Below are 69,129 nucleotides of genomic sequence, written 5' to 3'. Positions count from 1 at the left end.
ACACTAGCGAGGAGGAGGGATAGAGAGAGAGCCCTGTTAGGCAGGCTGCAAAGGAGAGCATTGGTGAGCGCTTGAGCCCTGCTGTTGGTGGGAGTCACTGAAAGTTGGGAGCTGGCGTTTTAAAGAATTCCTGTCAGGGTTTTTGCTTTGTCAAGAGAAGCTGTGGGGCCAGAGGAATGGTCACCATGGCCAGTTTCCATTCGTAGGAAGCCAGGCGGTACATGCTCGAAGCAATTGGGCTGGATCCCATGACAGGGCAGGTTGCTATGGTGTGCAGTTGTCAGGCCCCCTCATGTGACCACGAGTTGATTTAATGAGCCTGAGTAAGGGAGACAATGTCCCTGAACCAAAGAGCTTGTGAACTACAACAGCCAAGTATAAACCAAGGGAGGTGGGGAAGGGCTGCAGTCGTGATGGCAAAGGGATTGAGCTGGGGCGTGCGCGTCTGGCTTGTTTGTACCATGGCTGTTGTATAAAATACAATGTGAGCGGTGGGGAGGGGGGCAGGTGTGGGCAGGTAGAGGTAGAAAGTGAGCCAGTTACGTGAGGTTTGGATGGAGTGGCGGGGGAGGGGAGGTTTCCAGGTGTCACAGGGTGACGGGGCCCGTGAAGAGGGAGCAGGGGTCCGTGCACCGGGGCTGCCGACCTGCTGCGCCATTGGGGCTTACGGGGAGGCACTGTGGTCTTCGTAAAGAGGAATGAAGCAGAGGGCTGCAGACGCTGGGAGGCTCCTGCAGGCTGCAGAGAGGTGAGGGCTGAGAGCCAGGTGAGCAGGAATAGAAAAGACTGGAGTTAGGGAGGGCTAGGAGTGGATTGCCAAGGCAGGGAAGTGCTGCAGAGAGCAGATCAGGGGAGAAAAGAGAAGCCCCAGGACTGCGCATTGTTGTGTGATTTAGGCCATTAAATTAGACCCTGGGAGAAGGGGAGCTACTGGACAAAAATAAAGCCTGTGAGGAATTAATAAGGGGTGCAAAGAAGAGATCGGATGCAGGCTGCTACTGAGGCACACCAGGCCAGAAAGGGGACGCTGTGGGGCAGGCGTGCCATTCTACAGCGCCCCCTTCTGGCCTGCTGTGGCTCAGCTTGTGGGTTGCCTGCCCAGGGCTAGCCTGTAGGGCCTGATTCTCCATCATGCTGGGCAGCTGTGTCCCTGGCTGACTCCAGGTGGAATTACGGGTGCCTAGCCCCTCTGATTATCGGAGCGTCGGGGTCGAAGCTGCTGGCCGGCGATGAGCTTGGGTTTGGTACACAGGGCACTCCAGGGGAATGGAAGGCTCTGTATTAGCAGGAGCAAGTGTCCCCACACCGCCAAGAGTTGGCCCAAGACAACATCGACAGGGGGCCAAGTCATCCGGCTGGGAGAAGGCGTCTATTCCTCCTGAGCAACCCTACAATAACAACTCAGGCTCCTGAACAGGATGGAGGAAAACGAGCTGAAAGGCAACAGTTGCTCATCCAGTATCAGAAACAGTGGGAAGGACAAAACGGCGGCCTGCGCCCACTGAAGTCGATGGCAGAGCCCCTCATGCCGGCAGTGAGAGCAAGACTGAGTCCTGGGTGAGGATGCCGTGGCTAAAGGCTGGCTAAGGCTCCCACACAGAGCTCAGCAATGCCCAGGGCATGCCAGCTCAGCGCTCGCTCTCTTTACTCCAGGGCAGGCCCATGTTTTCCTAACCGCCCCCTCACATCTGCGCACTGCACAACCTGTAATATATTTAGTGTCCTAACGCTCCTGGTAGGCAGGGAAGGACTGTTATCCCCGCGTCTCCCCAGCCCTCTGGTTTGTGTGTGCAAGCGGCATTTGCACGCGCAGCCTGGCTAGGCAGACCCTGAGGGTTAGAGGGAGGAGTGTGAATGCACACACAAGCTGGAGTGCCCCTAAACACAGATCCTCAGCATTGTGAACCGGAGGGGAGGGGATCCTGAATATCTGTGCCATGGTGTCTGTCTGTCTGGTGCGTACAAATAACCCCAATGTGATTCCCCCCTCCCCCCCACCAGTGTAACAAAGGTGATGGGGCACTCAGGCTAGTTCCCAGAGGCTGCAGGGCTCTCTGGAGCAGGGTAGCGGGGAGGGGAGGAGGACGGGGGATCTGGACTGACTGGCTGAAATACCTCTCTCAGCAGCAGCCTTCTCCGCCCTCCCCAGGGTTTGTTATTCTAAGACTCCTGGCCCAAATGAGAAACAAATGGGGAAATGTAAGAAGCCCTGCACAGGCTGCAGTGCAGGCAAAGGCCTAACCACTGTCACAAATGGGGGGCAGAGGGAAGCCCCGGGGGTGACAAATTGTGTTCTCCAGAAGGGCCCAGCAAAGCCTGCAATGCTTGTTCCCAGAGCCGGAGCATTTGGGACAGCTGGACGCAGAAGGCAGAGGCTGGACGGGACCATTTGCTATTTTCTTTTCTTCTCCCACGCTCAAGGCATCTTGAGAGAGGGGGCTGACCTGTGACCCCACTTTGCCTCCTGCCCCCGTCCCCACCCTACCAGTGTTTCTAAGCCGGGTCTCACCCGATGATGAGAATAGCAAACGGGGAAGAGGCATATCCTTGGAGTGGGTCTCCTGGGATAGGGTGGGGCATCCTACAGCATCGTGTTTAGGTTGCTTTTATTTACCTCTTTGCATGCCCTGTATTCTACATCAGCTAAGGCCCATGTGCTTCTTGCTGTACTGTTATGCTGAGGCTGAGGGGGATGGTTGCTGACTCTGTTTCAAAGTGAAAGACAGTTAATCTGGGGTTAGAATGAGGGCAGGGAATGGAGGCAAAGGGGTGGGAAGCAACTGGCATGAAGTCCCCCCCAAATCAGACCCTAAAACGGAATGTCCCTGGAATGAGGGTTATTTTCCCTGCTGTACGACACCTGGCAGCAGCTCTGCACAATGAGCCTTGTTTGGAATCAGACGCATGCTGTTTTCCTGCCTGCCTGCATCAGTTTCCCCTGGTCTCAGCCGGCAGGTGCGTGATGTGAAGTGCCCCATAGCCCAGGCTCCCATATGGATAGCTGCATGGCTCCTCAGCCCCAGGGGGTGGGGATGGAGGAGAGGCCCTGCACAGAGAAGGTAACATTTCTGGCTTTACAGCACCTGAGCAAACACGGTTGGGAGGGGGAATAACACCCGTGACTCCCCAGGGCCGAGCAGCACTGATCCCCTAAATGTGCCATAAAAAGACCAGAGCACAGTCCCCTCATGTTTGGAATCAAAGGGCAGTCGGAGGCATCGGAGCAGCCAGCGTGGTGGGGGAGTAGGCCAGGGCTGGGGTCCCATCCGTGCACTGAATCCCCAAGTTCTTTCCCTTGATTATTTCTGTTGAACAAGCAGTGGGAGCTGGGTCACCTCCATGGCAGGCTGCTATGCGAATGGGCAGGTGGAAGGACAGCACCAGTCCAGTGGTCACGTGGGCCCAGAAAGGAGATGTCTCATGGCTGTCAAAGCCCACACTGACTTGTAGAGTGACCTTGAGCAAGTCACGTAGGCTCCGATCTTCAAACGTATTTAGGCACTCATTGAAATTCCCTTGACATGGGAGCTAGGTGCCTAAATACCTTTGAGGTTGTGGGCCTTTCCCTCCCCATGTCTGAGCTTCCTCCATTGTAAAATGGGGCTAACAATACAGTCTAGCTAATGATTTTATACTGCTGTCCATCATCGTTGTATGTGGGCACCTTCCATATGAAATTGATAGCAATGGGGAAGTTCCTAGGGGACTTGGAATCTCTGGCCTGGCTCCTTTTGAAGTGTCCCATCTCTGCTTGGGCTACCCTTTGATTTGTTTTATTGATCTCCCCTGTGTAAAGGGCTGGGCGAGCTGCAGCTGACGAGTTCTCTGGTAACGGTAGATACTGTTGGGGAGTAAACTTTAAATGACATGTTTTACAGAGCTGAGGAGTAGCTTGTACCAAGAAATCGAGCACCAAGTATTAACAATCAGACACGAGTGAGCTTCTGCACTGAAAGCAGGGACGGCTTCATGGCTTGAGACTCTTGTGTGATCACTGGGTGTGCTGCACACTTTATAGGTCATCAGCATGCTCAGTCCTGCAGTGCTCGGCTCAGAAATAGTCACTCCAGGCATTTTCCGTAGTTGGATTGTCCATAGGATCCTTTTCCCAGCTTCTTGTTCCAGGGCCAATGATAGCTTTGCCAGGAGCAGAGTTAGTGGCCAACACCTGTTGAAGTAGGATCCCTGCTCTGTGACCATGGACAGGAAAGAACTGGAGTGGTGGCTTCCAGGTGTGCAGCCTCGGAGGTGAGTGAAAAATTCAGCTGCCACAGTGAGGAAGGGCCCAGCGTAAGCCGGGGTTGATACAGCTCCGAAGGGGAGACCGTGCCCCCAGCCCAGCATTAGGCTGACTCAGGGCTTGCAACGCTTAGCGATTCAGGTGCTCTGAGGTGTGCCGTGTGCAAAGTCCCTCCCTGTAGGTTTTTTCCAGGCTGTGCTGACTCAGCTGGGAAAATTCCCTCCAACTCCTTCCTCCTGGCCCAAAGGTAGGGCTTGGGAAGTGGGGGCTGTGGCCCCAGCCTGGGTAGAGATTTCCCAGGGCTGGGTAAAGGGGAAGCTGGCCCGGCCAGGGCGGGAGGTGGAGATGTCACTGCAGAGCCAGTTTTCCAAGTAGCAGCCGTGTGAGTCTGTATCCGCAAAAAGAAAAGGAGGACTTGTGGCACCTTAGAGACTAACCAATTTATTTGAGCATAAGCTTTCGTGAGCTACAGCTCACTTCAGCGGATGCATTGCAGAGTCAGTGTTAATCAGAGGCCTGTAACAAATCCTATTAAAGCTTCATTAGGGCCCCTTCGGGGCTATCATTATCAGAGGCTCCCTCTGGTGTTGCAGATACTAGAGCAATGCCTCCCCAAGGCCAGAGGGGAGGAATCGGGTGACGGGCAGACTGGGAAGTAGAGCGGCGTGGGGGGGCATGAGTCATGGGGCCTGGTTGGTCCCAGCCTTGTGCCCTGTGCAGCATATCCCTTGTACAGAGCAGGGGAGAAATGGTGCTGTTTGGCTCTGGGCCGGTTTTGCACGCCCTTTGCACTGTCAGTGAGAAGGCGCAAGGTGGGAAGGGGGCAAGTTGCCCAGTGCTGGGAAGGCAGCTCTGGCAGGGGCTTAGTGGAAGGTGCATGGACTGTCCCCCCTGGGCGGGTGAGAGGGCTCTGCGAGGCTGGTCTGCCAGGGAAATTCCAGAGACCCGCTCCCCAGGGAGCCCCTGCTAACAGCCCAGCGCCTGCTGGCAATGCCCAGCTGAAAACAAGCTCATTTAGGGAGACGCACAGGGCTGCCCCTAGCAGTGGCATAGCCCCATGCTAGGCTGGGAGGGCAGAATGCTTGGGAAAGAGTCTCTCCTGCTGAGCCTTGGGGCTGGGAAGCGGGAACTGGCTCCCTGAAAGTCCTGGAATACACCAAGCTAGACAAAAGCAGGGCCTGTAATCTCCAGTTGCAATGGGGCTGCCCCATTGATCACCCCTGCTGAATTATCCATCACTCTCTTGCCAGAGAACACAGGCCTAGGGGGATCTGGCTGCCTTGTGCTGCCCCAGAGGCACCAGTCGCCTGTTTCTCCCGCAATCAGTGATGCAGCTCAGCCCCGGAGGAGGAGCCGAAGTGTCGCTTTCCCTTGCAGGGCTGCTCCCCGCGCACCTACATCCCAGACAGCAAATCCTTTTGACTATGTGCGTCCCGCCCCGCCCGGTGCTGCTGGGGCTGGATCTCTGGGCTGCCCTGGTGCTGTCCAGCCTACACAGCAGTGACTTGAGAGCAGGGACTCTGAGCCCAAGGCCCGACCCTGCCCTGTGGGTGCCCTTGGCAGCCGGATGGGGCCTGCAGTGAGAAACCCCCAACTAGTACCGAGCCAGGCCTGCTTCCCTTTTTACCCCTTTGTTACAGCCTTGAAATCTCACGCCTCTCTCTCCTCCCCTCCTCTGTTCCTTGCCCCCCTCCCTCGAAAGTCACTCTCTCCTCCCTCTCTTTCCTTCTGGCCTTCTCTCCATTAGCTGGGCCATCCTGCACAGACCCATTTCCTCCTCACATTACTGCCCCTCCAGTCCCCTCCCTTAGGGTAATGGGGACAAAGCTCCTAATCACCCTCATTAATTGTCCCCGCCCCGCTCCCCCTGACTCCCTGGGGCATTTCTCACAAATGGTGTCTAACTTTTCCCTTCTGTGTTTTGTTTTTCCACCGGAGCTGATGGTGCCCCCCCAGCCTCCTGCTGAGCCACTGTTTACTCAACTGGGACATGCTGGACACCCTGGGACCTCCTGCTCTCCCCCTTCACCAGCCCCAGCCAGGCTGGGAGGGCTATAAAGAGCTCCTAGGACAGGCCAGACAGAGAGACCTTGCTCCTTCTTCGCCAGCTCACACCATGGATGCTTCTGTCCACGCTCCCCTCGGGCTGGCCGGCTGGCTCTGGGGCCCCCCAGCTGCCTGGGGCTGTGGATGCCCTGTGCAGGGCCAAGAACAAGGCAGAAGGTAATGAGGGTCTTGTGGCCACAGAGCCCATTACCCGCTCTGTGGCTGGCGCAGCCGAGTCAGAGGAGACGGGGCCGGCAGAGGGGGAAGTGTGGCACTCTGTCTTGCTGCTTTTGGCAAAGGGGTGGTGGCGGGGAGTGTCATACGGAATAGGGTGCGTCTGTCTGTGATTGTTAATAAGGGCTTTGTGCTTCTCTTCCCTTCTGCGCTGGGGGCTCAGAAACAGGCCCCTAAACCCACCTCCCAGATGGGGACACCTTGAGGCTGTGTCAGAGGATCACGATGCAGGAACTCTCCTGCTGTCACTGCTAGCCCTTAGCCCCTGAGCTCTACTTTTGGGGGAGGGTTAGGGTGGGGACTGCAGCGCTTTCCCCTTCCCGACCATCCCTTGGCACTGCAAAGCTTAGGGCTTCCGAGGATCATCCTGCAAAACCGCTGGCAGTCTGGGGACAGGGTCTGCCCACAAAAAACAAATCCCCCGGAGCGGGGGAGGCGGAGGGCTGGGGACGGGGCTGCATCGCTGCGTTTGTGTGTGAATGTGGGGGGGCTGCAGGACAGGGGATTTTAGTGCTGAGAACACCCTTGCCCTGTGTGGGTGTGCAGGCACTATGGGCCTGCATTTGCGTTGGTGCTTGTGTGATGCCACGGCTCTATCAGCTGTGACGAGCTGGGGCTTCTCAGCATGATAGCACCCTGGGCTTGATGACCGCTGACTGGCCCACTTCACCCCCTCTTCTTGTCTCACTTCGCAGATTCCCACCGCTCTGGAGACCCTGGCTTCCCACTGCAAAGGACCTGTGCAGGCAGAACAGGGACCAGACAGACCCAGTGAGTTTCACCCTTCTTGATCAGAGGGTATCCAGCTTGGCCCAGCCCCAGAATCCGCCTAGTCCCTCTGGGGCTCAAGGTGGGTCGGAGGGCGGGGTTGGGCGTTCGCGCTTCACCTCTGCGGACCTCTGCATCACAGCATCCCCACGGTGGGGCCGCTCCTAGGTTGAGCAGCCTTGTTCCCGAGGCATTTCCCCTAGGTTCTTTTGCTGTCCCCAGCCCCTGGGGTAATTGCGTTCAGCTCTGGGCCCCACACTGCTAGTCGCTGTCCAGCAGGGACTGGTCTGGGAACCAGGGAGGTAGCCTTGGGTGACCTCCGGCTCTGGATTCTGTTTCCATGAGGCCCAGAGCTTCAGCTCGCCTGACGAGACGCACTGCAGAGGGGGAATTCAGGATGGAGCTCGTGGGAAGCTGCCTGGCTGTGAGATCGGAGGGGCTGGGTGATTGGCTCCCAGGGGAGATCCATCCCTCAACACTTTTTTATAGCTAGGGCTGGACAGCACCTGACAGGGCCGGATCCTGGCTGGCCCCAGGAGCTGGACAGGCTGAGCTGCTGGGCCTTTTCCACCTCTAACCTCCGAGCTCCACTGGCTTGCTGGGCTGAACACAGGGACCACTCAGGGGCAGAAAAGGACTGAGGGGGTGGGAGCCAAGCAAAGTTATTCTAAGTGCAGGGCCTGGCAACCTGATGCATGGGATCCTTTGTGTAGTCTCCATTTGCATCCTGCTGGAGGCTAGTGCACAGACCTTCCCCGGCTGTCATCCCCTGGAGGTTGGGGGGGGGGGGGGGGCAGACCTCCCCAGCAGGTGCCCCCTGGAGTCTGGTGGGCAGATCCCCCCACACTGGTGACCACTGGAGGGTGGCAGGCAGACCCCCGCGGCTGACACCCCCGGAGGCTGTGGGACAGACCTCCCCAGTTGGCACCCCCTGGAAGCTGGGGGGCAGACGCCCCCTGGCTGGAACCCCTGGAGGATGGCAAGAAACCACTCCCCATGCTGGCACCCCTGGAGGCTGGTGGGCAGACCCCCCCGGCTGGTGCACTTTGCAGGCTGGCAGGCAGCCACCCCCCCATGCTGGCACCCCTGGAGGCTGGTGAGTGGACCCCCCAGGCTGGTGCCCCCTGGAGGCTTGGGGGCAGACATTCCCAGCTGGATGACCCTTCCCGGCTGGCACCCTGGAGGCTGGCAGGCCAACCTCTCACCCCCCAGCTGGTGCCCCCTGGAGGCTGGGGGCAGACCACCCTGGCTGGCATCCTGGAGGCTGGCAGGCAGACCTGTCTGGAAGACAGGGCATCTTCCCCCACCCCTCCCAGCTGGCACAGACTCTCCTTTTGAAGGCAAGCAGCTGTGAAACGAGCCCCCTCCCTGCAGTGGGTAGTGTAGGCCAGTGCCAGTTGGCACCTCTGCTGGCAGGGCTGGCTCTCCCTGTATAGCTGCTGTGGGGGGTTAGATTTCAGAGGGCTCTGGGCTGTGGGAAAGGGATGCCTCTTCCCTGGCCAGGGCTGGGATTCCTCAGGGGTTAGCTGCGCTAGGCAGGGGTTTGGCACAGGGAGAGATTACAATGGATAAAGCCCTCCCGAGGGTAGAGCCAGCTTCCTCCCTGGCCCTCGTCTTTGCTGTGGGCACCAGGGAGTGTGTTCAGTGAGGCTGGGGTGTGGAGGAGGCCAGACCGTGTCCCCTTAGCAGGCTCACCCTCTCAGCGTGGGTGGCAGCCAGCCGGAAGGGAAGGAAATCTGCCTTGCTGGGTGTGATTCCCCCAGGGATGGGGAGCGGCCAGCATGGCCTCCCTACTCCCTGCACTGCTCATGTGCCCTGCCTCATTGGAGAATACCAATAGGCAAAGGAGCCACAGATCCCAGGAGAGACGACAAAGTCCCAGAAGGGCAGCTGGCTCCTCATGCCAGGGCTGCCGTCCCAGCCGGGCTAGCAACAGGGCTCCCCACTCTCTGCTGGGAGCAGGTCCCACAGCCTCCCACATCTCACGAGCAGGAACCTTTTTCTGCTATTCAGCCTAAACGTCCCCTCTCTTCATCTCATGCCATTGCTGCTCTCCTATCCTGCCTGACCTACAGGGAAAGCACTGGACACTCCAGAGCTGGGAGAGGACTCACCTCCTCTTCTGGCCTATGCAGGCTGGTCCCTACAGTGCATGCATCAGTGAAGGGGCTGGGTCTAACACAAGTACAAGGGGATGCTGGTGGGAGGCAAATTCAGAACTGGTTCAAGGAAATACTTTCCTGCTGGGCACCACACAGTTAGCCTGCGGGACTCTCTGCCACAAAGCATCACAGAGGCCAAGAGTTTAGCAGGGCTCATAAAAGCATACTAACATCCTGGGGTTAGAATAGGCACCACGGAAAAATTGAATCAGCTAGAGCAAAAGGTGTGACCCCTCCGTGTTCGGGCTATGAGCCCAACTCTTACTAGTGGGAGTAAGAACGCCACTCTCCCTGCAGGGAGGTTAGTCCCTCACCGCCTGCTTGCAGGTTCTCCCTCTGCAGCAGCTGGTGCGGAACATAAGAGTGGCCATACTGGGTCAGATCACAGGTCCACCTAGCCCAGTATCCTGTCCTCTGACAGTGGCCAGTGCCAGGTGCCCCAGAGGGAATGAACAGAACAGGTAATTATCAAATGCTCCATCCCCTGTCGCCCATTCCTAGCTTCTGGCAAACAGCGGCTAGGGACACCATCCCTGCCCATCTAGGATAATAGTTATTGATGGACCTATCCTCCATGAATTTATCTAGTTCTTTTTTGAACCCTGTTATCGTCTTGGCCTGCACAACATGCTCTGGCAAAAGACTGTGTGTTGTGTGAAGAAATACTTCCTTTTCTTTGTTTTAAACCGGCTGCCTGTTAATTTCATTTGGTGACCCCTAGTTCTTGTGTTTTGAGAAGGAGTAAATAACACTTCCTTATTTACTTTCTCAATACCAGTCAAGATTTTATAGACCTTTATCATATCCCCCCTTAGTCGTCTCTTTTCCAAGCTGAAAAGTCCCACTCTTATTAATCTCTCCTCATACGGAAGCTGTTCCATACCCCTGATCATTTTTGTTGCCCTTTTCTGAACCTTTTCCAAGTCCAATATATCTTTTTTGACATGGGGCGACCACATCTGCAGGCAGTATTTAAGATGAAAAGGACTTGTGGCACCTTTGAGACTAACCAATTTATTTGAGCATAAGCTTTTGTGAGCTACAGCTCACTTCATCGGATGCATTCAGTGGAAAATACAGTGAGGCGATTTATATACACACAGAACATGAAACAATGAGTGTTTATCATGCACACTGTAAGGAGAGTGATCACTTAAGATGAGCTATTACCAGCAGGAGAGTGAGGGGGGGAGAAAACCCTTTGCAGTGATAATCAAGGTGGGCCATTTCCAGTAGTTAACAAGAACGTCTGAGGAACAGTGGGGGGGTGGAGGGGGTGTACCCTGGATTTATATAGAGGCAATATGATATTTTCGGTTTTATTATCTATCCCTTTCTTAATGATTACCAGCGTTCTGTTTGCTTTTTTGACTGCTGGCCCCTGCCAGAGACAGGCCATATGGACCTAGTCTCTGATCTAGTCTGATGAGGTGGGTGAGGTCATATCTTTTATTGGCCCAACTTCTGTTGGTGAGAAATATTAAGATAATAGAAGACATGACCTCACCCACTTTGTCTTTCTGATTTCCTGGGGCCAACCCGGCTACAACAGCACTGCAAACAACAATGGCTGATCTTTCATCTAAGCTGGTGGGTCCTGTGTGCCGGAGCTGCTCCTTCTTCCCTTGACAGATGATCCCATGGCCCAAGAGATCCCACTGGCAGGCCAATCTTTCCTGCTAGTCAAACTAACTTTTCCTTTGCTTAGTTACATCCTGTTTTTCCCAGCAGGAGATCCCTGGGCTCTCCCAGTGCATCCGCCATCCCTGCCCCTGGAATCCCATCAGCCCCCAAAGGGATCCTAACTTGCCCCCATCCCTCATGCTGGGGGGAGGTTGCAGCGTAGGTGCTGAAGGCATGCATCCGAATTCCTGTTCTGTGTTTCCCAAGGCCCGTGGCAGCGAGACAATGGTGGATGGTGGCTCTGGCAAGGCATCAGCACTGTTCCGGCACCCCGTCAGGTACGTGCATCCCACAGTGATGGCAGGCAGGCTGCTTGTTTCTGTTCGCTGGGGCGGGTAACCAGTGCTCATGGTGCTCACTAGAGTGCAGTGTCAACTTCGTGCACTTGGCTCGGCCAATGCCCCACTGGCCAGCCCTGCAGTGCCCCCGTGCTTGGCCAGTCCCACCCTGCCTTTGCCCCATAGGTCTGCCAAGACCCCACAAGGCTGCCTTGCAGCCCCACACGCAGCTGTGCTGATGCCTCTCACTCCTGACCTGCAACCCCCTGCTAGCCCAGTGCTGGGCCCCATGCAGGATGTGGTGCCTCTTTCACACCCCTGGGCTTTCCAAAGAGGAAGCAAAGGAACCTGTATTTGTCAAGCATGTTTTCCCCACAGACTCTTCTGGCCCCGCTCCAAATCCTTCGATTACCTGTACAGTGAGGGGGAGAAGCTGCTGGAGAACTTCCCTGTGCAAGCCACCATCAGCCTCTATGAGGACTCCGACAGCGAGGAGGAGGAGGAAGGCTGGGGGGAGGAAGGGCAGGCAGAGGAGTGGGGTCAGCAGGCGGAGGAGTCTGTGTTACGGCAGGAGGCAAGCTGCCATCAGGGGCCAGCTGGGGCCAGCCAGCCAATAAAGCTCTGTCTGAAGTGACCCCCACAGTGCCCAGCGCACCTGGGCAAGACTCGGCTGTGGGGATAAATGCCACCACCTTTCCCAATGCTGCCGGTAAAGGAGCCTGCCAGAGACTCCGCCCCAAGGTTCTGAGACCCCGGCCCTTGCCGTCCTACACCGGGCTGTGTGTGTGCGGTGATGGGGGCCAGAGGGTTGTTTGGAAGCATTTTCAGGTCTCTCCAGCAGGGAGCACAGTTCAAACCCAGGGGCTGCAAAACTCCAAGATGGTCCTGCGGGAGGCGAGAGGCCCCCACGCCTGTCCCAGGTGAGCAGTCAGAGCTCGGGGCAGCTGGTCTAAGTGTCTGCCAGGGAGAGGACTCTCCCATTCCAGACTATGACGTCCCCTGAGCAATGCCTGCCTAGTGCTGGGGAGTGGGGCTGGGCCGAGGGCAGAGGTCAGCTTGCCCTTCTGCACCAGCCCCTTTGGGAGCCGGGTGAGGAGGTCTCAAGGAAGAAGCGTGGACAGACAACGCTGTGGGAGCTGGGCTGAGAGTGAGTGTTCCAGCCTGCTCCCCCTAACCCCGAGGGAGTGTCTGCTCCCACTCGGGGGTGCTGGTGCCCTGGTGGAGCTCAGCTGTGGCTCTGGGTTTTAGTCTGTGTGTTCTGGGGGTTAATGTATAGCAGGGCATTGACGAGTGAAATAAAGCATGTGATCCTCTAACATCAGGGTTCATGGTGCTCTGGAGTCCATGGCCAGGAAATCTGCCTAGCATGGGGAAGCGGGCACATGTGTGATGAGGGGAGAGGGCTGTGGGTCGGGGAATGACCTGGTGGGGGCAGGGCAGGGTCATCATTGTGCTCAACAGAAGGTGGGGAGGATGGGACAAGGGGGCCCCAAACGGCAAAGGGAAGTGCCAAATTAGTGCCTTTGCTCCAAGGTCTGACTGCTGTCCCTGGAGCCGGGCACAAGATTATGGCGTCTACAACCTGCACCTCTGTCTGCAGGGGGCAGATGGCTGATAGCCAGTCTCTGGGCGGGGCGAGAACTATGTTGCTGGCCAGGCCGGGTGCCAATCTGTGCTCTGACCTGGGGCACCCTCTCCATTAGCACTTGGGGACAGGTGTCATCAGGCAAGGACAGTGCAGCCCTGCAGGCTAATGGGGCTGGGGGAGGCTGCAGGGGGTGCCCAATGCCCTCCACTACACCAGCCTTGCCATGCAGTCGGGCTCAGAGCAGAATCTACAGTGGCATTGAGGACAGGAAACTCTTATTTTTATGTCAAACTGTTTAAATAGCCCCATCTAGTGGCCGAATGCAGCGCGGCCTAGAGCCACCGAGGGGAACCACACCACGCAGCAGCATTTCTGCCCCTTCTTCACGACAAAACTAGCTGTGACTCGCTGAACTAATAGTGTGACAGCAACCTCTAGTGGTTAAAGCTCTGCACTAAGAATCAGGAGATCCAAGTTCTAGTCACGCTGCTAAAAGATGCTGCTGAATGGACTGAGGGGTGAGCGTATTTGCCATTTGAACATCCAATGCCCCCATCTCCTCAGACCCGTTCCCCACTCCCACCTGCTCCTCTTTCAGGCTGGCTCTTGCGGTGAGTGAGCAGGTTCATAGAGGGGATGAGGGTCACGTCTGCTGAGGATGCCCAACACTGGGCCCACGCATGCATTTGCAGCAGCTTAACTAAAAGTGGCTGCAGTGTGACCCCATCAGTTCGACTGGTGCAATGTCCATGTAGACAAACCCTGGGGAGGGGTGCTCTTATCCCAGAGTCAAAGTGCCTTCTTCTGAGTGTGCTGAAGGCAGGAGCGAATCAGAACAGGTGAAATAGGTGTCCATACACAGACCTACAATGAAGTAACAAGAGGTGGGACTCCAAGGCAGGGTTGTAGTTTTGGTACAAGTTCAGGTGGCAGCCCTTCCCGAGTCATAGCTGCTGCCTCTGTGGACAGAAACGAGCTTTTATGGGCAGACCTGCAGAGCCATCCTAGCTCTGAATCTGTTCTGGCTTAAGGATCATCCATGCCATTGTCAGCTACGTTCCAGCTGCAGAATCTTTAATCCTGCTGGGGATCCATGAGCCAGGAAGAACCCAGCTTGACTCTCAGATCTCCAAGCCTCTGGCTGCCAGAAGCTGGGACTGGATGACAGCGGATGGATCACTCAATAATTGCCCTGTTCTGTTCATTCCCTCTGAAGCATCTGGCACCGGCCATTGTTGGAAGACAGGATACTGGGCTAGATGGACCATAGATCTGACCCAATAGGCCCATTCTTATGTTCTTATAGGTATTATTATTGTTATAAGGGTCCCAGTTCTAAAACACAGCCTCCAAACAAAAACGTATGCTACTTGTAAACTGTAATGAAAACTCCAGGACCTCTAATTGATACCCGTCCTAATTACTGTGCTGTCAGGCCTTTCTAAAATATTAGCAGCTACTGACACCTGGTGGACATTAGGCGTGTTGCACTTTAGTTAACATTTTACTGGAGAGTTGGAGATTATGTGAACCTCTTCAGCTATTTCTTGAGTTGGCAAAGCCCGTTTGAGTCCACAGACCTTTCTTTCTGTCATTTAAGAGCATGGATCCCCTCTCAGTTTGATTCAGCGAGGAAAAATGTTGATTTCTAGCTAATAGGCAGCTTATGCTCTCCATATTATGCATCAATCACTTATATCCTCAATTTAAACAACACTTTGCTGTTCCCCTTTAAATTAATGTTTCTTAGCTACAGTTGTGTGGACCCCACATCCTGCACTCCCATAGTAAGGGCCCCATTTTATATGTCAAAAAGAGAATCCCTTCTCCCCACCCAAATTTCCTGCACTCTAGTCTCCAGTCCACCTAAAGTCTGAGAATCAAGCTGGGTCTTATGTGACTCCTATGCCATGAGTGGTTTCAGACTAACAGCTGTGTTAGTGTGTATTCGCAAAAAGAAAAGGAGTACTTGTGGCACCTTAGAGACTAACCAATTTATTTGAGCATAAGCTTTCGTGAGCTATAGCTCACTTCATCGGATGCATACTGTGGAAAGTGTAGAAGATCTTTTTATACATACAAAGCATGAAAAAATGGGTGTTTACCGCTACAAAAGGTTTTCTCTCCCCCCACCCCACTCTCCTGCTGGTAATAGCTTACCTAAAAGTAAGATGTTTCATTGTGTCCATTTATTCTTTTACGTAGAGACTGTCCAGTTTGACCAATGTGCATGGCAGAGGGGCATTGCTGACACATAAAAGAATAAATGGGTAACCTATTTCCCCTTGTTTTTTCCTACCCCCCCCCCCAGACGTTCTTGTTAAACCCTGGATTTGTGCTGGAAATGGCCCACCTTGATTATCATACACATTGTAAGGAGAGTGATCACTTTAGATAAGCTATTACCAACAGGAGAGTGGGTTTGGGCGGGGGCGGGGGGGGAGATAAAACCTGGATTTGTGCTGGAAATGGCTCAACTTGATTATCATACACATTGTAAGGAGAGTGATCACTTTAGATAAGCTATTACCAGCAGGAGAGTGGGGTGGGGGGAGAGAAAACCTTTTGTAGTGGTAAACACCCATTTTTTCATGCTTTGTGTGTATAAAAAGATCTTCTACACTTTCCACAGTATGCATCCAATGAAGTGAGCTGTAGCTCACGAAAGCTTGTGCTCAAATAAATTGGTTAGTCTCTAAGGTGCCACAAGTACTCCTTTCCTTTATGCCATGAGTGAATGGCTGTTTGTGCAGTGTTAGGAACAAAGGACGGGTAGGGTTGGCTCCTCTGAGGTACAAAAAAACAGGACATCAGGGATGATTTGGAGACCAAACCCATAAACCTAGACAGCTGCCAGAGTGTACTGAGCCCCCTTATAGATTTTCCCAGGACAGCTACCTCAAACAAGGGATGATCCTGGGAAAACCTGGGCAAGTGACAACCCTCAGTCAACCACTGGAAGGGACCTCCTTGGTCATCAGGTCCAGTCCCCGGCTATCGCAGGCAGCTCTTTCATATTATCCCGTTCATAAATATACCAAACTCCATTTTAAAACTAGTCCTCATTGGGACGCTGTTCTAGAACCTCCCTCATGTGATGGTTAGAAGCCTTCTAATTTCCAGCCTAAGTTTATCTGTGGCCAGTTTAATCCCCATTCCCTCCCTGGTGTTGTTGTAAGAGCCTTAGATGACAGATACTGTAGAAGTGCAGAGTATCATTAGTCATCATCATTTTAGTTATTTATACGCTGCAACATGTGGTGCTGGGACCAACTTTTGCAGCTCGGAATTGTTTGGTTTGAGCCCTTCTCTGTTGTTGTTAGCAACAGCACCAACAATGCTTTTGGGGTCAGAGTGGCAGTGGGATGTGCTACTACCTGTCAGCAGGGTGAAGCCTGGCCCATCTCACCCCATGTCTTTAACTGCCCTGTCTGTGTGGACTGTGAGCTCCCTGGACACGGCCTGTCCCTTACTATGTGTGCACCTGGCACAACAGGGTTGGGATCTCAGCCTCGGCCTAGAGCAAAGGGACCCTCCCCCATGACCCCAGCAGCTCTCTGGCTGCACAAGGCTCCACTGGGAGCAACTTCCTTCCAAGTCTGGGGCAAGTGGAGAATTGTGGCTGAACATGCATGGTGGAGCCAGGTCCTGCTGCAGCCACACACAACGAAGCCCTGGCTTGGTGCGATGGGCCCAGACACTGCGGTGAGGGGCGCATCAGAGCCGCAGCGAGCGGAGACACCTCCCACAGCTTCGTGCCCACTCCCTGCAGCGGCCTGGCATGACCCAGCCATTAAGACTACAACTCCCAGAGCACCCTGCGGCGCAATGGCCTTCAAACCCAGAAATGGGACGGCCCTTCCTTCAAAGGCTGCCCTCTCAGTGGACACAGCAGGCGGCAAGGCCCGCCGTTATCACGCTGATTGGTCACAGCGGGAGAGGCGGCCCTCCTCTCCCTTTTTGTGATTGGGCAGATTAGATGGAATTCTCACGCCTTAGCGGCTGAATGATTGGCCGTAAACGTCTGCCAGCTCCGCCCCCGCTCTGTGATTGGACAGAGAGGGCGGCTCAGCCCCGCCCCCCCCTTGTCCGCGGGTGGACACTGGTAGCTGCCGGCTTGGGCTGCGCCGGGCGGGCGGGGAGCCGTCGGCTCTGTGTGTGCGCGCGCGGGGAGCCCGGAGCTGCGGCGGGCATGAGGTACTGGGGGGAGGGGAGGTACAAGGAGGGGGTCGTGGTGAGGGGTATGGGGTGGATGGGGTGGGGATTAGGGGCAAGGGTGAGGGGTATGGGGTGGGGAGTAGGGGCAGGGGGGAGGGGTATGGGGTGGATGGGGAGGGGAGAAGGGGCAGGGGTATGGGGTGGATGGGCGAAGGGGTGATGGGGAGGGGAGAAGGGGTGGGTGTTTAGTGTGCATAGGGTTGGGATAGAGGGGAGGGCCATGGAGTGGGGGAATAGGGCAAGGGGCAGGGGATGAGAGGAGAGGGAGTTGGGGAGGGTAGTGGATGGGGAAATAGGGGGAGATGGAGAAGAAGAGTCAGGAGGCTAGAGGAAAGGGAGAGGAGAGGGCAGTGGGAGGGGGCCCATAGGAATGGGGGGGTGGATAGAGGAGCAGGGATGGGGAGGGGGCCTATAGGGATGGGGGGTGAATAGAGGAGCAGGGATGGGGAGGGGGCCCATAGGGATGGGGGGCGTGGATAGAGGAGTGGGTATGTGGAAGGGGCTGGAGGAAGAATGAGATGGATGTCCGGTGGGGGCACTGTGGGGAGTGGAGGAGAAGGGGGGAAGAAATGGGGCAGGGTAGTGTGAAGTAGTATGACTTTTTAGGAGCTGGAGACAACCCAGGGCTGTGGGAATTGGGGGTGCAGTAGAGACTGGGTGGGAGGCTGAGGGGTGTGCTAGAAGAGGGACGGTACCGGGATTGAGGGGGAGGGCGGGCTTGGGGCTTTGGGCACTGGAGTAGAGAGGAAGGGGGTTGAGTCCACCTTTGGGAATCAGGAGGGAGGCAGGAATGTCAGGGAAGTGATGGGGAAGGAAAGAGGGGTTGGGATGGGTGGGGGGGAGGGGAAGCACCGATGGCAATGGAGGGAAGAGTGAAACGAATCGGTACTTGAATACTAAACTCCAAGGAGCTAGGAAAGTATCTGCTAGGGTGTGTGGGTGCTGTGGACTGTGGGGGAAGGTGTGTTCACTGGGGCTACTGTGGGATTTGGGGCAGGTCCAGGGGGCTGAAGCTGGAGCGTGCCTGGCTGGTACGTATCAGCTTACACAGTTGTTTGCGAGCATACCACTCCAAACCTGGTGAGTTTTAGGATTGGTTTGTGGGGACGAATTCTGGTCCCATTGAGGGTTTGTGGATTGGTTTGTAGGATGGCATCCTGGCAACCATGGGGCTTTGTGGTCTCTGGGAATTGGAGCCTGTGGAGCCTTCCCCGATGTGTTGATCTTGGCTTTGAAAACAAAAATAGTTCTTAGAACTTGCAAAGCAGCTGGCATCCTTGGCGGTATGACGCCCAACAATCCGGCAGCCTCCCGACGTGCCACCACACGTCAGTGGTGTTACGGAATCCCACAACCCGTTCCTGCGCTGGCAAGAAGATCGGGGGTTCTGGCTTATCTCTCTCTCTGCGTACATCCTTCCCTCAGACCACACACCCACGCAGAGTCTGCCTGTATTGCTAGAGGTGGAGGACACCATATTCTACCAGCACAGTTTCCTTCTTCAGCATCATCGTTGGGTGGGGGGAGCCCGGGGGTTGCCAGGTCTGGAAGACACGAATGTGTGACTGCATCAGCATCCCCATTGCTGTATCCCTCACGCCTCCTCACCATTGCCATGGCAACCTCCTATTGATGGTGTATTTATAGAGGAGGAAAACACTGTTCAGAGAAGGAGGGAGGAGAACTGATCGGGTGGGCATTGAGGCTGGGTTCTGGGTTTGGATTCCTTAGCTTTTTGTTATCTTTAGGCAGAAAAAATTAACTCTTCAGTGTCCCTTGAGGTAGAATATTTTGTGTTCCAGACCCTGTGTTTTGTATGGGTACCTATAATGCTGGTGTGTTCAGAAATGTGAAATACATGCCCAGAATATAAATGCATTTCTATATAATCTATGTCACTTGCTGCTATGATACGTGCACGTCAATCATGTGTATGGTATACGCATGAATATTGAAGTTCATATCTACCAGGTTGTTTTTCCACTGGATTAAATAGCCCTACTCCTTCGTGCTAGGAATATACTCATGTTCCTCAGATGACCTGTGTCCTATCAGCTGGCCCTTTGCATGCTTAATTCAAGAATTACCAGCCCGGCCTCAAGCTTATAATTAAGTTTAAAATATCAACTTTCTTAAAATGATCCCCCAACCCCCGCCACACACACACATACCCCTACCCCCTGAAATGTGTCCCCTCGCAAGAGGGGTGTACATCACCGCTCATCAGAGACACCATGTGGCCTAACGAGCCAGGATTCCTGATTTCTAATCCCAGCTCTTGCCACTGACTTGTGTGAGGATAAATTAATGATTGTAGACCACCTTGTCCCTTTTAAGTATTGTTGATGAAGATGAGGGTTTGTGTGTAACCCTCTCCTGTTGTCACGTAAATCTTTATTTCTTAATGAAACTGAACATAAGCAAAAATTAGCCAGAGCAAAGCAACCTCTGATTATAGCCGATGCAACTGACCACGTTATAGTTACAAGTTCTCAACCTGTGTCACACCAATGTTTTAGGGACTGAAGTTTCCTCTATTGGGCTAACCAGAGCTTACAAAAAATTTCCGGTGTTGAAAGCATCTATATTGGTCCAGTCTGTCTTCCTAGCCCCTGGTGGAATGTGAGATAGCAGACTGTAAAATCAGGTTATCTTGCTTTTTTCCTTCATCCCCACTTTAATTCCAGCATGTATTTTGCAGTCAATATTTCACAGACTGCTAGAGAATGCTTTAGGCCATTGAAATGTGCATTCCATGTGGTTACAGACTTATTTTCTGTGTCTAACCATTCTTGATACAACAGCTTCTAAAATCATGTAAGACACAGTTGTGGTGTTGGTGGATAGAAATGTTAGTAATAACCAAAAAGAGGTTGTGTGCAAGGTTCACTACTCTCTGCTCTGTTGGGGTAAGAAAAAACTGCTCTGTTACTGGAAGCCTTAGGTTTCTGGGTTTTGAAGAGATGTGACTTTTATTTATTTCGTGAGTAAAGTAACTGGGCTTAGAAACTGTTGCTGAGCTATGTAAGGACTGATCTAGATCTGAGTATTGTAAATCCTGGACCTCAGACTAGTGTAGCTTTTATTTCTTGTTGTTTCTCCCCTGAACCCCCAATAATAAAAGTAAAGTCCGGTGAGAATCTTTTTACCTCTCTGGTTTGCAGTGTCACTAGAGCCCCTGGATGGAATTGGGTTCTGCTGTGCAGATCTGAGATGGGGGGAGAAAAACTGGGGAATTCCTGTAACGATGCATCATGGGCTTGAGCTGGCTAGCAGAGCACAATGGGGAGGTGGTAGAATAGAGTCTGAAGGATCCTCTTGTCACTGGTGAATAGGAAATTGCTCCTGTGTATGGAGGGACACCTGACACTTCTGCATAATGTGATTTCATTGTTTACAGCAAGTTAACCTTCCAAATGTAGTATTGCCTTCCTGAGTTTGCACACCGCTGTAGCCTCACTGCGGGGCTGTTAGTTTTGCTGTGCAGCATTAATGGAACTCTTCTCATTTGCGCTGCTGCTATTCAGGAGGTTGAGCAGCAGTGAAACAGTCAGCAGTTGTCATTCTGCAGCTACGCGGGAAAGCTGTGAACAGCAGACGCATCCACTGGAACCGTTCATGGTGGAGAAGGGCTCAAACATAAATACACTGGAGGCTGTTGAGGGGAATGGGTACAGTAGCAGTAGCCGGGAGGTGGGGGAAGGATAGAGTAGCAGGCTGCTCGATTCCCCTAAGCAGTGCATTCCAGCACACTCTCTTTCTAGCAGCTGGGGATACTATTACTATATTACTGTTACTCAACTTGTGTTGAAGTGGTGCCTTGGGCCCTGGTCCATTACTGGGGCCCCTGTGTGCCAGGTGCTGTACAAATCCAAACAGCTTACGTTCTGTGGGTGTTTCTTCCTTCATGTGGCTGGTGTATTCACCCTAAAGTTAGCAGGTGCCAGGTGAAGTTTTCAAGCCTGTAGTACAGTATCTATGTGCTGTGGAGATTGGCTTTGATCTGGCACCTCTGGGTGAAGAAATCCTTGTTTGTTTCTCACCCTCTGGCTTGGCTCTGGGCTCCTGGCCATCTAGCTCATCTTTCATTTTATGGACACTGTTCTTTATGCACCCAGATGTCCAAACTCTCTTCTTCAAGGGCCTGATCCTGTGAGGTGGTTGAGCATCCTCAATTCCTACTGCCTTAGGGAGCTGAGAACACCCCAAGCAGTCTACATGAGGGAGGCTATGCCAGTAGAGCCGCCTAGAGGAGATGCGGCATAAAGAGATCTTTTGTCGGTATGGTTGAACCTCCAGCCCAAACGAGGTAAGCTATACTGGTAAAAGGACTCATGCTGGCAGCATCTACATGGAGGTTTTTGGCAGCCTAGCTGTGTTTTCACACCCCTGCCCAACATAACTATTCCAGGAAAACTTTGTGGTGTAGACCTGGCCTCCACAGGTTGCAGGATCAGGCTACAAGTTCTCAGACCAGTAAGGCTCCTAAGTGCACACTGAGGGTTTAGACTGGCTGGCAGAGCCTTCCTGGCCACGTAAGAGGCTCTGGCCTTGGAACGAGGGGTAGTTAATGTTAGGGCAGCAGAAGTTGGACGTAGCCTGGCAGTGAAGTACAAAGTCTCCTGCTGTGGGGAGAGGTTGTAAAGCACTTTGCAAGCCTGCATGTTCTAGGCCTCTCGCCCGCCAGCCTGAGGCTAGATGATATAAAGCAGTCAGTTAATATGTGGGGACTGAGTGTGCTACATCTCTCCTGCATGATGTGATGGAGCAGAAGCCATGGGGGCGTTTTTACCCTCTCCTACTGAAGTGGGGCACATTGTTCACTGAGAGACAAAGATGCTCTGAGCTGACTGATGGGAATCCCTGTAGGCCTTGTGGCCTGCCTCTTGGGCACTCGGGAGTTATGCAGAGCCACTGATATGCTCTGTCTTGAAGCCAGGGGATTTGGGGGCAGCCAAATGGACATGTGGGGTGGGAGGTCTGAAAGTGGGTTGGATGAGCTGGCGACGGCCAGCTGCCATTCTGCGACATGTGGTGTGTACCAAAGGAGCCTGGGGGCAGTATTGGGTGGGTCATAGTTTCCTGTAGAGACGATGGGTATATAGAGCTCAGCTGGGTCCTGCAGCAGGCTGCCTAGGCTCCAGAAAAAGCCATCTTTCCCCATGGATCAGTCCCTGCTACTGGTGTGACCAAGGGCTTGGAACCACGGCCTGTGGCTTTGAGCCCTCCATGACTCTCCCATTTTCTTCCCAACAGGTAGGTGAAAGCCCTGAGTATCTGAGCAAGACAGCATGGCAAGTAAGTATTTCCCAATGAGGGCCTCAAGGGCAGGGAGGGGCAAGCGTGGTGTCTTCACCTCTTCTGGAGCAAGGGGTGTTGGGGGACAGGTCTCTTGCATGTGGTGGGGGAAAGGGCTGGTAGCCTCCTCTTTGAGAAGAGGGTAGGGAATAGTCTGTGTTGCCTTGGGTCTTAGAGTGGAGCAGTGTCATGGCCCCTTCTAGGATCAGAGGCTTGAGGCATGGCTCTGTCTCTTCCTGCACATCTCTTCGTTGTGTGTTCCTGGGCTGCAGAGTCAGAGCCTGGTGTACAGGAGAACAGCTGGGTGAATTGTTGGTCCCTCTCGCATGCCTGTAGCACACCAGGCACCCCCACCCAACTGCGTTTTCAGTTATGCCACCATTTGGCTCAGCCTTGCTCTCACCACCTTATCAAGCCAGAGTGGGCACAGATTGCTGGCCTAATAGCCCCAGTCATGCAGAGTGCTGCTCTGCCCTTCCCACAGTGCACTGGTCACTGCTTAGGCAGCCTGCCTGGTCTGCTTTCCATGCTGGGGCCATTTGGCTGGGGGCCTGTTACCTGTGCTGCCCAGGTGGTGGCGCTCATTTGTGCACTGTGTTCACAACAACCCACTTCTTCAGCAGTAATTTGACTTTGTTCTGCTCCAGTCGCCAGTATGGCTCCTGGGAGTATGGTATGGGCAGATCTGAGAGTGCTGTGGGCATTGATGACTAGCTGGGAAGGGGAGGTTACCCAGGCCCTACAGTTGCTGTGTAAGCGAACAGCCAAGTAACCCACTGTAATGGCCGCTGCTTGGACTAGCGAGCTGTGCTGTGACAATATCAAGGGCCTGATTGCTCAGCACGATAAAGCTGGGACAGTAATAGCAGGGTGGAAAAAGCATGTTTGATCTTTAAAGAGCTACACTGAATCCTCCCTGCTCGCTCTTGTGTGCAGCCTGATGTGCTGCTGCGTGGCACAGAGGCTGCATTCAGTGCTCCGCTGGGAGCTGAGGATAGCCCTGGTTCTGAAGCCAGACTGGGAGAGGCCAGGGATCTTGGGATCTGCTTGGGGCATGCCAGGATCCAGACCTGACAGTGGAGACAGCGGTCGAGCTGAGCCAGCAGGAAGAGCTGGGGGACGAGGGCTACTCTGTGCCAGGTACGCAGCTCTTTGTTATATATATTGTGCCAGTGGCTGAGGGCAGGTGCAGGGGAAAGAGTGGCTTGTTATGGATGCTGCCATTAGTGCTTTTTAAAAGGCACTTGTCGCCTCAGACAAGGGTGGAAGGGCCCACCTCTCCCCCTACCCTGCCATCCCTGGCTCCACAGTTACCAAGCCCTTCCCCAATAATTCCCCAGTAACACTGCCCAATGCCTTTTTGGCCATATGAGCCACGTTCACTGTTAGGGTGGCTGTACCCAGCAGCCGCTGAGCAATGCCATCTGCTTGGACTCGAAGCTGGTGAAGTAAGGGGGGGAAAAACAAAATAACACAAACTGCAGCTTAAGCCTACAAATAAGAACTTGGTGGCAGGAAGCTACCTCTTGTCTGCTGTGGCCAAACGTTTGTGGCACTGCATCTGTTGGTCCCTGGGCTATGGCACCCAATTAGCATGCTGCTCTTATCTGGCCTCAGTCATGTGCCATTCTGTCTGATTAATGCATGAAAGACAGTCATTGGCATATTTTGTTATCAAAGTGATGTAGAGCTAACACAGGCCATGGGAGCTGCCAGGATAATTACTGTTTATCCTACCTGCTGTCAGGCACTGAATGCATTGAAAGAAATCTACCGTGGATACCAATTAACTGTAATCCTTATTCCTTTGTGTCTGTAAATCTTTCGTCACGCTTGTGCTCCAGCGTACAGAGGGAGATCTTCAGGGGCACACCCTGCTGTTGACAGTCACTGGGGCTCACTGGTCTTAGTGCCTTTGAAAATCTCTACCCCCCCCCCCCCCACACACACACCTCCCATCCAGTTTGGAGGCAATGCTTATTCCCCTTTACCCTGTAGAATAGGGGAGGGCAAATTACGGCCTGTGGGCTGGATCCGGTCCATCAGGGCTTTCAATCCTGCCCGCGGAATTGCCAGCCCTGTGGCGCAGCAGGGCTAAGGCAGGCTCCCTGCCTGCCCTGGCCCTGCGCCGCTCCCGGAAGCAGCTGGCATCACATCCCTATGGTCCCTGGGGAGGGGAGGGGAGAGGCAGAGGGCTCCGTGCAGTACCCTCGCCTGCAGGCACCACCCCCCTGCAGCTCCCGTGGCCAATGGGAGCTTTGGGCAGGGGGTGGTACCCGCAGGCGAGAGCAGCACATGGCGGAGCTGCCTGCCTCACCCCACCCCCAGGAGCCACTGCCAGACATATTGGCCACTTCCAGGAATGGTGCAGGGCCAGGGCTGGCAGGGAGCCTGCCTTAGCCGCACTGCTGCGACCCTAGAGCCACTTGAGGTAAGCAGCGCCGGGTCGGAGCCCACAACCCAAACTCCTCCTGCATCCCACACTCCAACCCTCTCTCAAACTCTGCACCCCCTCCTGCACTCCAAACCTCTGCTCTGAGCCCCCTTCTGCACCCCTCACCCCTCCTGCACTCCAACCCCTTGTCCTGAGCCCCTTCCTGCACACTGCATCCCGTCCCACACCCTCTCCTGCACCCCAACCACCTGCCTCAGTCCTATATTCATGGCCCTGCATACAGTTTCGCCACCCAGATGTGGCCCTCGGGCCAAAATGTTTGCCCACCCCTGCTGTAGAAGCTGACGCAACCCCTGCCTTCTCTGAGCCTGTCCCCCAGTGTCCACTTGAGTGACTCCAGGGCTAACCTACCAGCCTCCCGCCTCGCTCTGATATCCCTTGCTCACTCTTGCTGGGACCATCGGCACAGACATGTCTCTGAGGCTCCTGTTTGCCTGATAAGTAGTCTTTGATTGTGTGGTTATACTGACTGTCAGTAGCTCCCCATCCCTTCCTTGTCCTTCGTTCCAACGATTTAGCATCTCCACCCTTCTTGTAACAATTGTGAATTCTAAGGGGTCCTTGCGGGCTCCAGTCCAAGGAGAGCCTTTCTGGAGGCATTGGCATTCAAAATTGAGCTAGAACAATGACTTCCATTGTGTTCCTTAATGATCCAAGGAATGATCAAGCTTTTGATTCCCTTATTGAAGCTCTTATTTGTTTCTTTTCATTATAGAAGCCAGTATAGCACCGTGGATGTCTCAGAGCAGGGAATGGGCCAGGTGGCAAGGTTGCACAGTGTTGGAAAGGCTGGCAAACCTGAGGTCCAGGAAAAGCAGGAACAGGCTTGTCACTTCAGGAAACACAGAGGGAGACTCAAAGGAGATCGGAGTGAGTGTTCCAGTGTGAGGAGGAGGAAGTGAGGTGCACTTCTGAAAGACTGGATGGGTCAAGGCAGAAGGCCGAGGAGCTAGTGCCACGCTATTTCCAGAAAGATAGGAAATGACTTGAGGATAGACAGCTCCATTGTGAAATCTCCACCCAGTGCATGAAGGCTGAAGAGCAGATGACAGCCAAAGCTGACCCAGCAACCGATCCCTGCATCATCTGCTCAATACATCCCTGCTAAGCTGTTCAGTGCTCCTCTCAGGACAGCTCCCTCACAGCCATTCCCCATGAAACTCCTTCACAAAGACTGAAGAAATAGGAGAGCTGGGGCCCCAGTGAGATGCACTTGATGACTGTAAAATAGCCTCTCCATTCCCATTGTTTTTGTAAATATGTTGCTCTGGTCTAGTATTGCAGTTGGCCTGCATCCTTTGTATAATAAAGTAGATTCTGGAGAAGTCATTGTAATTCACATCCTTCATATTGTTCTTTATTATCCATGTCGAGCTGTCTGCGGTGACTCAGGAGCGTGACTACCAACCTCAGGGCAGACTGCTAAGAACCAGGGCACAAACCCCAAATTGCCTGCTAGTTCTATACTTAGATTTCGCCAACCAATTATTAAGTGTAAACTCCGGCTCAGTAACAGCCTTCATATGGAGTCATATTATATACTGATATGCCGTATATCAGTCGCACCTTAGATCTCACACTGAAGACAACACTTGTAACCAATCCTATAATAAACTATTTAAACATTTAGTAAATAGAAAAGGAAATGAGTTATTTACAAGATTCAAGCAGGTAAACATAAATATACAAATGAGTTACAATCTTAAGTTTCAAGAGGTAGAAGCTTCTATAAAAAGCAAGCTCTATATGTCCTTTAGGGCTAACGTGGACTAAGCTCTGGGGATCTTTTGCTTATGCATAGAAAATCTTGCCCCCCAGAGTCCAAGCATCATAGAGATCCAGTTCTTTATTGTTAAGTGTTTTTATTTCTCTCTCTCCATGCAGGGGACTGGACTAGATGACCTCTCAAGGTCCCTTCCAGTCCTATGATTCTTTGTGCTCTGAGTTGTAAACTCAGCTGATGGGAGGAATCCACTTGCATGACTCATCTTCGTGGTGGGAGGAAGAGCAGAGCAACAAATGTCTTTTGTTCTCTTTAATGTTCTACAATAGTCCATCTGATGTTGATGGGCCTTCCTCTTGGCCAGGACGTAACACCTTCTGTTGGTGACTAGCATTTTACACTAGTTAATGTCTCTGTTGTCTGGTGATTTACAGCGTCACAGAAGCTTACAATACAAATGCTTAAATATTACTTGCAGCGTCTGTATCCCATATTTTGAGGTGAGATTAATGCATGCAGCAATTCACAAGCAATCTGTAAAGGTTAAACATGTTATTAAATTCTCATACCTATTTTAATAACACTAACACACAGGTGAGCCAGACTGCTTCCAGCTGTATATTTTTCCGTGATCAGTTGAGACATGAGGACTTTGGCATGAGCTGCCACCTGATTTGCCAGTGTCACAGTCCATACAACAGCAGTTCTCTCTTTCATAAACTCCCTCACCAGAGCAAATATTAATAAACCCCAGGGAAAAAAAGTAAATGCAGTAACTCATCAAGTGTATCCCATCATGACCAAAAGCTGGTGGCATGTCATAGCAGTAATTGCTAATAACACATCAATGCCTCTGGAGCAGTATACTCCATAAAACCACTCACCATACCAGTTGAGAGTAGGAAAAATGAAGGTCTCATGAAAACATAAGGAGAAACCTGCCACCAATATAGCAACAAATGACTCCTAGTTAAAGACAAGGTAACATTTTTAGTTAACTGCTCGCATGATCCTTCTTCCAAGTCCTGCCATTAGTTAGAAAGTGTGTGCACAGAGCACTTACTGTCTGGGCAAATTGCAGGCTGTGCTAATGAACAACTGCTTCATGTGTAACAGTTTGGCTGTGTGAAAGTTGTTTCAAATCCCGCTGCCCTCTCACTCCATTGTGCACAGGAGACCTTGCCTTTGCTTTCACATGGATTTTGCAAAATGCATGTGATTGCAGAGATAATTACTGCAGTAGTCAGTGAAGTGTCATGACTGGTAACCCACCTGGCCTTGTCTCCCAAATGTGCACTGTCCTGGATACAGGTCTCTGGGTTTGTGCCATCTGGGAATGGTTTCATGAACTGAGGCACTGGTTGGCCTGCTGGGTGACCCTGAATTGCTGTGGGGATAGAGACCCCATCACTGCCTGGGACGTTCCGTGAGAGTATGGGTCCCCTCTGTTCTCCTGGAAGAGTCCAGAGTGTTTGACCATTCTCCTGCGTGCTCTGAGCACCCTGGGTATGTTTGCATGATCTTTGTGTGATCCCTGATTATTTAAATCCATGAATTCTCTTTGCCACCTTGGCTGCTCTGAGCACATGCCACTGGATGGAATGCCATGCCATTGCGAGAATCTGAAACCAGCACCTGCTGGAGACTTCCTAGCCCCAAACTGGGACCCAAGGGAGAAATAACTGTCCTGGGTGGATAGCTTCCACAGGGCAATCGCCACTCTTCGGCAGGGTGATTGGCTGTCTCCTCCTTGTGGGCTGGTGCTTCTGCATTGGGGCTAGTCCACACCCACTGCACTGAAAAGTGTCCTTTCTTAGTATGAAGTTATGCAGCTGCTTGCTGCTCCTCACAGGTCCTGAACCACTTGGTGTCCCCAATTTGTGGCATGGTGTGGACCCAAAGTGGGATTTCATCTGTGGAGTGTCATCCTTGTGTACTGCACAGATCCAGCCATAGGTGGGGTAGGGGCATGAGCGTTGCAGCTGAAGCTGCGTGAACTGCTGGTATTGGTCTCTGGCTCTTCACAGATGCTGTCAGGGCTCTCTCTACTTCGTAGCAGCTGTCGGATGCACCTCAGGATGGCCTCTCCAAAGCTCCAGCTGGAACCATTCCTGAGCTGAGGGTTTGTCCTGGCCTGTTTGAGAAAGGGAGTTGGAAATAATGCCAACTCCTGGGGAACTATGGGAGTTTGGCCTCATCTCCGACAATCCCTCGGGGATCACAGAAGGCCCTTTAGAATCTCTCACCCTGTAATGGTGTACTGGGAACGTGGGATTGGTAATGCAGCATAAGGGGCGGGGAGAGTGGGGGAGAGCACAGCTAGCATAGGTGCATTGGCCCATTGGTACTTAGACTGGCATGATCCCCTGCTGCAGCTATCGTGGTTCAGCGCTGGTGCAGATGCCGCCTAATCTGCTGACCTATAGTGTAGCTGCAGCATGGGCTGTGAGGATGACGTAGAGAAGGGCTGCAAAAGCCCCAATCTCCTTCCCTCGGACGGTGGTGCCTCTTAACCGAGAGTCCCTGCTCATCATTGGTTCTGGCAGCAGATAGACGCATGGCGCTTTGGTTCTCCTGAGCCGTGGTGGTGCTGCCGGCCACGCAGCCTGCCAGGGGAGGGCTCAGACCCTCTGCCTCGGGAGCTCCTGTTCCTCCATCCATGCCTCTTCCCTGGGCCCTGGGGCTGCCGCCTCCTGTTGTGGCCATAAAGGGGGCAGTGCCATAGCGCTACCAGTTGTGCTCCGGTCCCCTATTGCAGTGGGCGCTTTGCCTCTCATTCAGCCGGTGGTTCCCAGCCAATTGAACTGAGTGCACGTGGTGTTGTAAGGAACCAGGGCAGGTGTACAGGATGGCTGGACCAGCCCAGATTGGGTGTTGCATAGGCTTCCGATGCCGTTAGACAGGAGACTGCAGGTGGGTGATATTGCAACAGGAGACCCTCAGTCACATGCAGGGAGCAGCAAACCAAAGGGCAGGCAGGGTTTTAACATGAACAATATACCCCAGGTGTGACTAAAATCCCTTTGGAGCTTGGCCAATGCTTTCAGTGGATGTGGCCCAGAGTCCCTCCGTGATCACCACTGCATTGTGTGGGTTGATTGCAGGCTGGGTTCTGATCTCCTCCCCCTGCATCCCAACAGCACTGGATTTCACTTGGGCAGAGGGGCGGGACGGACAATAGCACCGAGGGCCTGAAGTTACAACCAGCCCGGTGTAGCACTTGCACGTTTTCCCCTCAGTCTAGTCCTGCCCGCACTTGGAAGCACTCAGGGCTGTTGAGAGAGAGGGATGGGCTGTGATGTGGCACTGCCGAGGTCATTGTGTTCTGCTGGTGCGGGGGTGGGGACTATTAAAACTCTACTTGTGACTCTCTCTTGCCATTGTCCTCCCTCAGCCCAGCGCAGGGTTCCCGTCTGGCTCCATCACGCTAGCACTGGCCAGCTTGGTCGTAGGCAGCGGGAGAGCCTGTAAGGGCTGCTCAACGCCTGTTCTGCCTACTCTCTGGTAGGATGTTGTGCCCTCTGAGCTCGCGGGACTGGGTGGGCGGACTCTAGCACTGGGCTGTGTAGCATAGCCAGTGGGCACCTGTGCTGCTGGGTACCCGAAGCTGCCACCTGTGTAGTAGCCTGGTCCCTGTGGCAGCGAGAGGCCGCTCGTTGGATCGTGCTGGGGCTGGGTGCGTGGGAGTCCTCAGCGCCTCTCTGCGTTGTGTGTTTCAGTGTTCCTGGGGGCCAAGAATGCCCACTCGGTTCTCAAACGCTTCCCCCGGGCCAACAGCTTCCTGGAGGAGTTCCGCCAGGGCACCATCGAGCGAGAGTGCATCGAGGAGATCTGCAGCTATGAGGAGGTCAAGGAGGTGTTTGAGAACAAGGAGAAAACGGTACATGGGGGGTGAGGCTGTGGGGAGCAGAGCCCGAGGAGATGGAATAACTCGAGCCCTGAGGGGGGCGTGAAGGAGATGGAGGGGAGAGAGAGCGGATTGCCCTGCCCGTGAGGTGGTTTGTTCCCTGGGTGTCAGCAGGAAACCTGAGCTCAGCTCACCTGTCCCATGCAGCGCCATGTCCCTGCCAGGTGTCCTTGCACTGCAAGCCAGGATGTGGGCAAGGCATGGCTGGTACTGCTACCGTGCGCTTGTGGCCCGCTCCCTGCCCCCCAGTCTAACCAGGGCAGGAGGTGGTGCTAACACAGGGGCCCTCAGCCTCTCATGGGGCCGCTTGCTGCTGTCAGGGCGAGAGCCCAGAAACCTGTGCACTGGTTCCCATGATGTCTCCGGTACTGGCTCCCGGGTTTGTGTTCCGTTGGAGGGGAACCAGTAGGCGGTGGCGGAACAGTTCTACCTCAGCTACAGGGTGGAAGTTGGGCATGTAAGCGAGCAGCCCCTTCCTTCGGCCACCAAGCTGAGGGGCACTGCTTTGACATGAACGCCTGTGACTGGTGCTGGTTTGTTCCCCTCTGCAGATGGAGTTCTGGAAAGGCTACACCAACTCTGTCTACTCCGTCAAGGACCCCGGGCAGGGCACAGAGCGCTCAGATGCCATGTATGTGGTGGTGCCTCTCCTGGGAGTGGCTCTGCTCATAGTCATTGCCCTGTTCATCATCTGGAGGTGTCAGCTGCAGAAGGCCACGCGCCACCGTCCCTCGTACGCCCAGAACCGCTACCTGGCCAGCCGAGCGGGCCGCAGCATTCCCAGGGTCATGGTGTACCGAGAGACATCTCACAGCCAGGGGGACGGCCAGTCCCAGCGCGAGCCAGGCAGCAGGGTGCCTGCTGATGGCAGAGCAGGAGGCAGCTCCCAGCTGGATGGCACTCTTTACCCGCCGGAGCATTCCGTCTCAGTCCTCTCCAGACTGTCTAGCGCCACCCCGCCCCCTTCCTACGAGGAGGTGACCGGGCACCCGGAGAGCAGCAGTGGCGAGGAAACCAGCATCTCCTACAATGACCCACCGCCCAAATATGAAGAGATAGTGGGAGTGGCCCCTGCCTTGGGCAAATAGTGGCGCTAGCTCCCTGCGCCTGGACCCTCCTCTTGGTGTAATTCTCTCTCTCACTTTTACTAGACGATGCCATCACGGAAAAGCCTTACCTTCTTCGCTCACCAAAAATAACCGTCCTTAACGGGGGGTGGGGGGTGGCACCAGAGTCCAGGCTGGGGTGCAGTGGAGAGCAGCCACCAATGCAAGAAGCCACAAGCCCTGGAGATCCCCCCTCTCCTGCAGCCACAATCCAGCTTGCACAGGCTCTGCATGGAGAGAGACCAGCCCCCTAGAGGCACCCTGGCAGGTTGTGTTAGGTTCCTTGGTGCCCATGATCACTGGGGTGAAAGGATCTCGCAGCAGTGGAGTTCCTCTCCCTGTATCCCAGCAAAGCCCCATTTCTTTTTGTAGTGGGAAGAGCAGAGCAGCATGAACAAAACCTTCCCGAGGGGCAAGAGGTGCTTCCTGCCCACCCCAAACAGGCGGCTCTGCCCATGCGACGTGGCACTCACAGAAGCGGGGAGGGGTGCTCCGTGGAGCGCCAGGCTGCGAGAACGGAGAATGGCCCCGCCAGCCCTTTCCCATAAGTGCCATAACAGCAGGAGATGAGTGGCAGATTGTCGCTGGCCCTGTGGGGGTTCTCATCGGTGTGTTCAATCCAAAAAATAGGTGTAGTGTCGTCCTGTGTTTGAAACAGCCACACTGCTGCCTCGGTGCCCACCTCAGCCTCACTGCATATGCACACACTGTCCCTGGCATCCATGGCGCTGAGAGGCCCGTAGTCATGGGACCAGCGAACAGATAGACAGGATCTTTTCAATGTTTCTTGCAGCATCCATCAGTGGAGCCGATGATGGTTTGTGCCTCAGCAATCGTGTTGTTCCTACGTCTGGATGAGGTTCTGTTTTTCCCTGCATCTGGACTGTGGGATCTTTGTCTGGGAGAGGGTAGGGGATGGTCCTGGCTATTTCACTGCTCACTTGTTTAGCACTGATATTTTATTTTGCCTTTGGAAGATTTATTTTTCCTTGGTTTCTTGCCAGGGGTGTGTGTGAATGTCAATCACTTGAGATCCCTGTACAGCTTTGCACAAGGGGTGAAACAAATCCACTCTCTAGCTCTGTTACCAGGATCAGTGAAACAGATGCAGTTTATATCGTCCTCCTCCCTCTTCTCTGCTCATTCTGCCCACCTGCATTGTTGTGATCTTCTGTGGGATGCGGCTGCAACCAGGGAGATGTTTTGTGATCCTGTATCTTATTTCCAAAGGGGAATATCCCAGGGGCTAGTGCCTGGGTAGAGAATGTCTCTAGAGGTGGGGACTGGGGTTTGTGTCTCAATGAGCACTGCTTTTCGTAACATCTGTTCTAGTGAGCGGTGCTTCTGTAACAATTGGGGATGAGGGTGTTGAGCTGGGATTGTCTTCTTGTGCCTCCTGTCTTTGTGTGTGGCTGAGGCAGGTGGGCAGTGGTCTGTCCTTTTGCCCTGCATGACGCCAAATCAAAGATTGATTCTGGCAGATTTTTAAGGTTCTTCCCTTTCTTTAAGTGTGGGGATGCCTCTTTCTCCTTGACTCTTCCCCGTTCCCCTCCCAGACCTCTGCCAGGGCCTCTTCCACAAATTGGACACAGTTAAAGAGGATGTCTTTCCATCCCATTCCCCATCCCACCATGCTCCAGCTTCCTATACCAGTGCAGTCTGTGAACAATCTGCAGAAAGGAATGCGTTGAACTATATGCTCACCAGGCTGGAGGCAGATGCAGTGCAGCACCCCTGCCATCCTGCACCCCAGACGTGCTTCCCCATGTCCATTGCAGCTTTGCTTCTGCGGGACCATCAGCTCTGCAAGGTGAGCATGTGAGACTGGTCTCCAAGGCCCACAGTGTGATCTGTGCTGAGGCTACTGTACAGAATCTGCTAAGGCAGAGGGGAATCCCTGGGGCTTTGTGAGATCAGGGCAAATTGACTTGGGACCGTAGGGCCTGGTGCACCTGCCAGGGTAAGGCAAGCATGACTTGTTTCAGCGTCTTGTGTTGCCCCTTGCTGCCTTCTGGAGCTCACACAGTTGGCAGGGCAGGGCAGAGCTAGAGGAGGCGGGAGGCACAGACGAGGGAGAGCAGAGGAACAAGGGAAAGGGGAGGGGGAATTGTGGGTGAACATGGTCTTGTGAAGTAAAGTGGGGGAAAGAGGAACTCAGTGCTGTCCAGCCCATAACTCAGAGGAAGCCCCTAGATACTCAGGCGCTCTGAATAGCCAACTGAACCGTGCTGCCGTCAGCTCAGGTGCTTTGTGATGTTTCTGTTCAGCAGGAAGTGCTGTGCGGGGAGTTGCCGGGGCTGGTGGACTCTTTCCCCTCCCCAACCCCTGGCAATGTCTCCAGAGGCTGGGGCTGGCCATATGGGGAGGAGGCATTTTCTGCATGGTGCATGTTTGATACAAGCCACTACCAAGCATCACAAATGTGACTCTCTGTTGAAGATCCCATGTTCACAGCATTGTGCTTTATATGCAGCCAGGAGGTCAAATCTCCACTCTTTCCTATGACTTTTGGTCACCTGTAACCGTAAAGAGATCTATGAAACATCACAAACATACAGAGGCTGCATGTTGTGGGGCAGATTGTGGTTAAGGCATAGGACTGGGAGCTAGAAGGTCTGGATTCTGGCCCTGTCCCTGAGGCAGTGTGTGACCTTGGGACAGTCACTTACCCTGTCTGTGATTCAGTTTCTTCCTCCGGACAGACAGTAGCTTGTGGGGGTGTTGTGAAGCTAAATTTACTGCATGTAAAGTGCTTTGAGATCCTTGGATCAAGGTACAAACAATCCAGTGCAAGATAAATGGACGGAGCTTAGGAAAGTTCCCTATAAGATTCTGCAGGTTCTTTTGAGCTTCCTCAGTCTGCAGAGGCCTCTTGGGTTTAAGAGTGCTTTGGTGCGTGGACATGGATTGGGTTACCTGCGGGGTTTCCGTAGGGGCTGTGTTGAACTTCAGGCTATAGGGCTACCAATTTAAAACCAGAACGTGCTGTCAGACTCTCTCGAGTTGCAGTGCACACTGAGTGGCCCAGCTTTCATCAGCAGTAGCGGACCTCATGCTCCCATGCTGCCCCCTCGGATCTGTTCTTGGGCCCATTTCAGAATGCATGGAATGTGCAGAAATTGAAGGTGTGGGCTGATCTGGCTAAGGCCTGGATTTCACAGAATATCGGCAGCTTTTTTTCTAAAGAAACAAAGCGTCAGCCACACTGATCATGTTTGGTTTTCTAAATATCTTTTTTGAAAAATCTGTGTTTTAGTCCCTGACTTTTTATTGCGGTCAAAACATTGAGAACCGAACATCATGATTAGTTACAGAGAGCAACTTAATTAAACAGTGGACCAAATTCCTTGCTCTTACGAGGGCACAACTCCATTGTCATACACCAGCTGTGAATTTGGCTCTCTGACTGACATCACCTTTGTTATTGTTTCCCAGTGGGCTTTTGCCTCACTCCAAATTCTTTCTTTCTCTTCCCCTCTCTTCAGAAAACAGAAGCACAATGAGCACAGTAAAATCAAAGAGAAACCCCAGCAAAAGGTTTAATGAAACCAACAAAAACCGTGTGCCTCAAACTTCCCTAAACTCTTTAAACCTCTTCTGCAGTCCTGTGAATCTAAAAGCTGCAACACTGTGCAAAGGCAGAGGAGCCTGACAGTGATCAGAAAAAGAAAAGGAGGACTTGTGGCACCTTAGAGACTAACCAATTTATTTGATCATAAGCTTTCGTGAGCTACAGCTTACTTAATCGAATGCATCACGAAAGCTTGTGCTCAAATAAATTGGTTAGTCTCTAAGGTGCCACAAGTACTCCTCTTCTTTTTGCGAATACAGACTAACACGGCTGCTACTCTGAAACCAGTGATCAGAAAGTGACCCATGGCAGCGTGGCCATGAAATGCATCCAGTATACAAATGGCATAAAGTGAACTCTGTTTTGCTTTTAGTGTTGCTAATAGCACTGGAAGGCTAATTCTGTCTTGCAGGGTCTGATATTTACCTTGGAGATGTCCCCTTTTCAAAGCTGCTTTGGAAAAGTAGCTGATTACTGCTTACTGGATCTGAACAATGGTTCAGCTCTGTTACTTTCTTGAGGAGAAATGGATTATTGGTGATGTTTATGTAGTGCCCATGAGTTGCACAGTGCACTTATGCCCTGACTGTTACAAGGACGACAGCTTACACTTAGGATAAGCACGAAAGGAATTACTGAGGGAATGAAACTGCCCGTACTCTTGTTGCATGCCATCTTGGAAAGCAATCCAGTTGCTTCTCTGAGTTGCACCTCCCACTGTCTCTTTTACAACCCTGCTGGTGAGTTCCTCATTGCAAGGCGCTTGGCTTAGCAAGCGGGGCTCCTGCTCTCTCCCTTGTGCCCCCCCTTCTTGTTGGCAGCCCCCTGATGTGGTGGTCTCACTGTGCTAGTATTGAAACGTCCAGCCCTGCCACCCCTGTACTGTTACCAAGCACAAACCTCCCCCCACAAGCACCTGAAAGGACATTTCAGCTGGATGGAAACTCCCATCACTACATATACCTCTCAACTGTCCCAGGTTTGCCTCTGGCCCAAGCACATCCTGTGTTCTCACTCCTTCATTCTGGAAAATGTCTGACAGTGGAAAGGTGGACTCAGGAAACTGAAGGTTAGAGAAAATGTTATTTCTGTTCCAGGCGCCGCGCTTGCATTGTTTGCAGATGCCTGCACTACTGTTTGTTGTCTCTCTCTCCTTCTGGGGCTGTGGTCCACACGTGGGCCTTAGTGGGCTGAGAGGTATATATGGTCTGTAGCCGGATCAGGATCCACCAGAGCCTGAAAAGGAACAGAGGGAGATAGATGGGAATTTATTCCTCTCTCTCTCTCTCTCTCTGTAATATTCACAGTAATTAACCCTGCGGTTTGTATTCTGTAAAACTTGGTATATTTCTGTGCCAAAATGTTATTTATTAAAAAAAAAAAAACACTGTCAAAATTGTTTAGTGTGACTTTTCTTTTAACTGAACTAACTTGTTGGTTCCAAGTTACTCTGGGGGGGAGGTCAGCTCCTATTTAGGATGGAGGACTTTTCTGTGGGCCCAGTTCAGCCTTGCACCTTGTGTAGTCATTTACATCAGTGCAAAGTGAAGCACTATGAAATCACAAGGGTACCATTTTTCACACCTATTGTATGAGTGTAAATAGCTACACACGGTACAAGGTTTCTGGATGAACTGGGCCCTGTGTGCCTTTTATGGACTAGCTTTCTAACTTGTATGAAGGTGATCAGTAAACTCAGCTTGAAAGGAAGGACTAAAGAACGCTGCATGCAGGGCTAGAGCTGGCATTATGCTTATTGAGAGAGAAAGAATGGCATGAAATTCATCTTTGAAACTGTACTTGCAGCTCATAGAACGCTGTGCTGGAAACACAGGGCGTGTTGTCTTCAGGTTACAGCCCAGCACTGGCTAGAGTCTGTTTTGGACTGTGACCTCTGTCACCCTGTAAAGTGGGAATAATGCTTACTTCACAGGCACATTGGGAAGATTAGCCCATGCTGTGATATTTATAGCGCAGCTCAAGAGCCTTGTCTGGAAGGCAATATGCACTGGTCTGGTTTCGGCCTACCAGTGTCCCTGCCAAGCAATCAGCTGTCTGGCTGACTATCCCCGACTGTCTCCCCAGTGCCAATGCACCAGGAATGAAAACCAGAGGGAAAGGTGGTGTTTGCTGATGGCGTATTCAGTGCAGGGAATGAAATGCAGTCCTCGCCCCACGGAGCTGACATTTATGGAGAGAATACTGCTAACAAGCAGGGCCCAGGGGGTTTCTTGGGTAATATTGATTGGCTGCAGTTATAGCCCTGACGTGAACTGCTGCCATGACCTTTCAAGCAGTGGCCCAGGCTAAGGTTGATTAAATGTCTGCAGTGGTGATGTGGGGTGAGATTTCCACAAGGACCTACAAAGCATTCAGGAGCATTAAGTCCCATTGACTTTTGGTGGGACTTATGCTCCCAAGTTGCTTAGGCATCTTTGAGAATCTCCCCCATAAACAGCAGGACGGAGGCAACTTGGGGTTTATCTTAAGCCCTTTTGTGACCGAACTCTATGGCCAGGAATTGAATCTCAAGCCCCTGGCTCCAGGAAGGTGATTCAGAACTCCTTAAAACCGGCCATACTTTTGCATCATCTCATACCACTTAGCAGGCAGTAACCCTCGACAGGTTGATGTGGTGTTGATGGTGGCTCCTTCTTTTGCTGAGACTCTCTGAGGACACTTAGGCCTGGCACGTGGGTTTTTGTCTGGATTTAAACTTTTCCGTGCCATGCCTGCAGCCCACATAAGGACATGCCCCAGCTGGAGCGTCTCAAAGTAAAACTGACTAGAGATGCACCACTGAAACCGGGCAGTGTACATTGTCCAGAGTAAAAGATGCAAAAATAAACAACCGCAATAAATGGGGCAAAGGAAATTAGAGGGTAACGTTCTTCAGTTTCCACGCTGTAGCATGCCATTGAGCATAGGTGCTCAGAGAGCTCAATCACGTTTTCAAAAATACATATTTTAACCTGACCATGTCACGTTTTTAATAACAAAACCATAGTGTTACTGAGAAGGATTTCCATTGAATGGCAGATAGTTTGTGGAGTGGAGGATGGGGGGGAGATTAACAGCCAGGCGCCCCGGTAATAGCGCAGTGATACAGTACAGAGCTGAGACACCAGCCCCATCGAAACCCCAGAAAGCATATTTCTCTTACACCGCTGCCCCTCTACCAAGTGCACGGTCCCAATCTATCTGGGGACTGAGTTCTAGAGCGGAGAGCCCTCCACTGCCATTGTCCCACTTCCAGTCCCCCAGAGTGCAAATCTAGTGACTGTCAGCAGGAACACCCGGCTGTGAGGGTGGAGCAGCCTCATGGGCAGCCAGGGTGTTGTAGATGGAAAGCACCTTAAAATGTCACTCAGGGGATTGTAACTTCAGATGGGGAAAACACAGTTGGAGCAGAGGAATTTTTCACAATCCTGTGTTCACACTAATACGTAGATCGGAAGCTCTCTGTTCTGTTTGTACAGTATCCAGCACAATGGAGTCCTGATCCAGGACTAGAGCTTTTAAACACTATGGCAGTAAAACTAATAACTTCCTTACAAAGAATTGAAAGCAGTTTCCTGGGAATGGCAGAAGAGCATTGTCTTAGGGCCCTTATGGGAGGGAGAACAGTCTAGTGGTTAAAGCTTGAGGATTTTACTACTATTCCTGGCTCTGCCTTGGTGAAATGATCTTAGACCAGTCATGTTACCAAGTCTGCCAGATGGTAGCTACTTACCTCTCCCTGACAGGTTGAAGTCATTAGTGTTTGTAAAATGCTTGGAGGTCCTCAGAAGCAAAGTCATGTAGAAAAGCAAAGCGTCACACAGCCACTAGGAGTTAGCTGTTTGCCATGTCAGGGATTAGTGCTGGATGAAACGCTCCAGCCAGGAGGCTTGAGGGAAAATGCCGAACATATTGTGTGCGTAACAAGGTAAGTGGATTTCTAACTCCCACAGACAAGAAGACAGGTGCTAATTAGCCACCTGCCATGTCTCATTAACCGGTCCTTCTGTCTCTTTAAAAGAGTGAAGGACAGCTGTATCATTCAGCCAATCCCACAGCTTTTCTGGAGCCTAAACTGCCAAAATGGGAGGGATCAGGACTTCTGGGGTTGACATCACCGTCCAGCTGATTGCAAGGGACCGGAAGAAGAGTTGTTTACAGGTTAGTAAGTTTCATTAATAAACTGGAAATAACAAGAATACCATGAAGCTAATCAGCTGAAAGGGGAACAAAGTTGGCTAGAGCAAAGGGGGATGGTGGGTTTGTGGCTTTAGAGAGGGTGCACAACATAGCAAAGTTTTAGTTTCCTTTCTGGAGCAATTCACTCTGGACTTGCCTGGGCTAACTACGTGAACGATTCCAGCTTCTCTCTCTTCCTAGCTGTGGCCTGACAAAGACATCAGGCTCCTGGCTTAGCTTTCTTGACTTTACTTTTATTTTTTTTTAGTTTGTTTGGTTTGTTTAATTAAAATTGAATTTGCAAAATGTCCATTTTTCACTCATGTTGACTTGGAAGTGAAAACGATATTTTCTTTTCCAAAATATTGTTTTTAAAGAGCTCATACTAAAATAAAAACAGATCACACTTTTTCCTTTTTAATCTGCATCACCCAAAGTTCTCCTTGAAAAAAGATTTTGGGAAGAACAAAAATAATTGCAGAATTTGTACAAAGGGGTTTACAGCTGTTGTCATGTACAAAGGGACAGTAAGAAATCGTAGAAGGAGAAGTTTACATCTGCATGTACCATACCCTGCTGAAGCTTGACCTGATAGAAGGCTGTTCAGAGTTCCATAAAAATTATTGTTGTATTTTTAAAAAAAAAATCAGAAAACCAAGGTTAAGAATATCAGGTATGTATGCCTGTGACTTGCAGGGAGAAGTGTGTTTACAGAGCTTCCCTATGTTCCAGGGACAGGATCAGGACTGGGGAGGAATGATTGTTTATCTTGGGGCAGGGGTGATTGGCTGCCTCGCAAGGCGAACTGGAAACAAATCTCTCTCCTGACGAGTTCTGCCTCTTGATTTCGGCATAAGCCTGGTGCAGTTTACCTTGGGCTGTTTCCCTCCCAGCTAGGGCTTCGTTGTTGTTTTCTGTAGGGAAAATTAAATGAGTTCTGTTTTTGGAAGTGGGGGTTTCCCCTCTGATTTGTATTAGGCTGGCATATGTAATCACACACACACTGAAGAGTATGTGATACGTATACCAGCCTAACAGGGCAAAGCCAGCCCTCCTGTTCCTCATGGCTGGAGCTCAGCTCTTGCTGCTTGTGATATTACAAGGCCCCCTCTTGTGGATGTCAGTAGAGCTCATTCTCTACTCTGCCTCCCCTGCTATTGCTGTATGTGTTGCTTGCCTCCTCGCACATGGAGCCCACCTGCTTTTCCTTCCTTGGCCCGATGCCATGCTGCAAGCCAGGCTGCTCCCAGAAGCCTTTGGCACTAAGGGCAGAGCTTGATTCATTAAGCAGGACAATGCACTTGTTTCTGATAACACCTCTGCTACTTGAGGTGTCCTGGAGTGCTTTCTGCAGGGACGGGTTACCTGTGGGAATGCAGTCACTGTGCAGGCAAACATAGCAGTCGCTGGATCAAATTCCAATCTGGTGTAGGCAGATGTCAGGAGAGTTACTTCTACCCCCGCTGGCTCAGAACGTGGCCTGTTAAGCAATCCATAATAGCTCCTACCCAACTGCCACAGCTCATGGAGGGTTTAATGAGACTGAGCACAAAACGCTGGTCATCCTTTACTCTCTGTGTGAAGCACATGACACCTTCCCAGTACAGGGAGCCCGAAGTGATCTCAATTTTTTTTAACATCTGATCCAAAGAATGGATCTGTTAGCAATGCACTGTCCCCTTGCCAGTGCCTAATAAGGTCAGTGTTTGGATCAAAGCTCTGTGTGTGTGTGTGTGTGTGTGTGTGTGTGGATCTGAAATGCTCCTCAGCACTTCCTGTCCCCCAGCTCTGCCAATGCACCTCTAGCCTAAATCTGCAGTCAGTGCCTCCTGCCGTCCCCCTACTAGGCACTCACAGCTCCATTCATGCATCTCAGCCCTCCCTGCCATTCCGGTCCCACCCACCCACTCGCTCTGCCTATCCATCTCAGTCTCAAACCTTCAGCACCTCTGGTTCATCCCTGGGCTCTCCATGCAGCTCTGCCAGTGCCCCTTCACCCTTGCTCTGCATCACCCTACATTCCAGCAATGGGTGTTGCCTAGTGTTCCGGTCCTCTCTTTACAGTAAGATTGACAAAATTGAGGCCAATGAAGTCACTCCCATGTGTGACTTGAACAGGATTAGACCTTATGTCTTCAGAGGAGAAGGGCAGATATTCCACAGGGTCCTTAATGCACATTTAAAGCCCCATCCAGCACTTGTGGGGTCACAGTACCTGGTGAAGCTTTTCATGGAATAAGGGCAGGTGGTTCCCTCCAGACAAGGGGCTCCTGAGTGCCCCCCTCAGGAAGGGTTGGCTGAGTCAGAAATTTTCTCTGACTTTTGATGCTTAAAATGCAGAGAATCAGCCCAAAAGCCACTCCTGTTCTGCTGATGTGATGGGCTCGTTTTGCGGCTGCAAAAAAAGCCCTGAAGAAAGGTGATTGTGTGGTGGTTGTTTTTTTTTGTTTTGTTTTTGTGTAGTTTTTATTTTCTTTTTTTTTAAAGAAGGAAATCCATCTGCTTGAGCCCTTCATTCTCATGTATTTTGACAGCTGAATTTTTAGTCTTATTAGTCTGACTCTCCTTGGGGCCTACGTCCTCATTCCCCTCTGGTCCCTGAGCTCTTTAAAAGCTGTGATATTTCCATTGGTGATTAGAAAACGAATAGATCTTCCACTGTGCAGGAATTGAGCATGGCTTCTTTTAATGTCGAGTTTTCTAATGACCCACATTGCTTTATAACACAGCAAAAACCTGAAGGAAAAGACCATAGATTGCATACACTACAGTTGTGATCAGTGAGCTAGGGGTCTGGAGAAAGGGTCTCTCTGTGAGGGTTCATTGACTCTGGCATTTACTTTGTCTCTTGGTCTACCAGGGCCTAGATCAGGGGTGGGCAAACTTTTTGGCCTGAGGGCCACATTTGAGTGGGGAAATGGCATCCAGAGCCATGAATGTAGGACTGTGGCAGGGGGTTGGGGTGCGGGTGTGGTGTGCAGGAAGGGGCTCAGGGCAAGGATTTGGGGTACGGAGTGTACCAGGGACTCACGGCAGGGGGTTGGGGGGCAGGAGGGCTGTGGGGTGTGGCAGGGGGCTCAGGGCAGGGGTGTGGCATGGAGCTCAGGGCAGGGGGCTGGAGAGCGGAGGGGTTCACGGTTTGGGCTTCGGCATGGTGCTGCTTATCTTGAGCCACTCCAGGGTGGCAGTGGCATGCAGCGGGGCTAAGGCAGTCTCCCTGCCTGCCCTGGCCCTGGCCCACTCCTGGAAGTGGCTGGCACGATGTCCCTGCGGCCCCTAGGGGATGGAAGGGCAGAGGACTCCGTGTGCTGCCCTTGCCTGCGGGTACCTCCCCCGAAGCTCCCATTGGATGTGGTTCCCTGTTCCTGGCCAACAGGAGCTGCGGGGGACGGTGCCTGCAGGCAAGGGCAGCACGCTGAGCCTCTGTGCCCCCTCTTCCTCAGGGGCCACGGGGACGTGGTGCCAGCTGCTTCCGGGAGTGGTGCGGGGCCAGGGCAGGCAGGGAGCCTGCCTTGGCCCCGCAGCACCACGGGGTTGGTAATCCTGCGGGCCAGATCCAAAGCCCTGATGGGCCAGATCCGGCCTGCGTGGGCTGTAGTTCACCCACCCCTGGCCTAGATCTACTGGTCTCCAAGGCTCGCTGCAAGATACTTCTATTTTTTCAGAATTTGGGGGGCTGGGATGGAAGAGAGGACAGCGCTAGTTTAAGGATGTGCTCTGCAGACCGTTCTGGGATAGCAGTGTGGGGTACATGCTGTTAAAGCTTGTAACAGGTTTTTTTAGAAGTGCCTGTCACTGCTTTAGCATCTGCATTCAGGCCCTGATTCAATACCGCAGATAAAAAGCGGTTTAGTGGACTGGGACTCCTAAAATGTGGCTTCTATTCCTGTCTCTGCCACTAGTTTGCTGGATTATCCTGGGCATGTCACTTCCCCTCGCCATGCCTCAGTTCCCCCCTCCCCCATCTTGCGTAATATTGTAAGGTCTTTGATACAGTGACTCTCTCTTGGCCTTTGTTAGGCCAACAAGGATCGTTTATCTGTTCTGACCTCCGGCATAACAATCTGTGAATGGACTTAATCATATGCATAAAGTTCAGCAACAGCTTTTCTGGAGTGCCCTGATGCCACTATGTAAATCCATGGAATGCCCACACTATGTGCAGGTCTGGTCATCCCATATCAAAAAAGATATTAGAATTGGAAAAGGTACAGAGAAGGGCAACAAAAATGATTAGGCACATTAGGAACAGCTTCCACAGGGAGAGATTAAAAGGATTGGGTCTTCTCAGCTTGGAAAAGAGACGACTAAGGTGGGAGGGGGGAATATGACAGAGTCTATAAAATCATCAACGGGGTGAAGAAAGTAAATAAGGAAGTGTTTACCCCGTAACACAAGAACCAGAGGTCACCCAATGACACTAATAGGCAGCAGGTTTAAAACAAACGTAAGGAAGTATTTCTTCACCCAACACACAGTCAACCTGTGGAACTTGTTGCCAGGGGTTGCTGTGAAGGCCAAAAGTATAACTGGGTTCAAAAAAGAATTGGCTCAGTTCATGGAGGACAGGGCCATCAATGACTGTTAGCCAAGATGGTCAGGGACATCATCCCAGGCTCTGGGTCTCCTTAGCCTCTGACTACCAGAAGCTGGGATTGGATGACTGGGGATGGATCACTCAATGGCCTGTTCTGTTCATTCCCTCTGGGACACCTGGCATTGGCCACTGTCGGAAGACAGGATACTGGGCTAGCTGGACCTTTGGTCTGACCCATATGGCCATTCTTATGTTCTCTTGTTCTTCTAATGGGGCTCCAAGGAACAACTCAGTTGAGGATGCCATTGAACTGACACTTGTCAGGAGAAGCCCCCACTTTGACACTGTGGAACAGACCTGGGGGAACGCAGCTCTCTTGAGCGTACACTTGAAAGCAGGAGATTCTAGCAGTTGATGTCAGATAAGTTTCTATTTTTTTTATTTAAGTAAAGATTTGACTTGATTTAATGAAGAGAGAACTGACTGACTGAGGCAGGTGGCAAAGGGAGACTGCTGATCATGATGGAAATGGGTTGCTTCGCAGTCACCTGGTCCTTCCACCCCACCCTCTCCTTTCTTTCACCTGCTGTGCTTTCTCATAACCCTGGTTGTGAGCTCTGGGGCAGGGATTGCTTGTTATACTATTTGTACAGCACCTACTGCAAAGAAACCCTGATTCTTGATTTTTGGGGCGGGAGGGGGCCTCCAGGTGCAACCGTAGTGCAAATAATAAAAATTTGCCCTCTGATGGCTTTGAAAGTCTCCTGCAATAGATTCTTTGGGCCAGATCTCTGGGCCTGGTCGAGCTGTGCTCAGTGCAGAACCTTGAGTGAGGGTCAGGGTGGGGAGTGGCTCTAAGGTCTCTGTTAGCTCTGTTGAGCCTCAGCCCTGGCGGCTGAATCAGCCACCAGTATGACTTAGAGCAGCATGAGGGCGGCTCTGCATGAAGCCATTTAGTCTCCTCTGCCAGCTGAGAATGGATGCAGCCCATTGTACTCTGGCTCCATGCTATCCCAGCCCACCCAGGGTGTCCCCTATGTTTGCAAAGGAATGGGGCACATAGAACTGGCTACGGGGTTTTACAGCACCCTGGGATTCCCCTGACATCAGGGCAATCCCCAATGACCCTGTGCTCTTTGGACCATCCAAGTGGCACAAAGGCCCTGGGTGTATGGGCCAGGATATGGCCCTTTTCCCCTATGCAGCAGGCTGTCGAGAGCAACTGCCTGGCTGATATATTTTTCCAGTTAGATTTAATGACCCTCTAGACACATTTTTAAAGTGATCAGCCCCTGAAGCCGGATGATAACTATTTGAAACTCCCATGCCTGGCTCAGCAGAGCCCCTTTACTCAGCCGTAGGGGACCATGCATCCCTCCTATCTGAGGCCAGCCTTGGGCCGAGCAAACTCTCAGGAACATCTGCAGAGCCAAGCCTCTGGACTCTCTGATTGTGCTACCTGCATGTTGGTTTTGGGGGCTGTCTGCCCAGCCTGTGAGGGCAAAGGGATCGGAGGGGACTGTCACAAGGAGAAGTTGGCATCTCTGCAGGGTGGTGCAGTGCCATCCATTGCCCGACACCTCTGTGGGTGTCAGGACAGGGTGGGGAGGAGCTTGTGTATCTCAGATCCCACACAGAGCCGAAGGCTTTGGTGCCGTGGTGGATTCAGAAGGCAAGCGAATGGGTGACTGGGCAGAAAATCAGGGCAATGCTACTAAAAATAGACTGGGGGCGTACTGCCATCAACAAGGCTGGGCCCCAGTGTGTTCACTTGTGTTCCTGAAGCTTCCTCCTCTGACCTCATCTCCCTTTTGGTGCCTCCGCTCCCCTTGCCATCCTTCGGGTGGTCCTTTTCCTCTCTGAGGTTCTGAGCCACACGGCGCCCCTGCTGGGCTCCCTGGGGAACCGCAGCCATTGCTACGGAAATCCTGATCTAGCAGGGGACCGGCTAGTGGGGACAGGGTGTGTGGTGGGAGGTGTGGAGTGGGAGGTAGCCAGGATGACTGAGAAGAGGGATTGGTCTGAGATGTGGCTCTGATTGGATTCTGTCTCATCCCTCCCCCCCCACCCCGCGATGGAAATAGCCTAGCTGCTGGCCTGCTTCTCAGTCTTTCCCTCTCCCTGCTGCCGCCGAACCTATAAAGAGAACAAAAACTGGGGGAGGCTTTTGAGCCAAGCCGTGCTGCATGTTTTCTTCCCAGCTAAAATCCTCTTTGGCCATTAATGCCTTCTCTGACACCAGGCTCTGATGCAGTGCTTTACATCCAAAAAGCTTAACAAAGAGGGAGGAGGGGGCAGTGTCATTATCCCCATATTACAGAGGGGAAACTGAGGCACAGAGCGGGGAAGTGACTTGCTGAAGGCCACTCAGGCAGAGCTGGGAAATAGACCCCAGTTCTCCTGAGTCCCAACCCAGTGCTCTATCAGCTTAGCTATGCTGTCTCCCCTGTGGCTGTGTGAGCTGGGGAGCCCACATAATCTTTGGGCTTCCCCTCCACTCCCGCCCTGGGGAGAGCTGACTGCACCACAAACATGAATGAATTTGGTGTGATCTCCCTGGTGCAGATGGGGGAATGGAGGTGTGGGGAGACTGACATATCCAAGGTCGCTCAGCAAGTCAGCGGCAGAACTCGGGTGCTTTTCTCCCCAGCATTTATTCTCGCCCTCTTGCAGCCCCATGGAGAGCACCTCTCTCTGCTTGACTTCCTGCTGCACCCAGCCAGTGTGGCTTGTTCTGTGAGGTTTCTAGCTTCAAAAGAGCAGCTGCTGGGGGTGGGGCGGGGGGTGGGGGCTGTGGCTAGAGCCCCAGTACCCATCTGATGATGATGATTTTCTCTAGGGGAAAAAGAATTGAGCTGTTTAAAATAAATCCACAGCAAAACTCTCTTGGCTGGAGAAATATGTTTCTTGAATCCTTCCTGGGTTGGTCTTCGTACACTCCTTTACCAGAACTGCTCCCCTCCTGCTTTTCATCCTTTTTTTTTTTTTTCTTTTGTTACTTTTTGGGGCAGGGCCCATAGATTGTTTTGTTTTTTTTCCCTCTATTGTTTATTTAATAAGCATATTGGTCACAAAGTTCCTAGGGACAACCCACATTCATCACCCCATCGTGCAAGGCATTGTACAGACACGCTAGTAAAGCTCCCATGTACATTTACAATGTTCCAGCCACCCAAGCCAGACCCTGCATGCACCTCCTGGATCCCTGGGGTTTTCCCCACTTACCCCAGCACTTGCCCCTTCCCCATGTCTAGTCCAGATCCTCTTGTCACATTGGGCACTGCTCTTCAACCAGCGGCTGGCTGCAGAGTGGTGCAAAGTCCCTGTCACATTGTGCTCTGTGGCAGAGGCCTTTAGGCCAGCCTGCCATGGAGACTTTGTGAAAGGACAACTATCTTAACAGGATAACCATGTGGTGTAACAGCAGTTTGGACATTGCTTGAGTTCTGTTGACTAGTAGCTTCTCCCCTGTGCTTTCTTGGCACACTGGGTGCCTACCGAGTGGGTGATTGACAGTGGTGGCCCTACTGCTTTTTAAAGCCCTGGTTGTATTCCCTGGCTACTTTTGGGATCATCTCCTTGACATTTGTCCTAACAAGCATCTCCGTTGAGACTCAACCCACCTGTTAGGAAGTTCACCATTGCACACCTTCAATCTTCATAGAGGATTGTGCTTTTGTCTGGGTGCCTTGGAACACATGGAATTTACTCTCCCACCCACCAAAGCCTTCCCTCTAGCTCAGGCGTTCTCAAACTTCATTGCACCACGACCCCCTTCTGACAACAAAAATTACTACACGGCCCCGGGAGCGGGGACCAAAGCCTAAGCCCTGCCGCCCTGGGCAGGGGGGCCAAAGCTGAAGCTTAAGGGCTTCAGCCCCAGGCAGGGGGCCTGTAACCTGGGCTCAGGCTTTGGCCCTGGGCTCCAGGGAGTCTAACACCAGCCCTGGCAACACCATTAAAACAGAGTCATGATCCACTTTGGGGTCCTCACCCATAGTTTGAAAAATGCTGCCTAGCTCCTCTCGCTCGTAGCTTTTTAAACAGTAAAACTGCTACACCTATGGGGTATGTCTACACTACGAAATGAGGTCGAATTTATAGAAGTCGGTTTTGTAGAAAGCGTTTTTATACAGTCAATTGTGTGTGTCCCCACACAAACGCTCTAAGTGCACGTAATTGGCGGAGTGTGTCCACAGTACTGAGGCAACCATCAACTTCCCGAGCGTTGCACTGTGGTTAGCTATCCCACAGTTCCTACTGTCTCCGCTGCCCATTTGAATTCTGGGTAGAAATCCCAGTGCCTGATGGGGCTAAAACATTGTCACAGGTGGTTCTGGGTACATATCGTCAGGCCCCCCCCTTCCCTCCCTCCCTCCCTCCGTGAAAGCAAGGGCAGACAATCGTTTTGCGCCTTTTTTCTTTAGTTACCTGTGCAGACGCCATACCACAGCAAGCATGGAGCCCGCTCAGCTAACCGTCACTGTATGTCTCCTGGGTGCTGGCAGACACGGTACTGCATTGCTACACAGCAACAGTTCATTGCCTTTTGGCAGCAGACAGTGCAGTATGACTGGTAGCAGTCGTCAATGTAGTCCAAGGTGCTCTTTTAACCAACCTCAATGAGGTCAGGGGCGCATGGGCAAACATGGGAGTGATTCAGCCAGGTCATTTCCCTTTTAAGTTTCGTCTCATGGCGATTCAGTCCTACCGGCAGTGCACTGTCTTTTAATCTGCAGCCAGCAGAAGACGATGGCCAGCAGTCATACTGCACCGTCTTCTGCCGAGCACCCAGGAGATGACGATGGCTAGCAGTCGTACTGCACAGTCTGCTGCCAGCAAGATCTATAAAGATAGATGAAGTGGCTCAAAATAAGAAATAGACCAGATTTGTTTTGTATTCTTTTTCTCCTCCCTCCCTCCATGAAATCAACGGCCTGCTAAACCCAGTTTTGAGTTCTATCCTTGAGGGGGCCATTCTGTTTCTCGCAAAGCCACCCCCTTTGTTGATTTTAATTTCCTGTAAGCCATGTTGTCAGTCGCCCCTCCCTCCGTCAGGGCAACAGCAGACAATCGTTCCGCGCCTTTTTTCTGTGCAGACGCCATACCACGGCAAGCATGGAGCCCGCTCAGATCACTTTGGCAATTAGGAGCACATTAAACACCACCCGAATTATCCAGCAGTATATGCAGCACCAGAACCTGGAAAAGCAAAACCAGGCGAGTAGGCAACGTCAGCACTGTGATGAGAGTGATGAGGACATGGACACAGACTTCTCTCAAAGCAGGGGCCCTGGCAATGTGGGCATCATGGTGCTAATGGTTCATGTGGTGGATCGCCGATTCTGGGCTCGGGGAAACAAGCACAGACTGGTGGGACCGCATATTGTTGCAGGTCTGGGACAATTCCCAGTGGCTGTGAAACTTTCACATGCGTAAGGGCACTTTCGTGGAACTTTGTGACTTGCTTTCACCTGCCCTGAGGCACATGAATACCAAGATGAGAGCAGCCCTCACAGTTGAGAAGCGAGTGGCGATAGCCCTGTGGAAGCTTGCAACGCCAGACAGCTACCGGTCAGTCGGGAATCAATTTGGAGTGGGCAAATCTACTGTGGGGACTGCTGTAATGCAAGTAACCAATGCAATCAAAGATCTGCTGATATCAAGGGTAGTGACCCTGGGAAATGTGCAGGTCCTAGTGGATGGCTTTGTTGCAATGGGATTCCCTAACTGTGGTGGGGCCATAGATGGAACCCATAACCCTATCTTGGCACGGGAGCACCAAGCCGGTGAGTACACAAACCCTAAGGGGTACTTTTCAATAGTGCTGCAAGCACTGGTGGATCACAAGGGACGTTTCACTAACATCAACGTGGGATGGCCGGGAAAGGTACATGACGCTCACATCTTCAGGAACTCTGGTCTGCTTCAAAAGCTGCAGGAAGGGACTTTATTCCCAGAAAATAACCGTTGGGGATGTTGAAATGCCTATAGTTATCCTTGGGGACCCAGCCTACCCCTTAAGGCCATGGCTCATGAAGCCATACACAGGCAGCCTGGACGGTAGTCAGGAGCTGTTCAACTACAGGCTGAGCAAGTGCAGAATGGTGGTAGAATGTGCATTTAAAAGCACGCTGGCGGAGTTTACTGATGCAGTTAGACCTCAGCGAAACCAATATTCCCACTGTTATTACTGCTTGCTGTGCGCTCCACAATATCTGTGAGAGTAAGGGGGAGACATTTATGGCGGGGTGGGAGGTTGAGGCAAATCGCCTGGCTGCTGGTTACGCGCAGGCAGACACCAGGGCGGTTAGAAGAGCACAGGAGGGCGCGGTGAGCATCAGAGAAGCTTTGAAAACCAGTTTCATGACTGGCCAGGCTACAGTGTGAAAGTTCTGTTTGTTTCTCCTTCATGGAAACCCCCCTCCCCTTGGTTCACTCTACTTCCCTGTAAGCTAACCACCCTCCCCTCCTCCCTTCGATCACCGCTTGCAGAGGCAATAAAGTCATTGTTGCTTCACATTCATGCATTCTTTATTAATTCATCACACATATAGGGGGATAACTGCCAAGGTAGCCCAGGAGGGGTGGTGGAAGAGAGAAGCACCAGGAGGGGTGGTGGAGGAGGGAAGGACAAGGCCACACAGCACTTTAAAACTTATTGAATGCCAGCCTTCTGTTGCTTGGGCAATCCTCTGGGGCAGAGTGGCTGGGGGGCCAGGAGGGCCCCCCCCGCCCCCGTGTTCTTGGGCGTCTGGGTGAGGAGGCTATGGAACTTCGAGGAGGGCGATTGGTTACACAGGTGCTGTAGCAGCAGTCTATGCTCCTGCTGCCTTTCCTGCAGCTCAACCATATGCTGGAGCATATGAGTTTGATCCTCCAGCAGCCTCAGCATTGAATCCTGCCTCCTCTCATCACGCTGCCTTCAGCTTCAGCCCTCTCTTCAGCCCGCCACCTCTCCTCCCGGTCGTTTTGTGTTTTCCTGCACTCTGACATTGTCTGCCTCCACACATTCGTCTGTGCTCTGTCAGTGTGGGAGGACTGCATGAGCTCAGAACATTTCATCGCGAGTGCGGTTTTTTTCGCCTCCTAATCTTCGTTAGCCTCTGGGAAGGAGAAGATTCTGTGATCCTTGAAACACATGCAGCTGGTGGAAGGGGAAAAAAAAGGGACAGTGGTATTTAAAAAGACACATTTTATAGAACAATGGGTACACTCTTTCACGGTAAACCTTGCTGTTAACATTACATACACAGCACATGTGCTTTCGTTCCAAGGTCGCATTTTGCCTCCCCCCACCACGTGGCTAGCCCCTCCTCCCTCCCCGTGGCTAACAGCGGGGAACGTTTCTGTTCAGCCACAGGCAAACAGCCCAGCAGGAACCAGCTCCTCTGAGTGTCCCCTGAAGAAAAGCACCCTATTTCATTCAGGTGACCATGAATGATATCTCACTCTCCTGAGGATAACACAGCGAGATAAAGAACGGATGTTGTTTGAACGCCAGCAAACATACACTGCAATGCTTTGTTCTACGATGATTCCCGAGTACGTGCTACTGGCTTGGAGTGGTAAAGTGTCCTACCATGGTGGATGGAATAAGGCTTCCCTCCCCAGAAACCTTTTGCAAAGGCTTTGGGAGTACATCCAGGAAAGCCGCGAATGCCAGGGCAAATTAATCCTTAAACATGCTTGCTTTTAAACCATGTATAGTATTTTAAAAGGTACATTCACCAGAGGTCCCTTCTCCACCTGGCGGGTCCGGGAGGCAGCCTTGGGTGGGTTTCGGGGGTACTGGCTCCAGGTCCAGGGTGAGAAACAGTTTCTGGCTGTCAGGAAAACCGGTTTCTCTGCTTGCTTGCTGTGAGCTATCTACAACCTCCTCCTCATCATCATCCTCTTCCTCGTCCCCAAAACCTGCTTCCGTGTTGCCTCCATCTCTATTGAAGGAGTCAAACAACACGGCTGGGGTAATGGTGGCTGAACCCCCTAAAATGGCAAGCAGCTCATCATAGAAGCGGTATGTTTTGGGCTCTGACCTGGAGCGGCCGTTTGGCTCTCTGGTTTTCTGGTAGGCTTGCCTCAGCTCTTTAAGTTTCCCACGGCACTGCTTCCAGTCCCTGTTGTGGCCTCTGTCCTTCATCCCCTGGAGATTTTGACAAATGTTTTGGCATTTCGAAAATGAACATAGTTCTGATAGCACGGATTCCTTTCCCCATACAGCGATCAGATTCCGTACCTCCCGTTCGGTCCATGCTGGAGCTCTTTTGCGATTCTGGGACTCCATCATGGTCACTGTTGCTGATGAGCTCTGCATGGTCACCTGCAGCTTGCCACGCTGGCCAAACAGGAAATTGAAATTCAAAATTCGCGGGCCTCTTCCTGTCTACCTGGCCAGTGCATCTGAGTTGAGAGCGCTGTCCAGAGCGGTCACAATGGAGCACTCTGGGATAGCTCCCGGAGGCCAATACAGTCTAATTGTGTCCACAGTACCCCAAATTCAACCCCGGCAAGGCCGATTTCAGCGCTAATCCCCTTCGGGGGTGGAGTAAAGAAATTGATTTTTAAGAGCCCTTTAAGTCGAAAAAAAGGGCTTCGTCATGTGGACGGGTGCAGGGTTAAATCGATTTTAACGCTGCTAAATTCAACCTCAACTCCTAGTGTAGACCAAGGCTATGTTTGCTGTGTACTGAAACTTTAAGTTTTGAAAAGCCCCTCTTGATTTATGAGGAGAGGCTGAGGGAACTGGGGTTATTTAGTCTGCAGAGAAAAGTGAGGGGGGGATTTGATAGCAGCCTTCAACTACCTGAAGGGGGGTTCCAAAGAGGATGGTGCTCAGCTGTCCTCAGCGGTAGCAGACGACAGAACAAGGAGCAATGGTCTCAAGTTGCAGTGGGGGAGGTCAAGGTTGGATACTCAAGGGGAACTGCTTCACTAAGAGGGTGGTGAAGTACTGGGATGGATTACCTAGGGAGGTGGTATCTCCATCCTTGGAGGTTTTCAAGTCCTGGCTTGACAAAGCCCTGGCTGATATGATTCAGTTGGGGTTGGTGCTGCCTGGAGCAGGGGGTTGGACTAGATGACCTCCTGAGGTCCCTTCCAACCCTAATCTTCTATGATTCTCTGAGACTCTGACCATTTTCTTCTTAAAGGCACACTAGGGCTGCTCAGAAAACAAGCCTTTTTCTTGCAGAAAATTGCTCTGAAAATGGCAGCGGGGAATTAATTTTTGTTGAAATTTCCCAGAGGAAAATTTCAGCTTTTTCCCTGAAAGAAAATAAATTGTTTCTCTGGTTTTTGACAAAGACTTGAAATTTTGTGTGGCCAGAACACTCTTTTCATATGAAAAAAATAAAATAAAATTCTGAGTTGAATTGAAAACCCAGTTTTCCCTCAAAAATACAAACAAAACCTTTTTGGTGGAAAAATTTTGCCTGGCTGTACCATGTATACTGTGCTCTTTCCTATGGACAATTTACTACTTTCTTGCTCATTGCCATCTACTTTCAGCAGTAAGGAATGCTCTTTGCATATGGAGAAATGTGAGTATGAACATGGTTTTCCCCTCCGACAGGAATTTTCCATTTTTAATCATTATCAGAATCTTTTTGTCTCCTCCCACCAGCTAATTCTTAGGGTGTGCCATTGTTTGGTTTTTAAAACAGTGTCTGGTTTTTTCTATTGATTACCTCTGCCATTGGCCTGCTGGGTGACCTTGGGCAACTCACTGCACTGCTCTGTGCCTCAGTTTCCCCAGTATCACCCCCCATTTCACAGATGGGCGCCCTTGTAAAATACTTTGAGGTCTGCCCATGAAAGGCCCTGTATGAGAGTTAGGGATTATTATTACGTTTGCATCTTAAATTGTGCCCACCATGGCAGGATGTGAGAGGGTTTGGTGTTGATAACTTTCTTTCAGTGCTGTGTTGGCTTTTTTTTATTGTGTGACCTCACAGGCTGCCAAAGTAAGGCTGGGAATAAAATGATGATGTGGCCGTTTCGGGGCCTAGAGGTGAACCGAGCCCCATGCGACGTGAGCTTCATGGAGGCCATCAATCAGCGCATGCAGGTGCCCAGCAGGCTGCAGGTGGTGCATGAGTCCAACCCACTGGGAAAGGAGAGAGAAGCTGAGGAGCTTCGTCCTTCCTTCCGGATGCACATCCCTGATAGGCTGTCGCTGGCAGGTGATGAAATGGGACGGCTCTGACTGGACATGGATTAGCACAGAGCATCAAATGCAATGGACTCTGTGTAGTATCCCCCATTGGCCGATCCCAACACACTTTGCACTGAGAGTGGGGACCGAGGGTTTGTTTCATTGCAAATTCTCATTGCATCGGCGGCTGCCGTGTGAGAGGCGAGAAGGGGGAAAAGCAGGGGCTGGAGTGGCGAAGAGGCAAAAGATCTGTGTCTTCCTGTAGCATGAGGGAGGTGTGGGGAGGAGTATTAGAATGATGGGGAAAGCGAGTGGGAAGTGATGATCATCACACCCTAGTAAAGGTGCCAAAGCGCCCAATGGCAGGGAGGGAATGGGCTCCAGAGAGATGAGGGAGGAGAGGTTACACTTTCCAAGCGTGGAGAGAAGATGCAGAGTGAAGAGGCAGGAGAAGGTAGCTGTGCAGTATGGCGGTGTAGCTGGAGCAGCGTGAGTCTATGGAGAGCTTTGAAAGCCATGTGGGAAATTGTGGATTTAGGTCTGGAAGTGGGTATGAAGCCAGAGATGGTGATGGAGGCGGGAGTAATGCAGCTTTCTGGGGCAGCAGAGCAGTCCTGCTGCTGCATTCTGGGCCCTAGACAGCAAGGAGCCAAGAGAGACTAAATTAGCCAAGAGGAAGTGCCAGAGATATGAGTGAGGGTTAAAGCCGGGCCACGGTGAGGCTGGTTCTGGCAGTGCTTGTGGAGCTGGTGACAGGCAGGCTTGCAGATGTGGGAGCAACAGCGTTTAGGATCCAGAATTGCTCTGATTGTGCAGCCTCAGGGGCAGAGGGCTTGAGGTGGGTGTTGTTCAGCCAAGGTTAATGAGTGTGCGTGCGCTCATCAGAGAGGGATAGGGTGGAGGAGGGAAAGATCTAAGATCCTCTTGGTGCCACTCAAGCTGGCTAATATCTTGGAGTCCCTGCTTGGGGGAGGTAGAGCTACAATCTGCATTATCCAGATCTCCCCCCCCCCCCCCCCCCCCTTGGTAGAGTCTCCTCCTTGGGATGCCAGGTAAACAAGGACTCAGGGCCCCTACTCTTTGAACACCAACGCCCAAACTGCAGTGTACTAGCCTCTTCTCTGTGCCTTGAGAGTAAGGCTGGCTTATCCTCAGCACAGCTGGTGGTGTGTGTCCAAGGAATGCTTTTTTTTTTTTTTTTTTTAGAGACTTGGAGGTAAAACTCTGATTACTTCTCTGGAGCCCGGCTTTTGGGGAGATTGAACATGCTGACTAGTAGCCAACTGCTGCCGTCAGTGCCAGATGGCTCTACTTGTTTTCATAGGCCTTAGAGGCTAAATAGGGGCACGGTTAGACTCTGCCTGAAGCAGTGAATGTCTTAGAGGAGTTTTGTCATCATTCTCCATTCAGTTTCCGGTCCATGTGGGTGTAAGAATTCCGGCATGGGATTTCCATGTGCCTGTGGGTGAGTAGTTTGAAGCCTGCCCCACTTTCAGCTAAGGGGAAGAGTGCTCCAGTGATTGCTGGAGGGAGGGAGGTGGGGAGGAAATCCTGAAATGGATTTCTATGGAAAAACCTGGAACAGGCACCGGATAAAGACTGCAGACAATGACTGTCAAAGCTGCAGGGGTGTGGGTGGTTTTGGTTTTGGGTTTTTTTGTGTGTTTTTGTTTTTCTGGAGGGGTATTGTATTGGTAGCCATAGAAACACAGGGATTTCGACATCACTTCCACCCCCAGCCCCCAGTCTGAACACGATGCTGTTATGTTCTGGGACATAGGCAAATGTTTCTAACTGCCCGCTCTTTCCTCTCTGTAGAGATGATGGATGATAGTCGAAGGCCTCTCCTGTTGGACCAGCTAAGGCAGTACCCCTCTATTGTGCATATGCCTCAGGACCCTTCCACCCAGCCTACAGGATTTGGGGAGCTCCTGTTTCTGGACACCACGACCCAGTCAGGCACCCAGAAACGCAAGCGATCGGTACTGTATCTGGAACAGACTTGGGCACGTGTAACAAGGCAGTCTCCCAGAGGAAAAATTCCTGGGATAGTGAAATTGTCCCCAGTGTCGTCTTCCTTCTGCATCCCATAGCCCACCTGATAGTGCCCCGTACCTGTGACGAAGTCCTGATTTAAGTGACAAGACAGACAATGTGTAAAAGGAGAGCTCCCACCTCTGCAGAATAGCTCGATAGGATGACTCATGTCGCAGTCTACCCCTGTGAACTCTGGTTCTGTCCAGAACAAGAGATCTTTGGAGGGGTTCTCTCTGAATTAATTTTTGCCCCACCACTAATGTCCACTGCTGTTATCTCCTCTGGGCAGAATGTGTTCTGGTGCCACTTTGTTTCATGTGGTGTGTCCAGTGCTTAATTTGTAATGAAAGAGGTGCCAGGGCTCAAGCAATTTTTTTTTTTTTTTTTACAGTCCTAATGGATGCAGCAAGCCCAGAGGTGCCAGAGCTATGAACTGCCAAACCTAGTGGTGCTGGGGCTCAGCCCTGGCACAAATTAAGCACTAGGTGTGTCCCAAATATAGGCCAGCTGGGTGGTGGGATCCCTTTTCAGCCCTTCTACTGTGTCAAACAGGAAAAGAAGTTTAGTTTTATCAGTACTTGGGGTCAAAACAGTGTTCAATAATCCAGAGACAAATTTTTACTCTAATGCAAAACTAATCTAGAAGAAAGAAGCTGTCTTTCGTTCTCCAACGATTACAGGTAGAAACTTGCATCTTTAGTCATCCAGACATTCCAACCAGGCCTTCTCTAAGGCACCTTCACCCCCTGGAGCATTACAGGAGTGCTAAGATATGTAGAGCTTAATTTCTTTCTCTTCAGAGCTCACTCATTAATCTAAATGCCAGCTCCAACTTTTCTGGCTCCAGTCAGGTCCTGGCTGTGAACTGAAACCAAGGGAAATGCTTCCACAGCCAGCTGTGAAAGGAAGCTACCAAATTTCATGTAGCTCTACTGTGGGTGATAAGGGAATGCTGCTGCTGGGAAGGGATGACACTGCGTGGGATGGTCACATATGCACTTCAGGCTCAAGTTCAAGGTTGTTCCATAAAACCTGATGGTAGTGGAAATATTTCCAAGAAAGGTTGGCTCACTGGGCCTTCTCCTGCTCCTATGGAATGGCAAAACTCATCTGTTTCCGCCCGCCCCCCCTTGTATATTTTAAGTCTCCTCATATGCTATGGCAGGAGGCTAGCCTATGATCAAACCAAGGCATAAACAGGTCAGTCTAGCTTTGCTGTCTGAGCCAAATGAAATGCAAGAGAATAAACAAACTTCAAACAAGGTTGTATACAAATTCTTTCAGCTTCAATAAGGGGTTTCATTCGAATATGACGTTTGCATTGAGACACTGTCCTTTTTATGTATTCTCGTGGAGCAAGGCTGATCATGGGCAAGGCTGGTGTGGAGATGTGTTCTGGCATATGCTGTTCCGGGATCTAAACACAATATGTCACATTAATGCCTTTATGGCCTGAATGCTTGTATAATTATGACATAATATATTATGTGTCGCACTGTATAAGAAGCGGGCTAAGATAACTACTGTGTAGGCCAGGAGGCTATTGCATAAATAGGTTATTGTGCTACCCCAGTGGCAGAGTATGAATTTGAAATTGTTGCCACGGTCCTTACTCAAGGCAAAACTCCCATTGATGCCAGTGGGTCTTTACTGGAGTGAAGACCATGGGATCAGGCCCACGTGGCTGTGACAGCACATTCGTTTACTGTGATAAAACCCACTTGGCACTGCAGTTTCACAGTAGATATGGTGGGGCTGCAATAGAGCTGTAGCAGTTCTAATGAATTACTGGGGTTGTTGCCCTCCGCTGCCTCCTACCCCTGGCTGACGATGGCAGAGCATAGGGGATGCTGTGGGATCATTGAAGGGTTGAATGAGGGGAATGACTCGCAGTCAGTACTAATACTCTGGTTTGTGTGTGCGTTCTAACAGACCCACCATGGCAGACTGCGGAAGGAGAGAACTCTAAGCGAGACCCCCCAGATTGCCTTGCGTTGCACGAACCAGAAGCCTGACCGGTGAGAACTGCCAGGGGTTAATTCCCAGGCTGAATGCTCAGCCTCTCTTATTGTGTTCAGAAAGCCCATTGGCCCAGCAGAACTCTCACGCTATGGAAGGCATGATCCCCCATCGATCTAAGGGTACTGACAGGCAGCGGCATGGAAGGAAGGGACCAAGCCCATATTGGCAAGTTCCAGTAAAATGCTCTTATTAAATGATGTCCCAGCATCAGATGATCCATCCTCTCGTGTGTGATCCTCCGTACGAGGAGCTCTCGGCTCACTGAGGGCTCAAGGCCTTGTCAGCCCTTGGCCTGACTATCCTGCTGAAAGGTGTGGCTGATGCCTGGTCCGCCTTGACCAGCTCAGGCTGGACAGGCCGTGTTTCTCAGAGCCATGTTGATCTCCCTCCTTGATCTTTAACAGCACGCTGGCCTTCTCTCGGACCGTCCATCTTTGAAGGCTGGAGCCCTTCACCAGCAATACGTTAAGATTCTGAACACCTTCCTGAGCTAGGCGTCATCTCTGTTTTACTGAGGCACAGAGAGGTTGCCCCAGTGTTACACTAGCACATCCGTAGCAGAGCCAAGGATAGAACTTGAGCCTGCTGACTCCTGGAAACACAATCCTCCTTTCCCTTTTACTAATGCTATGAAGACTGACTTTGCCAAGGGCTGGCAGGGCATGGTATGCAAGGATGGCTGTCCCTGATTACATCATTCACAGAAGCTAATAGTCAAATACCACAGTAGTGAGTGTAGTATAAGCAGATAGGTCATCTATTGACTCTGAGCTGGTGATCCTGGTTGAGCATAACTATCATAGAATGATAGAAGCAAAGATCTTAAAAGATAATCTAAGCCATAGCCTGCGCCAAGACTGGACCAAGTATACCTAGACCATCACCTGTTCTTACAAACCTCCAATGAGGAGGGGTTCCACAGCCTCCCTTGGTTACCTATTTCAGTACTCAACTATCCTTAGACTTAGAAAGTTTTTCCTAATATCTAATCTAAATCTCCCGTGCTGATTACTTCTTGTCCTATCTTCAGTGGACCAGGGAGAACAATTGATCACTGTCCTCTTTATAACAGCCCTTAACATATTTGAAGAGTGTTAGCAGGTTTCCCCTCAGCCTTCTAGTCTCAAAATTAAACATGCCCAGTTGGTCAGGTTTTCTAAACCTTTGATCATTTTTGTTGCTCTCCTCTGGACTCTCTCTCTCTCTCTCCAGTTTTCCCATATCTTTTTGAAAGCATGATGCCTAAAACTGGACACAATACTCCAGCTGAGGCCTCAGGGCTGAGTAGCATGGGATAATGACTTTGCCGGTCTCATACGATACTTCTGCTAATACCCCCCCAGCCCTCCCCGAGCATGGTATTAAGCCTTTTTTGCAGCTGCGTCACGTTCTTGGCTCCTAGTCAGTCTGTGATTCACTATCACCCCTAGATCCTTTTCAGCAGTACTACTGCCTAGCAAGTTATAACCCATTTTGTAGTTGGGAAGGAAAAAATAAAATGCACAAGTGAAGTACTTTGCACTTGTCTCTATTGAATTTTATCTTGTCGAATTCAGACCAATTGTCCAGTTTGTCCAGGGCATTTTGAATTCTAATCCTGTCCTCCAAAGAGCTTGCAATCCCTCACACATAGTGTTATAACATCTGCAGATAAGCACATTCTTCACTTCATTATCCAAGTAATTAATGAAATATTAAATCGTGCCAGACCCCCTGATGGACCCCACTCGATCCTCTCCCAGTTTGACAGCAAACCATTGATAACTACTCTGAGTATGATCTTTCAACCAGTTGAGCATCCTCTTTATAGTTGTTTCACCTAGACCCCATTTTGCTAGTTTACTTATGAGAATGTCATGTGGGACTGTCCCAAGCCTTTGTAAGATCCAGATCTATCACATCTACTGCTCCACCCCCCCTCAGTTCACTAGGGCAGTAACCCCATCAAAGAAGGAAATTAGGTTGGTTTGGCATTTGTTCTTGACAGATCCATGTTGGTCATTACTTATTACCCTATTGTGTTCTAGGTGCTTACAAACTGATTAATAATTTAGTTCAGTATCTTTCCAAGTATCGAAGTTAGGCTGATTGGTCTATAATTTCCTGGGTCTTCTTTGTTCCCCTCTTAAAAAAACAAACAAACTAGACAGGTACTATGTTTGCCCTTCTCCAGCCCTCTGGGACCTCACCTGTCTTCCATGAGTCCTTGATTGTTAGTTTTAGCTAATTTAAGTATCCATTCCATGATGCCTGGGTGTAAGTGAGATGGTACCCTTGCTAACTACATTCCACTGTAAGGCTTGGCGCAATCATAAGGATACTGAGAACAACCCAATCCTGGGTACCCTGGTGCACCAGTGTAAATGGAGGGGGAGGGGAACTGCCGCCCAGCCCAGAAGGGAATAACCGGAGTGATTCTGTATATGCCCTGCAGGCCAGACACAAGCCCACTGCCCAGCCCCCCATTCCCTCCATTTCTTCAGAATGGCAGGATCTACTCCCTGCAGAACATCTTCCAGATGGTGTACTTCCTGGGTCACCTACTCTTCCACCATGTTAAGAAGTCTGCCCGAGACCGAGCTCAGCCGAGGTGACTATCTGGCTTGCTTCAGGCCTGCATCTGCACAACTGTGTGTAGGTGCTGTCGCTTTTCACATTCCTCAAAGACACAACGTGGCATGAAGCAGAGATGCGCTTTTTAACCCTCGGGGGCAGCGCAGCAGGAGAGGAGCCGTTCAGAATATTCTCTTTGGGGGGCCTTTCGTGCTCTTTGCTGCTTTATACCCCTAATTGCTAGCCTATAATGACTGGGTGAGGGGAAACTAGCTGTGCAGTCAGCCTGGACTATCTGAAACTCTTCTGGCCATCTGCCTCTGCTAACATCAATAATTCCCTTGACTGTCCCAAATTATCTGTCTCCTGTGACATTCTCGTGACTCAGGCTATTGCCTTAATGTTACACGAGTGCTCGGGTTCTGCATTAACACTACCTAGTTGGTTTTATTGAATGGGTTTGGGGCGGTAAAGGGAGTCAAAATCCAGAGCTATTTGGCAACAGATTCCATGATCTTGAGCCTCTGACGTGAGTTTCTGATCCAGCAGCTCTCCTCTCTACAGAGTTTATAAGCTTTGTAGGCTCCCAACACCAGTGGCTATAACTCAGTCATCCTTCAATTACCTTTCAGGATCCTATTACGCTGAGCTATGCAGCCCCTGGAATTTACACATCTGTGTTCTCAGCACGCTAGGACCTCCGTAATCAAATGATTTTGAGGAAGGACAGGGGAAACGGAAGTTATATTGTGTAGACACAAAGTGACATTCACACATTTAAAGCTGCTTGACTAACGTTCTTCAAACCTGGCTTGTTTTTGGAGGTCTCTTTTCTCTACAAAACAAGCTTAGTTTGAAACTGAGTTTTGGCTATTTTTTTTTCTCTTAGCCAAATGTGCCATTTCTGATAGATGAAAAGTTTATTTTCACACAGAGTAAAAAATGACGACTGATTTTGCTCCAACGTTCATAACCAGAAACAAGCCTTTGGTAAATCTACCGCTAGATGACATTCTTGAAAGTTGCATCACTGGAAAAAGGGGGTTAGAATTAAAGATAATTTTCAGTCTAGACCATAATGGGCACTACCCAGGCCTGGCATGATTTTTTTTCAATTAAAAATTGTGGGTTGTTTCAGTTGTTAATATTTTATGTCTCTGGTGACAGAAACACTGCTGCATCACAATTATTTATTTTTACTTTTGTCATTGTATTAGAGTTATATGAAGATATAATATTGATCAGCATCCATTTCCTTAAACCTCATCTTACTGTCTTGAATTGTGGTGGTTTCCCCAGAGCAAACTTTGCAAAATAATTCAAATCCACAGAGATCTCCCATCTGTCTTATATGTATGATAACATAGTCCACATTTTGGGCCAGAGCCTCTCAGACAGTGTAAATTGGGAGCATTGAAGTCAGTGGAATGACATCTGAGGCTGGCCCGTATTTTACAATTACAACGAAATCTGTTTGGAGCACTGTGTTAGAAAAGTTGACTCTGAAAATGGCAGCTCCCTTTTACCCAGCCTGTCCTCTCGAGTCCTATCTGCTGACTTTCCCGAGACAAAGCTATTACTCCCAGCAGCCCTGCAGAATCAATGCGGCTATGGGAGAGCAAGGTGGAGCTTTTTCTGTCTCACACATGGGCAGGTCTGTCACTAGTGCTGATGGTGGGATCTTTGCTACTGGTGATGTAAGAAGCAGACAGACAAAAAAACCCCCACCATTCATGTTTTGTTTTTTGTTGTTTTTTTTTTTTTTTTTAAGGCCTCATGTAGAATTTCTCCTAAGGTCCTTTGCCTAGTGAAGTGACCCTGCTGGAGATCATGCACAGTAACTAGACAACCCTTCTTTTAACAGATCCATGGCTCATGCACTGGGACAGACACTCACCACTCAATTTTTAATGGAAAAAAATAGCAGCTTTATACATTATGGGGCAGATCTTCTGCTGGTGTAAATCAGCATGGCTCCATAGATTTCAATGGAGCTATGCCAGCTGAGGCCTTGGCCCTAATTTGTGTTTTAATGACTCTGTGTGTGGCAAACTGCCAAATGGTAAATATCACGTTCTCTATGCTCCATATGTTGGGATTCTAACAATATAGACACAGCTGTATAACACTACCCATTGCAGCATGCGCTGTATATTTTGCAATGATGGTAACTGAGGGCTGCATGTTGTTAGGGTTTAAGTGGCTGTGGTGTGGTTAAAAAGACATGCTACATCTCCACAATAACATCTGGTGGGTTTTTTTTTGTTCATCCCTCCCCTCCCCCCCCAGATTTTCCCCATCCAACAGGTGTGCTTTTTGTGTGGGTAACCCTTCCCTCACCTCCTCCTGGCTGTATACATGAGCTGATGTGATTGCATCTCTTGATCTCTGTTTGCACATTTGCATCTCTTTGTTTTCCTCCTGCCTAGCTCCCAGGACGCAGGGCCAGCCTCAGAAAGCTCCCTGGAGGAGATTGGCGTGACTGACATCATAGCAATGAGGAAACAGGTGAGAAAGAGAGGAGATGTTTTGCAACTGGACTCTGTGAAAGCTGCTTAAGGGATAATCAGAGCAGGTACCGCCAGTACCAGTAGTGGGCTCCTCTACAGCTAGCATTCTTACATTGATCCAAGCCTCCCCTCTTATCGGGGTGCCCGCAAGGGCAGTGTATCTGTGGGCTCCTCTCGCAACCATTGCTCCTATACTCGGAGCTGACTGTAGGGATTTTACTGTCCTAAGGCAACTGGGAAAGTGCTTGACCCTGGCAGACTCCAGTCACTGACACTAAATGACACTTTGCTGGACCCTAACATTTTGCTTCCTTAAGCAACTGCCTGCTGTGTCTGTGTGGTCCAGATGACGATCCTCGTCACACCAGGACAGTCTCTCCTGCTGGGAGAGGTAGATCTGGAGTAGCTGTGAGCTCCCACCCTCGCACTGGGTGCTGTTGTGCCAACCCTACAGAGACACCTGCTGGTAGAAGCTAGGGGCAGCGGCATATACACCCTCATTTGCTGCATAACTTGTAACTGACCTGGCTGCTTTTTCTGCAGTTGAACAAGATCTCTGGGAGGCTGTGGACTCTGGAGGAGCAATGTACTGGCTGGCGTCAGAAGGAGCTTCTGGTCTACTCTGTGCTAGTCTCTGCATGTCTCATCAACACCTGGCTTTGGCTAAGGAGATAAAGAGCCCTACCCATCCCAGGAGAGAGACGGCCTCTGTGTGTGTATGTGTGAATCCTTACTAGAGCACTTATGAACAGTAAACTCAGTGTGCTTCTTAAAGTGACTGGTCCACTTCTCCTAGTGTAGATTCCCTGTGGATTTGAGCCCTTTGGCCGCTGTTGGAATGAAGATGAACAGACTGGGATGTACCTGCAATGCTGGAGGAAATGTGTGTGTGTGGGGGGGTGAAGGTGAGGAGTAAGAACTGCAGGGCTGGGTTCTCTTGCCCATGCAACCAGGGAAGTGTTTGGGAGGGTTGGAGAAGGCTTGCTTATAAACAATGAATTTTGGTCTGTGTCCTGCAGCTATGCTGCTTTGGGCTGTGGCTTTATCAGATTGCTACTGCTCTATAAATATAACTATGGTGTGGTAAGCTGGTTTCAGTTAGTACCTGGATGGGAGCCTCCAGGGGTATACCAGACACTCCGAGAAGTAGTGTTGGTCGTTCAGTAGGTGGTCCTCTATTTCCTCTGCATCTGCACTGAACCAGCACCCCAGCCCTCTATCAGGGGATGCTAGGCTGCTATTGATGCCATCTTTTGGAGGAGAGACAAAACTGACGTTCTGGGCACCTGTGGCCATCAGAAATTCCACTGCATTTTGGATATGGTCAGCCCTGGTCTCTTGACCAAATTCCAGCCGGATAACTAAACATTGACTCCTTAAGATTCCCCTGTAGTTTTATTTAGGCTCTTCTACATCTCCTGCCCTAAATTCGTGTTGAGTGGCTGTGCACTTTTAAATGGTTACTATATCTCATCACAGGGAAGGCTGCATTTTTTTTTTTATGTGGCGGGTGAAGCAATCCATATTTATTTAGCTTGTAAGGCACATTGGTATCCTTGAGACTGCCAGGGGATCTGTAAGATAGCTATCAGTGTTCAGGTATTGTCTAGGAGCCTGGACGATGACTTTGGTATTTGGATGTAAAGGGGGGATAAATGGGATCTCCTGCTCAGAGCATATCCGCTGGATAATAGAATGGTTTATCAACTCTTGTAGCACTCCTGGAATGCACGGGGCTACAGGTTTGGGCTGGGGTAGAAAAGGATTGTTCTGTGCTACAGTAACTGGTGTGGAGCTGTTGTCAGTATGACCTACTGAGCAACTGAAGTGGCCCTAAGATGCTGACAAGGACCATTCTTGGCTCATTATTGGCTAAAAAACTGCCATGTGATGAATCTGGAAACTGTTGCCATCCACCTTCTTGGATCTCCGCAATCTTCTGTTTTGGAAAGATGGTAACCATTCAGCTCACGTACACAAATCACTTGCTTAGCTCACTTGCAGCCCACTATGGTTTTTGCAGAGGCATCTAACTTCACCCCTCATTTTGAATGCTGATTGTGTGCAGTAATATTTATATAGCACCAACACGCTAAGCACCTTACAGACCTGTCAGAAAGTGGGCCCAGAGGGCTTGCAATCTAAATACACAAGGTGCAAATCCAAGAAATGGGATGGATGGTACGTAGCAGGAAACAATGCAACTGAATGGTGCATTTTAGTGTGTGCGCTTGTATAGTATAATTTCACAGCCATTCATGGCTGTAATGGGGACACTTCCAGTTAGTTCTGATGTATGCATCATTACATACACCCAGAGTTTGGGCCAGATTTTTAGCCCTGTTGTAAGCAGGCTTCTCTTATTCCATCTATAAATAATGGAATTTATTTAATTTGCATAAACACAGATGCAATTTAGGTAATTTTAGATGTCATTTAAACTGCCACATAGACTTGCATTGTACCAACTAACCAGGCCTATAAATCAGATACTTGGGCACCTAAATAATCGACCCATAAATAATTGTGGGTGCAAACTGTGCTTCGGGACTGAGCTGAGGAGAACATCAAGATTTATTACAGCGGAAGCTGAAATCTGCTGATTGTTCAGCTGTCTCATCATGAAATGATGGTGAGTGCCTGGGGTGGGATGGCTAACTGCCTACAGGTGCTTCCTTCATCTCAAGGTTAAGGAACAGGCATGAGGGAGTATGGCAGGGATCTTGTAGTGCTTCTGCCTGGGTTATTCTGGGGTGATTGGATTTTAGTCTGCAGGGCTGTCACGCCAGCTTCTCTCATTCCTTTTTGGGAAGGGCCCCACCCATTCCAACGGGATCAGATGGGCCTGCTCTTCTCACTGTATCACTCCAGTCCCATGTAATGTCAAAAAAGAATCTGCTACGATTTTGCCAGCTCTTGTGGTGGCCCCTGCTCCTGAGAAGAGATGTTTGCGGTAGGAAGCTGTGCTTTCCAATCCAGTCTAGAGACTGATCCTGTGGGGCATCCAGTGCCCTCACCCTCCTTGAAATCATTTGGAGCAGGAGTCGCTCAGCAACTTGCAGGATCAGGCCTGTTGTGTCTACACAGAGGGCAATTGGTGAGTAGCCACCAGAGGTGAAATATGGGTTTATTTTGTATAAGGCAAATGTCCTGCTGATCATATGTGTGTGTGATATTTCCAGATTTATACAATCAATAAAATGCATTTTTAAACAAAAGCATTGGCATGTGCTAGCAGCCTCTTGGCTAATGGTGCTATAACCCCCCACAACTCCGAACCCTGCGACTGCAAGATTCCCAGGTGACTAGTGCTTCCCTGCTCCCACCCAGTAGCTTGCTACTAAGTATTGGAGCAGAGAGGCCATGAAACCTGAAGCTACCTCAGGGACGCTTCGCCAGGGCCCTGACTGGAGGAACACAGGGACCACTGATTGGCCAGGGCTTCCTATTTAAACCTGAAGAGAGGTACAGGGAAGTGTCCGCATAACTAGCGTGACCAGACATCCTGCTATTAGAGGCTTTGTCTTTTATATATGCAACTATTGCCCCCCCCGAAAAAAGTGTCCCGATTTTTCACACTTGCTATCTGGTCACTCTCTGCACAATTAGGCTCTCTCTGGCTGCTATGTTGGACCCTGCCTGTGTGACTCCCTGGGTCCTGCCCTGTTTCTGACCCTTGCCCCTGGTCTCTAGCTCTGACTCTTGGTTTGACTCCTGCTCTAGCCACTGGACCTGGCCACCTGCATCCTGACCCTGAGAGGTGGCCTCTGAACCCACTCACCCAGTGGTGCAAGTAGAAATCATTTCTTGCTGGTACTGCACTCATGGGAGGGACATAAGGGGTGGGGGCATGTGACATCCCCACATGACCCTCCATGTGAATCCTCCCCACGCTGTCCCCTTTGACACTCCCCTTTGTATATACAAACATCAACATGCTTAATTACTCACTTCCCCCCAAATATGTAGTATTCAGTCTGTTTATTTGGGAGTTGGGTGAGGATGTGTATGACTTATTAAAAGACAAATTTTAAGTAGAACTGTATCCTAAACTGCTTTATGGTATTGTACCCAAACATTGCATTTCAATGAGGGATTCAACTTCCTTTATAGGAACAGACTCCTGAAACTCTTACCAGCCACAAAAGTGGTCCATAGTCATGCAAATAGTCCCATTCTCTTCAATGGGATTGATTAAGGGTTTACAGCAGAGGTGGGCAAACTATGGTCTGCGGGACCATTCTGCCCGGCCCTTGAGCTTCCAGCCAGGGAGGCTAGCCCCTGGCCCCTCCCCTGCTGTCTTCCCTCCCCCACAGCCTCGGCTCGCCATGCTGCCAGAGCTCTGGGAGGCAGGGCTACGAGCTCCTGCCGGGCAGCGTGGTGGCGTGGCTGGCTCCGGTGGGAGGCATGGTGGCCAGTCCTGCTGCTCTGAGTGGCATGGTAAGGGAGCGGGGGGTGGGGGTGGGGAGAGGGGTTGGATAAGGGGCAGGGGGTCATGGGGGGGCAGAGGTTCTCGGGGTGGTGGTCGGGGATGGGGAACAAGGGGGTTTGGATAGGTGGGGGAGTCCCGAGGGGCCTGTCAAGAGGTGGGGGTGTGGATAGGGGTCGGGGCAATCAGGGAGCAGGGGGGTTTGGATACAGGGTGAGGTCCCAGGGGGGTGGTTAGGGGTGGGGGGAGTCATGGGAGGGGGTGCTCAGGGGACAAGGAGCAGGTGGGGGTTGGATGGGTAGGGAGTTATGAGCAGTCAGGGGGTGCGAAGTGGGAGGGAGCAGAGGCCAGGACTTTTGGGGAGGCACAGCCTTCCCTACCCAGCCCTCCATACAGTTTCGGAACCCCTATGTGGCCCTCAGGCCAAAAAGTTTGCCTACCCTGGTTTACAGGATTAGGTTCCAAATTTGTAAATGGTTCTGGATGAAACTGACAATGCCTGAGCCATCAGATCAGCCGGAGCTTCATTCGAATAAAGGTGGGCAGATGTGTGATAAGTCTTAGCTCCATTGCTAAGGTGAGGAACATATTTTTCAGCAAAGTTCTTGGCAGATTCCTGAGGCAAATGGTTTAAGGCCATCCATGTCTGGCATTATAATCTTCACTTTTAGTTCTATCACCCACAAAGCTGGAAAATGAGGCATTTGTTTTCTTTGTTTTGCTGCTCCAGTTCAAGTTAACAAAATGCATGTTAGACTAGTTTGGCTCAAAGAAGAATTCTGTGCACACTGGGGACAACACCTGATTCCTGTCAGGCTGCGGAACAGGGCTGACATCAGAATGCAAACATCCTCTGGTCAGTGCAAGCAAAGGCATTCCAGGTGAGGAGCAGCCCCCTTCTCCTTGGGGCATCCTTTCCATCAGAGACAGGAAACCAGACTGGATAAGCGACTGTTGGGTCTGTTAAGGTAAGTCCTGTTCTGCTGCTCTTGCTGACCTTTTTCTATAATGATTTGCCAGGGAACCATGGGCATCTGGTAAGCTTCCACTGGCCAGGATAAGCTCCTGAGTCCTTGAATGGAGGCAGCTTTTCTGAGGCAAAAAGAGGCTGTCCCTGGTTTTCGGGAAGTTGGCAGCACAATTCCCACAGTGGCCTCAGGTGAGTCACTTAACCCCTGTGCCTCAGTTTCCCAGTCTGTAATGATGCTTCCCTGGGGAGGCTGGTAAGGGGAAATTTGAAGCGGGTTGTGTGACAGAGGTGCTCAGGGCAGTTGCTTGGCCACGACTCACAGGAATGGAAACAAACAGGCCCCTGGAGTTCCCATGGAGTTCTGCTAGGTGTCTGTGGGCTTGGTCTGGGGTCTGCATCTCCTTGTCTCTCTCCTTCACCGTGCTGGCATAAAGGGGAGGAGCATCAGATTTCTCCTTTGTG

At 51.2% G+C, this 69,129-nt stretch overlaps 3 protein-coding genes across 10 annotated transcripts; all 3 read left to right on the top strand.

The window, feature by feature from the left end:
* Nucleotides 1-5,697: 5,697 nt before the first annotated feature.
* RIPPLY1 (ripply transcriptional repressor 1) lies at nt 5,698-12,727 on the top strand. The gene is made up of 4 exons (XM_048864304.2): nt 5,698-6,463; nt 7,216-7,291; nt 11,341-11,411; nt 11,790-12,727. The coding sequence occupies exons 1-4, from the start codon at nt 6,231-6,233 to the stop codon at nt 12,043-12,045; spliced, it is 636 nt and encodes a 211-aa protein (XP_048720261.1). The 5' UTR covers nt 5,698-6,230; the 3' UTR covers nt 12,046-12,727.
* A 4,353-nt stretch (nt 12,728-17,080) lies between these two features.
* Nucleotides 17,081-36,673, top strand: PRRG3 (proline rich and Gla domain 3). Of its 7 annotated transcripts, none has more exons than XR_007358345.2 (5): nt 17,087-17,196; nt 21,359-21,526; nt 22,474-22,515; nt 23,452-23,655; nt 25,686-26,309. XR_007358345.2 is itself a non-coding variant. In XM_048863270.2 (5 exons), exons 3-5 carry the CDS (start codon nt 22,509-22,511, stop codon nt 31,686-31,688), a joined length of 705 nt encoding a protein of 234 aa, XP_048719227.1. In that variant the 5' UTR covers nt 17,087-17,196; nt 21,359-21,526; nt 22,474-22,508; the 3' UTR covers nt 31,689-36,673. The 7 variants fall into 7 exon arrangements, 3 of the variants coding, with proteins under 3 accessions (XP_048719228.1, XP_048719227.1, XP_048719229.1); XM_048863270.2 differs by lacking the exons at nt 23,452-23,655; nt 25,686-26,309 and adding exons at nt 30,413-30,573; nt 31,152-36,673; XM_048863272.2 differs by lacking the exons at nt 23,452-23,655; nt 25,686-26,309 and adding exons at nt 30,413-30,573; nt 31,152-36,673 and having other exon boundaries at nt 21,336-21,526.
* A 2,679-nt stretch (nt 36,674-39,352) lies between these two features.
* On the top strand, nt 39,353-66,486 carry LOC125642254 (mitochondrial fission factor). 2 transcript variants are annotated; one of them, XM_048863268.2, is made up of 7 exons: nt 39,353-39,438; nt 53,947-54,174; nt 55,965-56,128; nt 58,116-58,201; nt 60,640-60,795; nt 63,188-63,266; nt 63,812-66,486. In XM_048863268.2, the coding sequence occupies exons 2-7, from the start codon at nt 53,973-53,975 to the stop codon at nt 63,941-63,943; spliced, it is 819 nt and encodes a 272-aa protein (XP_048719225.2). In that variant the 5' UTR covers nt 39,353-39,438; nt 53,947-53,972; the 3' UTR covers nt 63,944-66,486. The 2 variants fall into 2 exon arrangements, with proteins under 2 accessions (XP_048719225.2, XP_048719226.2); XM_048863269.2 differs by lacking the exon at nt 60,640-60,795.
* Nucleotides 66,487-69,129: the final 2,643 nt, after the last annotated feature.

This window comes from Caretta caretta, chromosome 9, assembly GCF_965140235.1.
Source record: "Caretta caretta isolate rCarCar2 chromosome 9, rCarCar1.hap1, whole genome shotgun sequence".
Taxonomy (NCBI): Eukaryota; Metazoa; Chordata; order Testudines; family Cheloniidae; genus Caretta; species Caretta caretta.
Note: the sequence above shows the minus strand (reverse complement) of the source record. Positions and strands in the feature narration are given on the sequence as shown.

What these genes read in the sequence shown, in the direction of transcription:
- RIPPLY1 (XM_048864304.2), top strand. Translation starts at nt 6,231, where the DNA reads ATGCTGGACACCCTGGGACCTCCTGCTCTCCCCCTTCACCAGCCCCAG. An exon ending in GGCCAAGAACAAGGCAGAAG is followed by an intron (nt 6,464 to 7,215) that starts GTAATGAGGGTC and finishes CTCACTTCGCAG; the next exon opens with ATTCCCACCGCTCTGGAGAC. An exon ending in CTGTTCCGGCACCCCGTCAG is followed by an intron (nt 11,412 to 11,789) that starts GTACGTGCATCC and finishes TTTTCCCCACAG; the next exon opens with ACTCTTCTGGCCCCGCTCCA.
- LOC125642254 (XM_048863268.2), top strand. Translation starts at nt 53,973, where the DNA reads ATGATGATGTGGCCGTTTCGGGGCCTAGAGGTGAACCGAGCCCCATGC. An exon ending in CGAGACCGAGCTCAGCCGAG is followed by an intron (nt 60,796 to 63,187) that starts GTGACTATCTGG and finishes CCTCCTGCCTAG; the next exon opens with CTCCCAGGACGCAGGGCCAG. An exon ending in TCATAGCAATGAGGAAACAG is followed by an intron (nt 63,267 to 63,811) that starts GTGAGAAAGAGA and finishes CTTTTTCTGCAG; the next exon opens with TTGAACAAGATCTCTGGGAG.
- PRRG3 (XM_048863271.2), top strand. An exon ending in TTGAGAACAAGGAGAAAACG is followed by an intron (nt 30,574 to 31,151) that starts GTACATGGGGGG and finishes TCCCCTCTGCAG; the next exon opens with ATGGAGTTCTGGAAAGGCTA.